General features: G+C 33.4%; 6 protein-coding genes across 10 annotated transcripts; 4 read left to right on the top strand and 2 right to left on the bottom strand.

Annotated features, from left to right (window-relative positions):
* Positions 174-3,127, top strand: LOC109357254 (pentatricopeptide repeat-containing protein At1g15510, chloroplastic). Its single transcript, XM_019601076.1, has one exon. The coding sequence runs from the start codon at positions 276-278 to the stop codon at positions 2,913-2,915; it is 2,640 nt and encodes an 879-aa protein (XP_019456621.1). The 5' UTR covers positions 174-275; the 3' UTR covers positions 2,916-3,127.
* On the bottom strand, positions 3,754-11,894 carry LOC109356536 (arginine--tRNA ligase, chloroplastic/mitochondrial-like). 3 transcript variants are annotated; one of them, XM_019599899.1, is made up of 18 exons: positions 11,836-11,894; positions 11,215-11,298; positions 10,945-11,093; positions 10,740-10,815; positions 10,538-10,639; positions 9,740-9,955; positions 9,140-9,220; positions 8,414-8,497; positions 8,130-8,234; positions 7,629-7,807; positions 7,297-7,381; positions 6,677-6,863; positions 6,428-6,497; positions 5,535-5,604; positions 5,078-5,167; positions 4,686-4,754; positions 4,330-4,431; positions 3,754-4,068 (listed from the first exon to the last, which is right to left on the bottom strand). In XM_019599899.1, exons 1-18 carry the CDS (start codon positions 11,878-11,880, stop codon positions 3,958-3,960), a joined length of 1,905 nt encoding a protein of 634 aa, XP_019455444.1. In that variant the 5' UTR covers positions 11,881-11,894; the 3' UTR covers positions 3,754-3,957. The 3 variants fall into 3 exon arrangements, with proteins under 3 accessions (XP_019455444.1, XP_019455446.1, XP_019455445.1); XM_019599901.1 differs by lacking the exons at positions 11,215-11,298; positions 11,836-11,894 and having other exon boundaries at positions 3,755-4,068; positions 10,740-10,787; positions 10,945-11,052; XM_019599900.1 differs by lacking the exons at positions 11,215-11,298; positions 11,836-11,894 and having other exon boundaries at positions 3,755-4,068; positions 10,740-10,851; positions 10,945-11,026.
* Positions 13,365-17,652, bottom strand: LOC109356539 (protein mago nashi homolog). Its single transcript, XM_019599905.1, has 3 exons — positions 17,349-17,652; positions 16,011-16,187; positions 13,365-13,546 (listed from the first exon to the last, which is right to left on the bottom strand). The coding sequence occupies exons 1-3, from the start codon at positions 17,568-17,570 to the stop codon at positions 13,487-13,489; spliced, it is 459 nt and encodes a 152-aa protein (XP_019455450.1). The 5' UTR covers positions 17,571-17,652; the 3' UTR covers positions 13,365-13,486.
* On the top strand, positions 30,049-36,453 carry LOC109356537 (cyclin-A2-4-like). 2 transcript variants are annotated; one of them, XM_019599902.1, is made up of 11 exons: positions 30,049-30,357; positions 30,467-30,710; positions 31,395-31,531; positions 32,107-32,199; positions 32,770-32,903; positions 33,833-33,908; positions 34,176-34,252; positions 34,843-34,879; positions 34,969-35,118; positions 35,684-35,818; positions 36,112-36,453. In XM_019599902.1, exons 1-11 carry the CDS (start codon positions 30,076-30,078, stop codon positions 36,163-36,165), a joined length of 1,419 nt encoding a protein of 472 aa, XP_019455447.1. In that variant the 5' UTR covers positions 30,049-30,075; the 3' UTR covers positions 36,166-36,453. The 2 variants fall into 2 exon arrangements, with proteins under 2 accessions (XP_019455447.1, XP_019455448.1); XM_019599903.1 differs by having other exon boundaries at positions 30,467-30,682; positions 31,394-31,531.
* On the top strand, positions 41,886-44,897 carry LOC109356538 (protein TIC 20-I, chloroplastic-like). The gene is made up of 3 exons (XM_019599904.1): positions 41,886-42,002; positions 42,872-43,065; positions 44,068-44,897. Exons 2-3 carry the CDS (start codon positions 42,882-42,884, stop codon positions 44,706-44,708), a joined length of 825 nt encoding a protein of 274 aa, XP_019455449.1. The 5' UTR covers positions 41,886-42,002; positions 42,872-42,881; the 3' UTR covers positions 44,709-44,897.
* On the top strand, positions 47,596-60,117 carry LOC109356535 (coatomer subunit beta'-2-like). 2 transcript variants are annotated; one of them, XM_019599897.1, is made up of 24 exons: positions 47,596-47,721; positions 47,892-47,912; positions 48,180-48,241; positions 49,002-49,056; positions 51,477-51,513; positions 51,802-52,127; positions 52,229-52,360; positions 52,456-52,604; positions 53,101-53,169; positions 53,451-53,601; positions 53,691-53,756; positions 54,723-54,911; positions 55,283-55,423; positions 55,513-55,587; positions 55,734-55,910; positions 56,088-56,179; positions 56,260-56,376; positions 56,814-56,928; positions 57,064-57,135; positions 58,618-58,814; positions 58,895-58,988; positions 59,163-59,269; positions 59,379-59,511; positions 59,637-60,117. In XM_019599897.1, exons 1-24 carry the CDS (start codon positions 47,719-47,721, stop codon positions 59,832-59,834), a joined length of 2,778 nt encoding a protein of 925 aa, XP_019455442.1. In that variant the 5' UTR covers positions 47,596-47,718; the 3' UTR covers positions 59,835-60,117. The 2 variants fall into 2 exon arrangements, with proteins under 2 accessions (XP_019455442.1, XP_019455441.1); XM_019599896.1 differs by having other exon boundaries at positions 59,613-60,097.

Raw genomic sequence — 70,423 nt, forward strand, 5'->3', positions numbered from 1 at the left:
TTACTAAAGACATAAATGTGAGTATCATATGTCGTCAATTATGTCTTATTTTCTGTCATAAGTCTAACATATTTTGGCGTATGAATAAAAAAAACAAAAAAATTATATTTTGATTAGCGTAGGACATAAAATGGGACACAATTTGAAACAGGTGATTCCATCATCGGACACAAATGTTGTAGATAAGATAGAAGACTTGTTCTCTCTCTCTACCGTCCTCTAATTCTCTCACTACCTTCATCTTTACCTTTAAACTTCATGCTCCATAAACTTCAATGGCTTCCTTTCCTAAATTCTCTCAAATTCATTCCAAAAATGACACCAATCTTATTCTTCCAACTTCAACCAATTCAAAGGTCAAAACTTTCACTTTTTCCCATAACTTTCAAGCACTTCAATCCCAACCCCATTTCAGAAAATGCACACAAGCTTTGGTTTCAAATTCTGTTACCAATAACCCCATTACTAGCCAAAACCCAAATTCTGATATTTGTCAACTATGCCTTGTTGGGAACCTAGAAAGTGCAATGAGTTACTTAAATTCAATGCAAACCCATCAAATTTTGGTTCATGAAGATGCTTATATTGCTTTATTAAGGTTATGTGAGTGGAAGAGGGCAAGGAAAGAAGGGTCTCAAGTTTACTCTTTTATTTCAAATTCTATGACCCTTTTGACTCTTCAACTTGGGAATGTTCTTTTGAGCATGTTTGTGAGGTTTGGGAATTTGATTGATGCATGGTATGTGTTTGGTAAAATGGAAGAGAGAAACTTGTTTTCTTGGAATGTTTTGATTGGTGGGTATGCTAAAGCTGGATTTTTTGATGAGGCTTTGAATCTTTATCATAGAATGTTGTGGATTAGTGTGAGGCCTGATGTTTATACTTTTCCTTGTGTTTTGAGGACTTGTGGTGGCATGTCTGATTTTTTGAGGGGAAGAGAAGTTCATGTGCATGTTCTAAGATATGGGTATGAATCTGATGTTGATGTGGTTAATGCATTGATAACAATGTATGTGAAATGCGGGTATGTTGATACTGCTAGGTTGGTGTTTGATAAAATGCCTTATAGGGATAGGATTTCTTGGAATGCCATGATTTCTGGGTATTTTGAAAATGGAAAGTGTTTAGAGGGACTGAGATTGTTTTTTATGATGCTTGAATGTCCCGTTGATCCAGATTTGATGACCATGACGAGTGTGATTACGGCATGTGAGACTCTGGGTGATAAGAAACTAGGCAAGGAGATTCATGGTTATGTTCTCAGGACTGAGTTTTGGAGAGAACCTTCTGTATATAATTCATTGATTCAGATGTATTCATCAGTTGGACTTATCGATGAAGCTGAAAAGGTTTTCTCTAGAACTGAAAACAGAGATGTGGTGTCATGGACTGCAATGATATCAGGTTATGAGAATAGTTCACTGCCTCAGAAAGCGTTGGAGACGTATAAAATGATGGAAGTGGAAGGTGTCATGCCCGATGAAATCACCATAGCAAGTGTACTAGGTGCTTGTTCTTGTTTAGGCCGTTTAGATATGGGGACGGACCTTCACGAGATCGCCAAACAGAGAGGGCTTATCTCCGATGTTATGGTCGCAAACACCCTCATTGACATGTATACTAAGTGTAAACGCATTGACAAGGCGTTAGAAGTTTTCCACTCTACTTCCAACAAGAATATCATATCTTGGGCATCTATCATCTTTGGTCTTAGGATCAATAACCGGAGTTTTGAAGCTTTGTTGTCTTTCAGGGAGATGATGCTTCAACTAAAGCCAAACTCGGTTACTCTAGTTTCCGTCTTATCTGCATGTGGTAGAATAGGAGCTATGACATGTGGAAAAGAGATCCATGCCTATGCGTTGAGAACTGGAGTAAGTCTTGATGGCTTTATGCCGAATGCAATTTTGGACATGTATGTAAGGTGTGGAAGAATGGAATATGCATGGAAACAATTTTTCTCAGGTGATCAAAATGTTGCCGCGTGGAACATTTTGCTAACAGGATATGCCGAGCGTGGGAAAGGAGCGCTTGCTATTGAGCTTTTTCAGAAAATGCTAGAGTCAAATATTTATCCCGATCAGATCACATTCATCTCCATATTATGTGCTTGCAGCAGATCCGGTATGGTAGCAGAAGGCTTAGACTTTTTTAACAACATGAAATATAAATACTCCATTACACCTAATCTGAAGCATTATGCATGTGTGGTCGATTTACTGGGTCGTGCTGGGAAATTGGAGGATGCTTATGAATTCATACAGAACATGCCGATGAAACCAGATCCAGCAGTTTGGGGAGCTTTATTAAATGCCTGCAGGATTCACCATCATATTGAGCTTGGGGAACTTGCTGCAGAGAATATCTTTCGAGATGACACAACAAGTGTTGGATATTACATTCTTCTTTCTAATCTATATGCTGATATCCATAAATGGGACAAAGTTGCCGAAGTAAGAAAAATGATGAGGCAGAATGGGCTAATAGTTGATCCGGGATGCAGCTGGGTAGAAGTAAAAGGCACAGTTCATGCTTTTCTCAGTGATGATAACCTTCACCCTCAAATAAAGGAACTGAATGCAGTTTTGGAGCGATTTTATGAGAAGATGAAGGAAGATGGCATTGGAGGGCCGGAGAGTGATGATATGGACATAATGGAAGCTTCTAAGGCCGATATATTTTGTGGACACAGTGAGAGACAGGCCATTGCCTTTGGTCTTCTTAATACTGCCCCCGGGACGCCTATTTGGGTGACAAAGAATCTGTATATGTGCCAAAGTTGTCACAACACTGTCAAGTTCATTTCGAAGGAAGTTCGCAGAGAGATTTCGGTAAGGGATACTGAACATTTTCACCATTTCAAGGGAGGCATCTGTTCTTGCATGGACGAAGGTTATTTGAATCGGTCTGTTTAGCAAGAAAACTGTAAGATATGTAGCATCATATTAAAAAGTTAGAATGTTAGAAATTACAACCCATACCTAGCATGCTATACAGAAAAAGAACAGTATGTGTTTCATCTGTTGCTTGTGGTCATAGGTTATTTGTTGTCTTGCTATTTGGGTTGTATCAGTTTTGAACAAAATGTTATATATATCAGTTTGGATTGGTTTGGTTGATCTCTTGAGAAAATACTGCATTTTGGTTTAAACTTTTGTACCTGTAATTTAGAGGGTCATAAGTTCAAATCTTTAAAACAGTCTCTCCGATTGTGGGGTAAGGTTGCGTACATCTACCCTCCCCAAACCCTACTAAGTGAGAGTGTCATGCATTAGGCCGCTCCTTTTTTGTACCTGTAATTTATGTCTCTAATAAAGCTTGTCTAGTAATGTTGGTCCTTGTTATGTTTTAAAAGTAAATTATTTTCAGGCATGGTTCACATAGTGATGATTAAGAACACCCTCTACTATTTAAGCCTTATGATCACTTTGATTTCCTTAACTATTATTACAGTAAAGAAAGCCAACAAGATCAATTTGATCTAACCACTTTTTGTGGTGTTAATTGATTTGTGTTTGATTATATACCATAATAATGATAATGTTGTGTGTTTATCAAAAAAATTATTGGTATATGTGAGATGTTCCAATTGAATTGAAAGGCTTACATACTTATATTATTTGCTCATCTTGATCAATCTTTCAATGATATTGTTAATATATAAATTATCTGAATGGTATGTTTCGCAAAATATTAGTGTCTTATGGTTAATATATCAAGTTATCTTTGTAAACCAACGAAGGATGAACCAAATATATAGCATCTAAACAAATTTCATTGGACCTTATCAGTAAAGTTGTTATTCAGCATTCACTATTCTTACCTTTTTTTCACACTAAAATGCAAATAACTAAAATTGGCAGAACAAATGATTGTGAGAGTTTCCTACACTAGTGTACTAAAAAGAAAATGTCAGTTGCAAAAAATTACATTTTAGTCCTCTTTATTCAAATGGGGTCATATCTTGTAAACAGGTTCAATTCCAAGGAGATAAAAGCATTTTCTCATCACAGTTGCAGTTGCTTCACACAGCAACAGTCTACTAGTTTCCTCAGATGACCCAATAACCTGCCCAGGGCAACAACCTGGAATTAGATCATAGCTTGAATCAAAACATTTTGCATGCCTCGTCGCTATGAATACAAAGGGCCAATAAAATCGTTGATCCATATCACAGCGATTCGATAAAATTTTACATTGGCTGTAGACTATTTAACACAACATTCACCTTTTAACTGGACCTAGAACTGACTACGTATAGCATCAAGCACACATAAGCGTGTGCACACACGGGCGCATGCATAAGTAGTTAAGGTTTTAATAGTATACCTGACAATTAGAATAAAACTTTTTGGTGAAGATATCTGACAAATTATAGAGGTAATCACACAAAGTGTTGGGCAATAAATTGGTGCAAGCCTCCTCAACAACCTGAAAAGTAAAAAGTTACAAAACATATATGAGCGCAAGTATAACAACAACAAACCAAGCCTTTTTTCTTACTAGGTGGAGTCTGATATATGGATCGAACGTCATAATGTTCCATCATAAATCATGTTATAAGTTATTTGCACCAGCTGGGAATCGAACATGGGTGGAAGTATGTTTTGAATTATTTATTATATGCAGGAAAGGTCTGGAACTCAAAAACAGTATATATGTTCTTCATTATTCATGTGCCCTACCTCAGAAAATTGTACCAAATGAAGCCCCAATGCACGTTCACCTTCATGATCCAACACTATTTTCCCATTCTGTCACAATATGTTGATAAACATAAACATATTATACAAAAATGATTATATGAAATATTAGTTTTTTACGATAAAACAAGTTCAAAATATAAAACATTCAATAAACTGGTAAGTCATGAAGGTGAACGTCGGCGCAACAGTAAGGATGTTGCTTAGTTGTCAACAGGTTACAGGTTCAAATCATGGAAACAATGTCCCTGCTTGCAGGGGTAAGGCCGCGTATAACTATCCTTACTCGATCTTGTTAAGTGGGAGCCTCGTACAATGTGTCGCCCCTTCTAATAAACTAGTAAGCCATTAACCCGGGAAGAAAAATAACTTACTTTCTTTAATTCTTCTATGTCTTTACCAGATTTCCTGATAATGGAACAGATTCTAGCATGTGCATAGAGCAAATAAACAGCAGTATTGCCCTGTGTTTCACAACAAGCTTAGAAAGGTAAGACATAAATAACTTCAAATCAGTAAATTTTGTTACGTATGAAAAAGAGTTTAACAATCGCTAACACAAGTTTCATAAGGGATCATATATTCTTTCCCAAGATGTGTACTACTTCATGTATCCTTTCATTTTCATTGATCAAAAAGTATAAAGTTAATATATATTTAATTCATGTTTTACTTTTCTGACCAATGAGAAACGAGTGGTACAAACTTCGGGATAACAGGTGTTGTTCCAACTTTGTCAGGGGGAAAGTGACATGGTCTATAAGGAATGGCCTTTAAATCTACTAGCTTCTTTCCTACAACTAGTATACACTCCAAATTTGTATATAGCACCTTATCATTCAGCATCTGATCAAAATTGAATGTGTAATTTGATAATCTGTTGTTCTTCAAGTCAGCATACCTATAAACACAGATTAAATACAGAACATAAGGGGATACAAAGCCTAGTCATTTAGCATTCCTATCTTAGGCATAAGATAAATGTTTTGTCAAGTCAAGGCAAAACCATAAGGAGAACCATAAGTTAGAAAAACCAATCTTCCTAAGTGTGGAACAGAAATAAAACATCAGGTTGGGCATTTACGATAACAACCAAGTCTATTCCACTAGGTGGATGCAGCTACATGGATCAAACAGCATCATGATGCTCTATCATAAATCAAGTCCATCGATAAAACAAACAACATGCATATGTATGCTTCATGCTATACATAGCTTAGCTGGTCCTAAGCCTGGATAAAAGGTGAAGATTGTGTTAGGCAGTCGACAGCCAACGTAAAACTTTGTCGAATCTCTATGATAGGTTGGACATTTAGCAGGAAAAATCACAACAAAAAAAAGGCAACAACCTAGCAACCCACATGCTTTACTTTTCTTGTGATTTATTCTATTTATCAGTTAGCATATAACACATATAATAAAAAACTTCAAAGTGAAAATTAGTATATATTAACATAACTTTGCGTGTTTCTACAGATAAAAAAGGATTAGGATATTTCTTTTAAAAAAGAGAATTTCATGCATTAGCTCAAAATTTAAAGTGCATAATATACAACAATGTTAAATATTCAGTCAACAAGAATTTTCTAGCCAGTACAATATTTTGTCTCCACATTAATACAAGAAAATATGGCTACAAATAAGGAAACTAAAACATAGTATCACTTGACAGAATGTTCATTTCCACATAAAAATATGAAGTTTCCTGAGCGAAAGGAGCTTACTTAACAGCACCATAACCAACTGCCTGTGCCGTTTTCTCAACCTCCTCCTCGGGCCAATCTTTAGCAGCGTCTAGAAGAACATAGGATATGGAGGTTAACAGTCTGGAGCCTAAAGTCTCCGTAAATGGGATTAAAATAGGAACGTGCATTCATAGATTTTAATAAAGCACAAACTTAATGTTATGACTTATGAATGCTTGCATGCAGATAAGGAAGACATATTGATCACACTAGGCAACTGGTACTTACCACGTTCGAGAACAGCAGTTTTACTGCGACTCTTGGCTTCATCAAGTAAATCAACTAATCGAACAACATCGGTGTTGCGAGTCCTAAATCGTTTTCCATCTTCCCCAAGAACAAGACCAAAACCTACATGAGTTGCTTTTGGATACAAACTATCATCAGTTGGTAGCCAACCTACACGCCTGGCGACCTGAAATGAAAATCGAAGTGGATGTCGGACATTTTAACTCGTTAGAATATTGGCAGTAGACTAGCAATGTGTCATGATCAACGACTTTTCTTTTTATTGATATTGAAAGTTATATGAAATGATTGATAACTCAATACAACAGAGAAATGAAAAATTGAGAGAAAATAATTATTTAGGGACGTGATCTGCAAAACACGAACAAACAAGGTTCTAAAATATAGTTGCAATCACTGCATTTCGGATAACTGCAGAAAAATGTGGTTCCGGAGACTGCCAAAACTGCAATTGTGGTTGAAGACCGCAACTATTTACCTTCCAGACAAGTCAATAAACAAGGACAACATGCAACTGGAAAAAACATGTAGAAAGGGTACTTTGGATAATAAAATGAAGTAACCATACGATACCATGAAGATTATCACTTGAGATATACCTTAAAAAACATATCAAAGTGTTGCTGCTGCCCAAAATCTGTAACATATATAATCCACTCGGCTTTTTCTTCGTTTAGCCGATACCTACATGGCTCAAGTAGCACAGATAACAAAAACAGTATGTTTTCCTCGGTCAATTTATTTCCTGTTTAGTTCAAAAAGTAAAAAAAGTGGACAAGTAGAACTAGGTATCCGAAATTTCATATCAAAGGCGGGGTAAATAGATATCCGAAATAAGCAAATCTTGACATAACAATAGATTTAATCGCTCACGAGAGCCAGCAACTCTAGCAGGATTTTCAAAAATGAAAAATTATAAAAGGAAAGTTACCAGAGTGCCACTAGATCAGTTGAAGCATAGTTGTAGCCACCATCGCTCTTCATGACAATAAGTGGTATATTTACACCGTCAACAAATATCACACGAGCACCTTCGCTTTCTTCAATCAGTCCTTTACTGTCTACTTCTTCCAAAACCTTAGGGATATATGGATTATAGAAGCTCTCTCCCTGTGACCAAATATAGTATCACTCAGTACAGTGTAAAAAATGTCAGAAATACTGATTTTAAGTATAAAAAACTGTAATCACTGGAACATAATTTCGATATATCATATGCACGTAATGACATGAATGATAGTCATCTCATAAACATTGTGCTTTCATCAGCAACATTAATAATCTTCACTGGAAATGCTAAAGTCAAGCAATCTTAGTGTTCATATATAATGCATGTGGGGGGTATAAGTTCGAAAATCCATCTTGGAGATACGAAAAGTAGACATCATAGTTACCGACCAGAATTGATAACAAAGGAAAATAAAACCTTTACCTTTTCCTCCAATTTAATTCCTAGGCGTTCATAGACCCGGCAGAATTCAGTCCTACTAATTTCACAGATTTGTTTCCATGCCTTGTGATACCTGTCTTCTCCACCCTGAAAACAAAATCAGAATTAGTGCATAAACTTTAAAACAAAATTTTGAAGATCTCAGGAATAGAAAGGGCGGCCCAGTGTACGAGGCTCCCACTTAGTGGAGTCTGGGGAGGGCAGATGTACGCAGCCTTACCTCCTCAGGAATAGACAAACGGGAAAAATCTTTGGGTATAATCTACCTGCAGCCGGACCACAGCCTGTTGTGCCCTCTGCTTAAATTCAGCATCACCATCAAATCTCAATTTTGAGGCCTTATAGAATGCCTAGAAATGCACCAGCTCATCGGTTTCAGAATCAAACATAATAATTTACATTTCCAGTGAAATAAAAGTGCTTCATCATAAAAAATACAGTGACAATTTACGCCACAAAAGAATGTGTGACAAAAACCGTAAAGAGAAACTAAACTGAAAACTGACAACTAAACTGAATATTATCCTTCAATGCCTATTGACAAAGAGAAAAACTAACAATCAAACATAACCAAACAGCTATGCCTGACTTCACTCAACTTTTTAAACTAAAAAAGTTACAATAGAAGGATAGAACTTATTTCAAACAAAAGAAAAACGGGAGAAAAATGAACTACTTGCAGCACTACATGCTGAGTATATTCATGGACCCGGAGGGTCGCATGTCACGGCTGGGGTGTTACATGTGGAAATAGAGGCTTATATTTCCTAGCTAGGTTGAATATCACTTATATCAAATTAACTTTGACATAACTTCTAATGCATAGTTTCTACTTTCAAGCATGAAATTAATTAAATAAGAATGGGCATGCAGTGAATGAACTTTAGACAAACTTTCTCAGATCTGGATGAAGAAATATCAACAGAACAATGTATGATTAAACACATAAATAAGAATAACCGGTCTAAATTCATTTTAATATATTTTCGTACCTGAAGATCTCCGATAGCTGCTTCGTTAACTTCTTCTGGGTTTGGAAATTTTTCAAAGAGAAATTCAATCAGCATCCCGAACTGCAAAACAAATGCATGGACAATAAGCCATATGGCACCGGTACAAAAATGACAATTTTCCTAATGGATATCCCTGTGACAATTCAATGAGCTTTCGTAATTTAGTGACTGGTTGAAATAATTCAAAATCAGAACTATTTTCCGTAGAGAGAAACTAACATTTTCAGACAACAACTGTTTAAGGTTACAAGACTAAAAAAGAATAGCAGAGAACATGCATTATACCTTCATCCAACTGGGAGGAATGTAATATATTTCGGAAAAGCAATTTATTATATCAGTCAAATTCGCTGTCTCGGTTAAATGCTAAATTGCTAATGAACATAAGCTTGTCAACTTAAATGAAAATTCCAAATGAACTACACAGAGTTATGAGGCATATGAATGATCTAGCTTTGACAGCATATACCAAAGTTTTAGTCACAAGGAATGAGATAAACCGTTTAACATTAGACTACACATGCACTATTATCAATTTCATAGCAGAAAAGTAAAAGAACTTCTGAAGTTAAGATCTACCTGTGTTCCCCAGTCGCCAACATGATTTCGGCGGAGAACTTCCACATGCGAAAATTCAAGCATACGGGCTAATGTGTCCCCGATAATGGTAGATCTCAGGTTACCGACATGCATTTCCTTTGCTATATTAGGTGAGGAAAAATCAACCACAGCCGTTTTGAGGGGAAGTAATGGTGCCCATGTATCAATACCATCAATTAGCATCCTCAGTAAGATCTGCATTGAGATGTTTTCTGTTAAGTACTAACAGAGTCGTTGAATAAGGTCAACAATCCAAACAAGGGGAAACCCTAAACTTTTAGTACATCTGTAACACCCCAGCCATGACATACAACCCTTGGGGCCTATACTGAGCGTATCACCCTCAAGCTTAAATACTTCTGCAGTATTTTATTCCCCCTAAAGGGAGCCTCCGTGACTCAAACCTATGACCTCAGGGACTAATAGTCATTGTTTTCAATGAGTCGTTACCACTAAGCTACTTCGTGTATCGAACTCATGACCTCAGTGTGACTAATAGTCATTGTTTTCAATAAGTCGCTAGCACTAAGCTATTGTAGCTTACTAATAACGACTCATTGTAAACAATGACTATTAGTCCCTAAAGTCATGGCTTTGAATCACAAAGGCTCCTTTTAAGAGGAATAAAATATTGCAGAGGTATTTAAGCTTGAGAGTGACACGCTCAGTATATTCATGGGTTTGGAGGTCACATGTCATGGTTGGGGTGCTACAACAGCAATGAACAAGGTCTATATTATCTCTAATTTAAAATTAGAAGGTATAAAATACAATAACCTGTGCTATCCAATCCTTCGATAAGACTACATTCACAAATCCTGGATCAGCTACAGAACATGATTCCATCATTTCTGATGGAGGAAGATTTTTCATGATGGCCTGCACAAACGAAATGATACTCGTTATTATCATTCGACACCGAGAGCATAGAAGCAGGTAAGTAAACTAAAGTAAGAAAACTACCCTTAATTCATTAAACCTGTCCAATAGCTTGGGGACCCTTAAATCCTGTGTGCTTCCCTTTTATCTTAGACCATAGAACCATTGCATTATTACTTCACCACCAAGAGAGAAAAAACTCTATAGTTAACTTCAAAAGGATCATGAAGTAACTAGTTTGTAAATATGCACACTTGCAATCTTTTGCTAATACACAATACAATTACAGCTTTACATTCACATACCATTGGTAATCACCGAATTTCCCACCAGATTTGTCGCTGCAGGAATCGACTATCGGCACTAAATCTGGCTCGCCAGGTACTGTTTTCCTAAGAGATGTCTCAAATAGCTGCACCAATCGCCTTTTGAGGCTGCTAACATTATCTTTACCCTGGAATCCAAATATGCAAGCTAAGATCATTACCATCTTATTATAAAAAAACAAAATCAACTTAAGATGTTAACTATTGATACTAACTCATCTTCTTCAAATTGAAACTCAATTAACTTACCACAGACATGGTGGATATGAATTGTGTCTTAGTTACTGTTAAAGCAGCAAAACTTCTAGATGCAACCTTCTTAAGCAAATCTGTCTATACTACTACAATAACAACAATAACATTCAAAGAAAAGTCTCATGTTAGTGATACAAGAGCAATATTGAATACCAACAAAGTGTTGAGCCAGTTGTGTAAGGTCCTACTGGATTCATAGGATGACTAGAATGTCAAAGGTTCGAAGCTATTATTACATTTGTAGGGAGAGGTAATCACGCACCCCGAAAAAAATTTGTTTCTTACACATAGACTAACGAAATACCATTGGTTAAACCAAAAATAGCAATATTGAATGAGAAAAAACAACAAGAAAGAAAGTGAAACAATAATCATAAGAACAACATTCATAACTTGTAAGTTGTCTACTTTGTAACACATAATACAAGATACCCTTTTAAAAGTAATAACCAAAAAAGGAAACTTTATTGGTAATAAAACAACAAGTTAGTTAAAACCCAACATGGAAATTCATGAATTCATGGACTTTCTTTAAGAATGGAAATGGAAGAAGAGAGGGTAATGGGTTTTATCAAAATTCAACCTTGCTCAGGCGCGTAAGCACCACGACCCAACCTTGGTGAGGTGTTGAAGAAGAGGAAGAAGGGTGGCACTACCCATAAAGCAAGCTTCTATATTGTTATAGTATGCTTATTTTAATATTAAATATATTTACCTTATACTTTTCAATGTTAATATATAAAACATTTATGAACAAGGACTTGATTTGTAGATATCCAATACTACCAAAAAGATAAGAGTTTAATTTTTGTGAAAAATATTTGTTGGCATTGGAAGAGACAGTTATACACCGAAAGAGTTAGTTTTTTACTCATATACAATCACCATGTTTTTTTTTTAGTTTATAAACTACTTTAAGGTCAAATAAACTTGTTTAATGGTAGTCAGTGTGAATTGTGATCGTTTAAAAATTATATTTAAATTAAAATTTTAATTATTTTTTGATTAATCACAATTAGTGACATATAGAGTAATTAGTGACGTATAGAGTAATTAGCAAAAGATATGAGCACATATATTCTCCCAAAAATTATACCAATTTATGTTTACTTCATATGATTGATTGAATATATATATATTAACTGTTTTTATCTAAGCATATCAAGCCACATATTTATTGCAATGGCATAAGCTACATGGTGATGATCAAAAGAGAAATCAAAAGAAGCTCCTCATAGTAAAAGATTTTTTTTCAAAGTTCCTAATTTTTATATTTTTCTCATAAAAAAAGGTACACAATATTTTAGTAGAGTTTGTGAGTTGAGATGTTTGGCCCAGCCTTTCTTTTTTAAGTAGGAGAGAAGCTGAAAATAAGTTGGGTCAAATAATATCTAAGATAGAAGTTAAAAATGTCATTATTTTTAATGATTTTTTTGGGATGAAAGGGATAATATCATTGGGATAGTGCTTTGGCATATAAATGATCAACACTCAGGAATATCAAGAACAAAAATGCCTTCATAAATGACATTTCTAATATATGGAAATATGGAGGAGAACCCATTGAGATGAGGAGATACCTTTCTAAAAACTTTTTGTATATTGCATATTCATTCTTGGTAAAATTACTTTTATTACATGATAGAGTAACAATTGAGTTATTCCTTGTAACTAATGAAATCCTTTAGTAGGGATTTATTAACTTAACTTACATCTTGCCCGGAGGTATAAAATAAGTTCTATCACCATATCATGTTTTTTTTTAAAATAACCACATAAACTGTAACATATAATAGAATAACTTTTTAAGGAAAATTAGTTAGTAAAAACATTTACAATATGATATCTACATATTATCGGTGTAAAGTTATATATAGTCACTACATTAATCATCATTGATTTGAGTTCCTCTTGAGAAAAGTTAATGATAATTAAATATGAATAGTAATGCAGTTACATTATATAAAATTTTGGTACACATTACAAGTTGTGTCATCAAATGTGATTAGTGAGAAAAATAGTTAATTATTAGTTTTTAATTTAAATATAATTTTTTCATCCAATGACAAACTAATGAATAACAATTGTGCTCCCTAAAATTCATACAATATCAGCTCATATATTTCTTTCTCAAACATTTATAGTGCATACAAAAAAATGCATAAGATTGTCACCGAGTCAGATGTCAAATTCCATTAACAAAAAGGGCAGTTTTTAAACAAGTAATCATTCCCCCAAAGGTTGAAAAAATAAGACCATAAACATATTATATAGGCTTGATCTTGAAGTGAAGTGAAATAAGAGAGAAGACAAAGCACTTCAAATCCTGCATGCATATAAATTGATAATAAGAATATAAACAAAGGCATTATCTGCACAAAAAACAAATATGGCAATCTTCAAAACAATTAATGTAAGTAAAACATAAGAATTTTTTAACCAACAAGGGATTGGTCTAGTTGTGTAAAGTTCCACTAGATCCTTGGAATGAACAAAAGGTTAAGCGTTCGATTCCTGGGAGCGATACTTATTGGGAGGAACAACGACGCACCCCTAAAATGATTAGTTTCTTACTCAATAGTGATGGAATACGCTTAGTAGTACAATAAAAAAACATCAGAATTTTGAAAACACAAGTGAAAGAAAATAATAACATACCAAGAAGGATACATGAATCACTATCTCTAAAGCATGATGAAAAAGTCAAAGAAAACAGAATAACAAAGGAATTTTCAAGTGCTAATTAATTTGGCATAAGAATTAAGAAAATACAACTTGTACATGAACTATATTGGTGATACTTAGAGGTTTCTACTTTCTAGATCTCATCAAGGCAGGTATTCCAGTTCAATTTTCAAGCAATATTGGTTCTCATTTGGTCTTTAGCTTGATCTGGTACATTCCCTCTAGGCATAAGATAGCTATACAAACTCTTACTTAGTGGGATCTGGGGATAATAGATGTACGCAGCCGACTCCTACCAGCGGAGAGGCTATTTCAAGGATTTGAACTCATGACCTCATGGTCACTAAGCAAAAAACTTACAATCAAGCTTGCCCTCTAGATATATGGATCAAATTATGTAATAATATTTGATCGTAAGACATGACTATAACATATCATTTGAAACTAAATTCTTCCAAATAGTTTAACCTATAGTTTTAACAACAACATTCCCCCACCCGATGGAGTCCGCAGAATTTCTCCTAAATGACTAAGGTACTTTGACTTTCAAATTGTGGGTTACAGAGTGGGTAGCAATCTCCTCTTTCTTGAGGGATTCATATGGAATGTAACATAAATCTTTTGATTTAACCTAAAACCATTGTTTAAGTAACTTCGCACCAAAGAAACATCCTCTCTTTGACATACAAATAAATCCAAACTTAGTACACATACCCTATGACACAAACCAAACTTCATGTTATGATCAAATACAACATTTCAGACTGATTTACGGTTATCTAATTTCCCAATCAAGAACTACTAGATAACAATTGTTTGCTCCATTGTTCACAAGAATTTCAAAGTTTTATGGATTTAAGAAACACGATAAAGCAATGTGCAACCACTCTCAGAGCATCAAAACACAATTATACAGTATTTACGGTATATGATTCAATTATGCTACAGCCAAATCAAATAAGAAGGGCATTTTATTAAATGATGAATCCATGTCCTAATAAACATTTTCGATGAACCAAGCATGCTAATGGCGTGTTGACTAATTTGAGATTGGACAACAAAGAAACTTTTATTTTGGATTATAGTGAGTGGGCTATTAGTAAGACTTACAAATTTGAGTCTAACTTTTTAATGAGTCAACTATTTCAATTTTGCGAAAATAATAATTCATTGGAGTATGCCATGCAATTTCATCCCACAGTTCATAACAAAGGAATCATGTGAGTGATACCTAGGCTGTTTTACCTTTTTCTAAGTCAAGTATGTCCATTTAATTTTAATGCTTTACATAGCTTCTACAGTTAGAGACAAACTTCAAATTACATAATGCCCATGATTTAACCTAAAACCACTGTTTCAAGTAAACATCAAAGAAACAACCTTGGTTTGGCTTCCTTTGCTTTAAAGATGACTTAGAACCAACTACATGTAAAATCTTACGACAAAAACAAACTTCAAGCCATGACCAAATACAGCATTACCGATCAATTCATGATAATGTAGCTGAATCCAAGAACCACTGAAAAACAGGTGCCATACTTCAATCTAAGAAAGCCGGAGAATAAGGATAAAACAAGGTATGTAGAAAGCTGGCATTGTCAAATGTTTTCAGTTCCAATTAGAGATAAACTAAAAAGTTAATGATGACAAAAAAGCAAAACAATAATGAATTCCGTTTTATATTTATTACCACTGTGAACAGGATACCGATTGTTACTCAAAAACAAATCAGTTTACTTGTTATATGTTAGACTCATAGAATATTCAGATGCATCGAAGTTATCAATCCATCAATTGTATGCTACAAATTTAGAAGGGACCATTGTTTTCAAGGAGAATGAAGATGCATAGAAAATTAAAAGGAGATAATCTCTTTAACATAGAATTATACTTTTTTCCAGCAATATTTGATGTAAATGATAAACTGAAAGCAGCATAGAAGTGTGAAAGCATCCTATCCTATGAAACTTCTATAAAGTAGAAAAGTCAAGCAAAGGAATATGAATAACAATCATATTCTAGGAATTCCTCATGCAACTGTAATATACCTTCTGAAAGATTTATCAAAAACAGAATCCATAGAAAGCATTTATGAATGAGCTTACCTGAACAAGATAGTAAAAGATGCGAAGACCTTCAGGATCAGCACTATTTTGAACATCCATAAGAGATCCAATCTTTGATGTTGTGAAGGAGATGTGTTCGTTCCCCATGACAATCTCAAGTTCCTGTCGTCCAACTCGATCAGGTTCTGGCCAGTTGTTATCGTCTTCCTTCATAATCTGAACAAAGACAGACAGCGATTAATGAGAAAGCAGAATAAAACAGATAACAGCCATTCAGAAATAGGATGAAATATTCAACAAAGGAACTATTCAAGTCTTGTATTTATGAACAAACACGGCACCATTAAATCAAATAACAAGTTTAGCCCTTCATTGTATGCAGCATAAAAATCCTAGAAGCGGCGCTTAGATAGCATTTAGTAGATGTGTCAAAACAGGACAAAACAAAACATGTGGGTTCTATTGTTCTATGTTTTGTGTACTTTACAAGTAGAACAAAAACAGGATATGAGACTAGAAAGTATAACATTTTCATTGCACTGAAAATGGTAAGTCAAAGAGTACATAACAAATATCTCATACTGTTGTGTTCCATTCATGTGCCAAACAAACACAATCTTAGACTGCAAAAAGTTGTTGAATAACAAGGTTCTTGTCAATTTTGCATGCTTCTAGTCCTATACTTGGGCTTATCCTAACATATGCTATATTTAAATGTTTCTCAATAGTTATTACTATAAAACATATGTAAGTTTTTCAATTGTGAAATGCTACTTACATTCCTCATTTTAGTCATTTACGGGCTATTTTGAAGAACTGGAGGAGAGGTTACTCGTGGGCTTATGACAAGAACTTCCGAAAGTAAACATATGAAAATTGCTTACAAAATACCTCAAACTTTCCCGTAAACTCTTTTCAGTTTAATTCAAGCTAGTAAAAATAAACTCTTTTTAGCTTATCTTCAAACAAAAAAAAAACACTAGCTGCATAAGGGTTTAGTTTTTCTAATTATTATTTCAATAAAAATAGCCACACACTGCACAATGCTCCACCTAGTGGACTCATCGGAGAATAGACATACACAACCTTACCACATAAATGAAAACGTCATTTCGCAATTTGAAATCATGACCTTAAGGTTACATTGGCGCAATAGCATGGTTGTTTGGCACATGACCGGGAGGTTATTGGTTTAAATCCTGGAGACAGTCTCTCGTGTGTAACCGGAAGGTCATGGGTTCGAATACGGGAGACAGTCTCTTCAATTGCAAGGATAAGACAAGACTACTTAAATCTCTGGAGGCCGGATCCCACTAAATGAGAGTCTCGTAAATTAAGCCGATAAATGACATATACGAAAATTATTAGTAATAGTACCTCGCTTTGGGAAATAATACGACGGCATTCGCGAAGAACAGCAGGAGTAAGGTAAACTTCTTTGCGAATAATGGTATCGTTTTTGTAATTAGAATTGTTAGCGTAACGAAGCTTCCCATCAGATCTGAATTCGAATTCCAAGAATTCATGTCCGAATTTCCCTTTGTGACCAACATAGTATCTCAGATAAAATTCTCCATTCTCATCTTCCGCACTCGCCATTTTTCTCTTCTCCCTCGACCCTTTCAACAATTAGGGTTAGGGTTAGAACAATTATGGGAAAGAGTATTTTAATAAAAAGGATATGTAATATAAAACTAGATAAAATTAGTTACATATTGTAATGTTATATTTTTGGTTTTTTAGTAATTCGAAAGGTATATCTTACCTATGACTAAAAAATTAATCAATTATTTTAACAAGTATTGTTTCTATAAATCTAATCATTATTCTTTTAGTTTTTCCGAAATTTAGCATATCTCACATAGATCAACGCTTTGTTGGTATTATATTTTTAATTTGCATTTAGATAATTAATTTATCAATTATACCAAATTAATTTATCAATAATTATTATTTATGATAGTAAGCTTATTTAAGTTATTCATAAAAAATATTTATATATATATATATATGCTATAAAATAAAGTTTTCAAATTTAGTTGAGTTTAAATTAATTGAGAAAATTTGAGAAAATTTAAAGAGTAAAATTGAGAAATAAATTATTTAAAACCCTAAAAATTTATGAAAAGATACTTCGAGTAACTTTCTAAAAGTTATTTTTCAAAAGTAACCAAATCTTTTTAATTTTTATCATCAGATGTTTTTACTCGTGTCACAACCCGATCCTCGAGAGATCGTGGATTAAACAATTTAGTATGCACGAATAATTTACTAGTATATTTTTAAACTTCGGGAGCAACAGTCTAGCTCTATGTCCTTTCTTGATTTTTTATTTCTTCTTCTTTCTCATTTTTTTCGTATAGTTTTCACATTTTTTGTATAACTAAGGATATCCCTAAATCCTTTTCGGGTTGCATTAATATTTCTTATAACTTTTATGAATAGAAGCTTTGACCTAATAAGATACATAAGAATTAAGTGTGATCCTTACAACATAATAACTACCTAGTTTCAGTTTTGTAGAGCATTTTTGCCTTTTTGATAGCCTTTCAATTTACCCATTTTTTTGGTACATCAAAAATAGAGAACAAAAAGAAACTACAGCATAAGGAGAAAGATACATCTATAGGATGGACATCGCTCCTCTATATGGATGGCAAAAATATATGTCATGTGGGTACCCGCTAAAATATCTGTAATGGGTATCACAAAAATAACTTATAGGTGAGAACGAATATCATGATACCCACCTCACGGATACCTGCATATTCATAAATTTATTTTTTAATAAAATAATTATATATATTACATTTTTATTATTATTTTATAATTATATATTATTTATTTTTTTATTGCTTTATAAGGAATTTTAGTGATTGAAATATATGATAGATTTAATATGTCTATAAATTTTATTATTAATGTAATAATTATATTATATGTATTAATTATTATAAAAAAATATAAATATATACTGAAATTTAAAATCTGTTAGGTACCGGCAAATACCTGCTACCCCTTGCGGGTACCGTAAATAGTGCATGTATGGATATGGGAAAACACTACTAGTGCCCATTTCGCTCTATTGCCATCCTTATTCCTATAGGTGGAGAATCTCAGATTCTCAAGTCCACATGAAGGCCCAAACTAAGTTTACACATGTAATCCGCCATCATATTTCTCTCTCTATAGATATGTTGAAACCGAACTTTCCAATTCCTCCTAAGCAACCCATGTTATGAACTACTCGAGAAATATGATCTATGTGAATTTGCACCTTATCATAAATGAGATGAATTGCTTCAAGGTAGTCACTCTCCAAAGTAACTTGACGATGACCCAACTTCCAAGCCAGCTCAAAAGCATATCTAATGGCTACAAGCTCAGCTAGAATATAAGATATAATTCCAAAGTTTTCATTGAATCTGGATAACCAAATGTCATCATGATTGTGGATCACACCACCCATTCAATTGTTTGATCATGCAGACTACAATTACCATCCACTTTAAGTTTTACCCTTCCAGCTTCTGAACGACACTAATGGATGTTCGACAGGGATACCTCATTCGACATTATATCAATAACACACCAATCCTTGGAATCGTGGTGGACATTCTGTGAGACTTAAGAAATGTCCAAAGTAGAATTTCCAAAGACTGTATTATTATGTCATCACCAACACCACCATATGCCTGCTAAGAAGAGACGCCCATTGGAGAGTCTAGCATGACTTGTCATCCAAGACATGAAGGATTGGTTAGTCCAAAAAGTTTGCTCGTTGAATCCAAGATGGTGCCAAAGCAGGGATGAGTTATCGCAATTTCTAAAGGCGTGGAGAATATCCTCAATTTGAATTGTTGCATCTTCCACCCTTATGTGTTGTTGACATTTTCCTCCTAAAACAAAGAGAATTAGTAGGCAAAGAATTATGAGTAGAGAGTTAGAGAAGAAACTTAAAATTTTCAACGACATATAATCTCCCTAGCCAATTCCATTGGTTATGAGAAGAAATAATAACATCATTACTTTTAAGCCATTAATAACCTAAATTAGTTGTGTAACACCCTGAGGCATTGTCAACCCAAAGCCAACCGCCGAAATTATTGGAAGACGTTGGCACATGAATAGTAAGAATAAAGTCTTTCACTTGGTTTGGAAGTATGGTGTACACCATGCTAAAGTCCCATAAAAGGTCTTTCCATAAGTCCTTCAACTACAACTGAGTGTTTGAAATGTTAACAAAATTCACCATTTAGCAAAGCTTACCCAATCTGGACTAATTATCATACCAGGGGGGATAATCACCATATCCTAACTGTAATTTGAAGTCATTCCTCAATTTCATGGTTGCTTTAACTATACCCCTCAAGATAGGAGAGGCAGAAGACTTACTCGGGGCATAAAGAATGCACTAATCCCCAATATATTTATCATTCAGGACCTTACACCAAAGCTTGTTTTTCCCCTGAATCAAATTCCAACTCAATGTATCCAAAAGAGAGATATTTACCGAACGAGTGTCACGAATCCCAAGGCCATCATCTTTTTTATTCCTGGTGAGAACTTCCCAATTCACCAAGTTCAAGCTTCGCTTGCTGGCATCACCACCCCAAAAAAAAAATTAGTCATCCAATCAATATCATTACAAATACTCTAAGGCAGCCACATACTCTACATGGTGTAAGTGGGCAGCAAGGTAACAACAAATTTGGCAAGACAAAGCATGCTTGCCTTATTAAGCAAATTGTACTTTCATGTACTCATACGTCATTGGATCTTCTCAAACAACAGATTGAACACATATTTGTGAACCCTACCTTGAACCAAATGGATTCCCAAATAGTTACCCAGATTAGAAACAACGTGCATCCCGCAAATAGACATGAAGTTGTGTTTTCTCCTATTTGAGACATTTTTAGAGCATATGAACTTGGACTTCTCGACATTCACTTTTATTCCTGAGCCCTTACAGAACTCCTTAAGAGTTTCAGTTAGCACGTTCACCTAAGTCTTAGAAGCTTTGTAGCACAAAAGAACATCATCAACAAACAATAAGTGGGAAATTAGGGCCCTACCTCTAGATATTTTCAAAGGTTGTCAAACACCCAAGTCCACCTTATCCTAGATTAGGAGAGATAATTTTTCATACATAGCACAAATAAATAGAGAGACATGGGGTCACCTTGGCGGAGACCTCTAATCGAGCAGAAAGAGTCCAAGTGAGAGTCGTTCCAAATAAGAGATATACTATCTGATCTCACATATCACATGATTAGATTCACCATAATAGTAGCCTAGCGAGAGCCGTTTCAATTTACCCATTTGTACCACTTGTTTCTCTCTCTTTGTTATTTTTTCCATGTTTATAGAAATTCAACTTGTTATGTTTTTTATAAAAACAATTTTTAAAATTGATTATTTAATTAAAACAAAAACCAACTCTTACCAAATGTTTTATAATTGCTAATAAAGAATCGAACAATTAAAGAAGATAAAATATGTTTCAAGAAATCTAAAAAAATAAGCTTTTATGATCAAATTATTTTTATAGAGACATAAAGAATATAAAAACCAAACAAAACTAAGTATTCACATCTGATTTACTACAAACTATCACGTAAACTACAAGGTAGTGTTGCTCAACACAATCATAATGGTAGATTATAATCTCAAAGTCAATTATATAATTTTAATTTTTCTTATCTTTTATATATATATATATATTATTAATTTGAAATTACAACATCTAAATGGTTATTCTAATGTGTGTCCTATGACACATGTTAAGGATCAGATTAAAAGAAAAGTTTCAATGAAAATTAGTATATCTAAACTATTAGATGACTCTAGAATTGATGGATAGGATAATAAGTGGATCCCCATTCTTCTTGAAAAGAAAAATACTTATTTTAATGGAGCCCTTGACATGTAACTAAATCACATTATAAAATTTCATTTATTATTATTATTAACTGGATAAAGCTCAAATTACAAGCTAATAATAGTGCAGGGGAACTAAAAAAGTTGCACGCCTAACATCTTTGCTTAAAAAAATAATAACTATATGTTTGGACACACTTTTTTAACTTCTTTTGCACGTAAAAGTTGGGTTGAAAAGCTTTATTAAAAAGCTTTAGTAAAAAAAAATAAGAGCTTAAATCTAACTTAGAAAAGAGAGCTTTGAAAATAAGTTGAAACAAAACAAATGCATTCACCTCCTCAATTCCAAAATGCAAAATAGAACCATGATTACTCGTTATTTTCTTCATACCTATTACGAATAAGAATTATGTGTCCCAAAATTATTATGTTTTCATGTTTCTAATCAATTAGCTTTTTCCAAATAATATAAAAATGTTATTTTATATTTTTTGAACTTTTTTTAATTATGAGACACTTTTTCATTAGATCGGGATAAGAAATTGGAACAAGAATAAGAATATGTGATCTCTATCCTATATTACTACTCAGTTTCTAATGTCTTTAAGTTATTTTCTATTTTTATTTTTATTATTGGTTTGCTTTTGGGTTTGTTGTTCCTGTGGAATTATATGAATCTTTGAAATGAGACATATGGAATTATTTGCATTGTTTTATAAAATATGTTTGGTTAAGGATATTTGAAATATGTTATTATATGAAGTCATATATTATATATTATTAAAATAAATGAGAATATCAATATTATATATTAGATTTAAGTTTATTATTATTATTAATTGTATTGCATTGAATATAAACATCAATTAGAATCAATTCATGAACACTTGGGTCAATAGGTGTCTTAGATATAATATTCTCTAATAATATCGTGGTAATCTGCCACTCAAGAACGACCACATATGCATAAATTGGATGAATATGTTAACAAATTCTTTTTTATCTTATTCTCTTATATTTATTTTTATTTCATTTATTTGATTACTTATAATCAATACTATACATCGATTATTTCCATTACACAAACTGCTCTATTGTTGGAAATGTGATAGATGTAGTGATAATATTATTTCCTCTAATATTATGAAACATGATAATGTTAAAAACTTGAATTTCCTTATATGTATTAAATTTCCCCATTTATTTTTATGGTTTTATCCCTATTAATACTTAAGGTTTGCTAGATCATAATACAATTTTTTCACTATTATGAATGTTCTTTTTTTAGTAGTATTAATGGTATTCTTTAACTTTTTACATAAGAAACTACTAATCAATACACCATTTGAATAATACTTTCTTGATTCCTATAGGTATGTTATTATAAAACTATATTTTTTTTTAGTTTTCTTTAATATATAGCATTTGACCAAACAAAAACAATGACTTGATAAGTCATAATACAAATAGTAAATTATAAATTATTACACTGATATGTCACGAGTTTTAGTGAAATTATATAAATTATCAATTACTTTTTAAACCCTACACAAACCATCAATGTGTATATACATACATTTCACTTACTACCTGTGTAAGATATATAAGTGTAATTTCTTAAATAAAAATTATGACGAATGTAATTAAGTTAGGTAAAATATGGTATATTGTGAAGATAAATCCAAATAGTATAAGAATCGGTATTTATTCATTATTCTGGTCATTTATAATATTTAAACACCTGATTGAGGTTGTAACAAAAAAAATAATGAATAGAGATTGATTATTATACTATTTGAGTTTGTCTTTATAATATACTATATTTTATTTGATTCAATTACACTTATCACCATTTTTTATTTAAGAAATTACACATATATCTCATATATGAATAGTGAGTAATATATATATATATATATATATATAATTAGATATGATTTATGTAGGAAACAAGAATAATAATTTATATAATTTCTTTAAAACTTATGGAAGGAATGCTAATATAATTTACTCTAATAAAAATTTACCAAGTGTTTGTGAAGTGTGAACTTTGGAATATAATTTCTAACATGTAAAGAAATTTGTACTTTTGTATGTACATAACATATAAAAAAGGATGGTATATCGCGGTCTCCAAAAGTTATGTTTGTCAACAACATAGTACTCACATAAATTTGTCACCAAATTAGTGTCTACAAATGTACCACCAAATTAGTGATTAAAAGAAATTTATCACCATATTAATTACTTAAACATTAAATTTGTTATCAACTTAATCCTCCAATAGTTTAACATATAAAATGATATATATATATATATATTTATTGTTAACTATTTACACATATGGTTAGATAATCTGTCATATACATATTGTGACAATAAATCATTTACACAAGAGTCTTCCAAATAATTAACTAATTCTATTGAAAAACACTATTAAAAGGATGTACAAACAGAAGTCATGGGTGACTATAAGACAAATCTAAATATTGAACAAAATTGGTCGAGTCTAATTTTTTAACACGAAATCGACCTTAGATCAAATGAAGCATGACCAAATATGGACTCAATTGTTGTCAAGTCAAATAAGGTTAACACATGAGTTAAGATTTTCTCTATTAATGGAGAGGTAAATACATCAAATAATATGGGTGTTAGCAGTTACTGTTTAAACAATGAAACTTGGGATCGAACTGAACCAAATCACTAAATGTGGTTCGGTTTCACAGTTGAGTTCATGATTTTATAAATTTAGGAACTGATGGAACTAAAACGAACCACATATTAAAAAGTAGATACTAGAGAATTTTTCAACCAATTTTGTGACATAAATTATCAAATTTGTATGAATTGTAGCATTAGATATGTTACTAAAATGTTATTATGTTAGTATTATATGTGACTATTTACTAAATTGTTATATATATATGATACTTTTTCAATGTCATGATGAGTATCTTCTAACTTTCGTGATATTGGTTTAGAAAATAACATATAGCATAAATTATTAGACATGTATTGTTATATATGTTACTAATTGTGAATTATAATATTATATATGTTACTAATTGGTCTACCTGTTACTAAATTGTTATGTATGTAACTAATGGTGAATTGTATTGTTATATATGTTATTAAATATATATATATATATATATATATATTAGTAAATGTGAATTGTATTATTGTATATGCGGTTATTCGTTTTTTCTTCCTAAGTTACATGAGTGTTATATATTTTACTAACAAACAATTACGAGTTTTAATTTTATACTTATAAATTTATAATAATAATAATAGTAATGTTTTTTTATTGACAAATAATTTCTTATAATACATTTTAAACTTTCAATTGATAAAAAAACTAGAAAAAAAATCAGGAAACTGTGGAACCGAATTAAACAATTCAGGAGTGGTTCAGTTCAGTTCTTGCAATAAAAATTTATGGTTAATTAAAGTGAATTGAATCATGTCTTTATGTTCGATTTGGTCAATGAATTGTACAAAAAACCAAACTTTTACGCCCCTATCAAATAACATGAAAAAATAAAAGGGTGTGATATTTTTAACTTTTAAATATAATTATATGATATTTTTTTCCCTCCATTATAGGACACATGATGTTTCAAAGACTAAGTGGCTATCAAAAGAAAATTTTGAACAAGAAAGGCAAACTACACAATTAACACAATAACTAGTTTAATATATAATATAAATTATTTCCACATTAAATCTGAATATTAGAGAAAACCATGTACACCTTATTGTATCCTTTATTTTTCATTCATTTGTTCTCAATAAAATTATTATCATTTTCCTAGGTTCATCCCTTAAACCAAGAAAAACATTGATTTTTTTGTTTTCAATAAAATTATTATCATTTTCCTAAATAATGAGAGGTGGTAACTTTTTATTTATTTTATTAAAAGTCGTTGGCACAATTATTATTTATGACTTTGAACATTGATTCACACCATAAAAAACATTAACAGATCTTGAAAGACATGTGTCAAATATAGTTAATTAACATGACTCTATAGACTACCAATACATAGAACATGATGAAATTTGAAAGTCTTTATTTTTCTTCTTAAATAATGGGAATTTTTAATGTGTGAGTAATATGATGCATCTTGCTTGACTTAATATTCAATAACCATGTATTAATTGTGGGTGATAATTCACTCAATCAAATCGTTTAAATCTACTTATTAATTTAAATCATTTACTTTTCATATATAAATAGTTAAGATGTGAAATATTTTTTTTTAATTTAATCTAAGAGTATGTGAAATTGTTTGATTCTTCTTTTCCAAAGAAAGTTTCTTTAAATCAAACTTTGAAACAAACCAATAATTCACTAAGGAAAAAGAGAAATTCAAAGTTTACAAATGGGATCATGGGATGACTCTAATTAACTAAACTCAATAGTTTCTTCCTCAAGTGTGGGTAATCCACACTTATCATTCCCCTCCATAAGTGAACTATGTTCCAGTTAAAACATCGACTTTGATACTATCTGTTGACCTCATTTACAACTAGCGAACCTGTAATCAATGAGGAGTTTCAATGTTATCAGAGTATTAAAAGAGTGAAACACCATGTCTTATAAACAAATTAAAGCAATAATTCCATGAATATTTTCCACTTATAAACTATTCTTTCATCCCTCATATCTAATGTGAAACTTCATATTTAAATAAACTCAATACTATTAAAACAAATTGTCCACTATCTTATCAAAAATATGATTTAAAAATACCTAATATAAATTTCTGGTTAATAAATAATAGGAACAAAATGCATTTTTGTCCTTTAACTTATTTTTTCAATTCTGGTTCCTTGTTTTTTTTTCAAGTCTTACGTTAGTTCCTCAATAATTTTTTTGTAACATGATACAATTAGAAAGAGACAAATAAGATGACTTGAAAGAAACAAATTTCAAAAAAATAAATAAGTGGGCTGAACTATAATGATATGAAAAACAAAATTAAGAGACTCAAATTAAATAAGAATAAAAAAAGACAAAGAACCAAATTAAAAAATAAGTTAAAAGACCAAAATTACATTTTTGCTAAAGACCAAGTCTTAAACCAAAATATTCAAAGGGTGGTTAGGACTCAAAACTTATGAAGAAGGGGCATTACCCTTCATGTGGGGCATAGGTAAACAAGTGCCGCTCATGTTTCTTTCACAAAAATGCGAAGTCACGTGCTAATCATTTTAAAATACATATTCCTTATATATTATGTTTCACAACTTTCTAATTTAAAGTTTGTATTTGCTTTGTCTTATTCTCTTTGAAAACACCCATCTACTTCTTTTTGACAATTGTTCTTTTTGACAATTGTGGAAGCATAGTAAATTCGTGTCATCCCTATGATAAAACAACTCGATTTTTCCTATACAAAATTTTATTTTATGGTAGAATTCATTTCTAATCAAACTCTTATTGCTCCTTTTATGTCTAAAGAGTACTTTTTTTTATGTTTTCATCATCTACAAAACAAACATGTAATAATTGGAGAGACAAACGAATAGACGAGTTAAACTGTATAGACAAATCACCGAACAAACTATCAGAATGGTATATATCCAACTTAAATCCAACATGTCTTAAGAGAGTAACAACTAAGTAGATAAACATGTTAATAAGAGAATCTCCATAAACAAGTTTAAACTTCATTTTTATTTATGTCTTATACAATATTTTATTATTTATTAAATTTTCTCATAAATTAAGAATAATATATATATTTTTTACGATGACAAACATCATTCTTACTGGGTCTCACAATCTACATCAAAAAGTGACATTGTTGAATGTATGACTTTTAACAATGCTCATTGAAGTAAGTGTTCTTGAATGAATAAATGTATGATTTTTAACGGCACCCATTGAAGCAAGCGCCGTTAAATGTTTTAACATATTACTTTTAACATTGTCCATTGAAGCAAACACGATTGAATGTATAAACGTATGACTTGTAACCACTTATAATGAAGCAAATACGGTTAAATGTATGACTTTTAACAACCTTCATTGAATTAAGTGTTGTTGAATATGTGAATGTACGATTTTCAACAACGCTCACTAAAAATATATCATTAAATATGTAAATGTATGACTTTTAAGTGCACTCATCGAATGAAAAACTATCCAATGACAACCTTTCCACCAACCAACCACACAATTTCTCTCTCATCCATTCTTATTTTGGAGTCCACATATTCTAGGAAGATGATAACTTATCTCCAATAATGTCTTATTTTATGTCTCAAACCAATTATATGTTGACACATGAATAAAACAAAAGATAATAAAAAATAGCAATCTCATATTAAAGTAACAATTATTTGAATAAGAAGGCATGATCTAAAGTTTGTTGAGATCTTATAAGCAATCTTACCCAAATTTAGATATAAATAAATTATAAAGCAATGAGCTGTCTTTAACTTTTGAGTCAATGGTCAAGCACTGTGGTTATGGTAATGTGCTTCATTACATATATATATATATTATTACTTTAACATTATTTTATTCTCTTCTTTCACCTATTACATTTTAAACACCATTATCCCGCTCTCTTTTTCTCTCTCTCTCTCTTTTTGTGAGCTCCAATCTCTCTCTTCAATGGAGCTTGCAAGATAGAACATATACCCAGGTCATTCATTCTTCTTACCTAGTACAAAACAAACCAAAAAAATGTGTTTTTTTTAATGTTTTGTACTATGTTTTTTAGATTTTACACTTCAAATCTTATATGGGTAATGATGCTTCTTGATTTCTAGTGATTTGGGTTTGTTATTTGTGAACTGGGTTTGTTACAGAATGTCACAAGATTGAAGATATTAATGCAAAGGTTGAGTCTTTTTTTATGTGAATCAATGTATGAAAAGTTTGGTTAATAAAAAGGAAGGAAATATAATATTTGTATGGTTTTTCAAACTTCAAGCTTAAATGAACTTAAAAGCAACACTGACCCATTTCATTACTTACCCACATTTTAAGGTTTGTCTTAAAAGATTTTAAAAAATTTCAATATTGAAATTTATCTACTGGGTTTGTTATAGAATGTCAAAAAAGACAAGATATAAATAGAAATGTTGATTTTTGATTTTTTTTTTCTGTGAAGTAGTAAGATTTTTTTTGGCTATAATTAAGGAAGGTAACAAAAGGAACATAACATTTCTTTGATTTTCAAATGGGTAGGTTAAAAGCAAGATTTAATTACCCACATTTTAAGGTTGGTCTTGAATCTTTTTTTCAAAGTTGATTTGTAAGGGCAAAGACATTTGTTTATCTAACTATTTCTATGTACATAAGAACTTAACTTGTTACTTTTGTTGGGTTTGTTTTCTTCTCTCTCATGTGTTCAAAATTCTCAGATATGCACCTGCTTCAATTTTCATACCTACCTTTCGTCCTTCCTTCTTTCCTTGTATACTCTTCTTTTTTCACATTTGTGCAATCTTTTTATTTAGTTTGAAATTTCTGTTATTGACAAGACATTCTGGTATTAAGGAACATCAATGGAAGTTTTAGAGTTCATGTAGCAAACTAAGTTGCTTGATTATAACATAAGTTATGCCCTGATCTTGAATGTTAGCCACTGTCATGAAGATCTCACATTCGTAAGGAAGAAAAAAATGTGATTTGTGGACTCTCTTTGTGCTTTTTATCTCTTTGGAGTTTTTTTGTGCTTTTGATGTTATTTAAGATACAACCAATTTTTGAATATCATTTGAACTATTCTTTTGCTTATTTAAAGTGTGTTGTGTGCCAATTATGGGATGGTAGATGTATACGGCCTTAACATCGCAAGTGAAAAGGTTGTTCATAGGATTCAAACCATGAATTCCAAGTCACAAGGCAATCAACCATGCCATAGAAAAAAACCACTCACTTTCTGCATTTGAAAAAATGACCTGGAAATAGCTGAATATCAATGTGTGTACTTCAAAGTTCAACTGAAATTGTGTTCCTTTGATGTTAGGTCCTATCTGTGAATCGGTGTCGCGTTAGTGCTTCATAGGTCTCTTCTGCTTCATTACTTGGATTTTCATGCATTTGGTTGCTTGACACTTGTAAAACTAATAAAACTGGTATTATGGATTCCTCATGCTTTCTTTTCTCATGACTCGATCTTTTCATTGCAGGATTCACAGTCCAAGATTTAGTGTCAGCACTGTTTTCTGTTGTACATAATCTTTCGCAGACATGAAGAAAGAAAGCAGTGCTGTGTTGAAAGCAGGAGAATTCCCTACTCGATTGACTCGTTCTCAAGCTGCTGCTTCTTCTCTTGTGTCTAAGCAGCTTCCCCCTTTGAAGGAGCCAGCACAACGAAATCGGAACCAACCATTACGTGCCAATCCAAAAAGAGCAGTTTCTGATACGAATAGTAAATGCCTTCAACGTAAAAAGAGGACCGTTCTTCAGGATGTTACTAATGTCTGCTGCGAAAGTTCATACAAAAGCTGTTTCCATTCGACGATAATTCAGGTTTGTATCCATATCCCAAGCTTCACGTATTTTTTATCGGTGGATTGATTATGACATTCATGAAAAGATACTTTCATCTCACCTAAAAGTGACATTTTCTTTCTGGCAGGCTAAGAAAAGAAAGCTGCTGAAGGCTCCTCCTGTTGCTCTGAAGCTACCTCAACTTCAAGTTGGCTCCAAAGCGAAGAGTTTACCGGAAATAGGAGTTAAATCGGACAATACTATTTGCTCAACTAATTTGGAAAACAATGCACTTCTAAATCTGGATTCCAATAAGTGTGGCAAGGATGATAATCTGATTGAAAATCGGAGTTCTGGAACGTCTGCTCAGCCTTCGATTTTTAGGAACAAAGGTTTTCGTCTGTATTCTAACCTGGAAAGACTGCAACATTAATATGCCACTGTGAAAGTTTGAATGTTTAGACTATTTTCAGTGTATTACATGGTTAAAGCATTGCTCAAACATTTACTCCAATTTTGAGGAAACCGTCAGTTAAATCCTCCCAAGATGACAAAATCAGCAGTTGGAATCCTTGAAAGATTTGTGTCACCGAACAACTCTCAAGTTTTAAAAGGTCGCAACGTTGTTGCAGTTAGTCCCTGTATCGAGGGTGACACAATCTTTCAAGGATCCAACTAGTAGCATCATCTTTCGTCGACTGAATTGAGGTTTACTCCTACAATTTTAATACATTAAATATTGTAGTTTCTATTATTTCTGACCCTAAATCAGTTTGAGAAATGAGCTATTGAAGTCCGGGATTACTTTGTAGTTTGTAGTCAATGGCGGACGAGCTTCCGAAGTCCGAGATTACTGTAATGAATTATGTAGTTATTCTTTTGGTTTGAAGACTATTTATTTCCTTCCTAATATTATAAACTATTGTCAGTGTGTTTTCGATAATGTTTTTCATTAGGATATTGAATTTGTTCAAGACTATATAATAAAAGAAACCATTTCTTATTTGATACATTTATTTTTTTCCTCAGATGTATATTTGTACCTTGTACTAACATCCTTGTATAAATTGTTGCAGCCGAGAAAGGTAGTTTTGATGAACTTTTGATTGCATCGAAGGATCCAGTTGTCACTAACATTGACGATAATCTTGAAGATCCTCAACTATGCAGCCTCTATGTCACTGATATCTATGACAACTTGCGCGTTGCCGAGGTTTGTGTCATAAATGTCATGCCATTGTATGCAATAGTCTCCAAATGTCCAATAAAGCCTTTTTGTCTCTACCAACTTGCTTGCTTCGAAAGTTAGGGAAATATAAGCATACCTTTTCTGCCAGCTTTTTCATGTTTAGGATTAAGAATTGTCTTCTTTCCACATTCTTAATACTCGATAAAAAAACGAAAAGCCATTTCGCACCAATATCTCTATATACCCATTCACTATATTGAATTTGTCGATATAGACAGAAATATTCACTGAAACAGAACTGTTTGGGAGCATATAATTAATTTGACAGATATGATGAATTTCTAAACATGATTGTGCAGCCGATGTGAAAAGATTATTTTTCATATGCAAAAGACAGTTATAAACTTTGTAGTTTATTTACTAGATAGAGCCTTTATGCTAATTTGGACTGAAACATTGGAGGATTCTTGGTTTTTAATAGTTTGTAGTAGTTCTATAAAATAGAATGCCGAATTACCACGGATCCTTAACCTTTCTGTCATGTTTTCTTATATTCTGTCTTATGTCTTAATTTGTTTGTCTAATATTTTACTTCTCAGCTTACAAGAAGGCCACATCCTAACTTCATGGAAACGGTGCAGCAAGATATCACTCAAAGCATGCGCGGCATTCTCGTTGATTGGCTCGTCGAGGTTTGCATCATTTAACTGTCTAATGTTGGACTATAAAAAGTAAGGCATGAGAAATTGAGTGTTAGAGAAATGATAATGGTGAAGTGGTAATATTAAAAATATGTGAATATCATAGCTTATAAGTAGTACCTACTTCATTCATAGTGCACAAGGATTCAAAATTCTAAGATTTTGACAAAATGAGTATATAATTCCCCAAAAACACACAATATTCAATGAAGTATTGTACTAAAGCCATCATGGGATGGGAAATGAGGAATGGCATGAATAGGATTATAGCATTGCGGTTATTGCGATTGCAGTCATTGTGGCCATTGCGATGCAGATTGTGACCATGCAATGTGAATTACTTTGTGATTATATTTATTTGAATTCGATGTGGCCCAAATGCAATCCGAAGCAGTTGTGCTACAGTCCGATTGCGGTGTCACACCATAATTATGGTGTGATGTGACAATCGCAATATTATGGCTGCATTATGTGAGAAAATGATAAACAAAGGAAATTTTTATGTTCTTTTTTGTATTTTTAAGTAATCAAATTGTATTCTTCCTATGCTATTTTTTTCAGGTTTCTGAGGAATACAAATTGGGTTTAGACACTCTTTACCTCAGTGTATATCTCATAGATTGGTTTCTCTCCAAATGTTATGTTGAAAGACAAAGACTTCAACTTCTTGGAGTCACTTGCATGCTAATTGCCTCGTAAGTTCTCAAATCCAATGAAGTTGAGTGCATGCTTTCACATTCATGTTCTTCAATAGGGCATATGCAGCCTTACCTCAGCAAGTGGATAGGTTGTTTTCAAGATTTGAACTCATGACCTTGTGAATCGTGATCACCAAACAACAACCTTATCGTTGCGCCAAACTTACCCTCTTTTTTCATTCGTGATATCGTTATATTAAAACTTAGCTTTTCATTTTAGTTGATGTTGTTGTATGCTTCCACATTAAACCTTGATGAGTTTGTTGAAATGACAATGCAACATGTCCTTGTTTATTTATATCAGTAAATGGTCACCTTGACAATTAGGACTATGCTTTGAAAGATAGCACACAAGAGATGGAACATGCTCTCTTGTGTAATTAATAATTGGTGTCATTTGCTTCTTCTAATTTGCATACATTGTAACAAATATGCTAATGGTATACATCATGATGAACTTGAAGCCAGTTTATGAGTCTTGATATACTTGGTTTTGAATGATTATTGATCCTCAACCACCTTTTAATTTTAGTGTAAAGACTCATTTCATTTCATTCCCTTATGTTTTTTTGACCTTACCTATTTGGTCCCTCGGAAAACCCAAAATGGTCCCTAAAAATTTCAAATGTGGTCAAATTAGTCTTTTTTAGGGTCAAATTAGTCTCGATCAGGTGTTGTAAAATTTGCTAAAAATGACTAATTTGACCCACATTTAAAATTTTTGGGGACAATTTTAGGTATTTCAATTTTTGAGCGACCAAACTGGTAACGTCGAAAAAAATAAGAGACTGAAAGAGACTGAAATGAATATTTACTCTTAATTTTATACTAAAGTATTTGTAAATTTCAGCTAATGTCAAGAATATCATAAAAATCAGTTTAAGGATTCTATTGGAGACTCATTATTCTTCTTTCTGTGACTGAAGGAAGTATGAAGAAATTAATGCCCCTCACATTGAAGATTTCTGCTTCATCACAGACAACACATACTCAAAAGCTGAGGTAACTCCTACCTTTTCAACAATAAATGATTAATGCCCAAAATATTATAGAATTTATTCACTGAAATTTAAAACTGTAGTTTCAACAATCTATGTATGTATGAATAAACTTGAGAACAATAGAAAGCTCAACAATATATGTATGTTAATGTTCACAAATTTACTCTTAAATTTATGAATTTTGCATAGACATTATATTAATTCATGTAAATTTATTCATGTAACTTTTGGACTCTTTGCCATTGTTGATAAATAATGTGATTTGCAGGTACTAACAATGGAGAGTCAAGTGTTAAAGTTGTCTGAATATAAACTCTTTGCTCCAACCACAATAACTTTCCTCAGGTACATGTTAACATTTTCATATTAATAATATTATAAATAGGCACTGTGAACTATTTTTTCTTCCTAGTTAGCCCTTAAACTTTAAGAGAAACTGTCCCGGATAAAAATAATATTACATTAATAGTAATAAAAATTCTAACTCATCCATTTTTTTAACCTCGACGGTTAGATCGTCATTATTTATTATATATATAACAATATTATTGTATTAATTACATTTAACTCTGAAATTTACTTGTCATCTTCTTCTCAATCAATTTTGTATTTTGATGGCGATCTTCTCCCTTTATGAATGATGGCGAGTGCTGCATTGTTACTATTGTGAATCTGATTGTAGTGATTTCCTTTCCTATTAGTAATTTAGCAATATATTTATACATGAACCAATTTTACCAACCTGATAAAGTTTAAAGAGTAATCAAGAAGAAAAAATAGTTCATGATGACTACTTGCAAAATGCATAAAGTTTATCGGGGCCTTATGCACTTTTCCGTTTAATATATCCATACCAAAAAAAAGAGAAAGGAAAATTTCAATGTATTACTGGTAAATCCTTAATGCAATTGTCTTTGTGCATTCTTTGATCTTAGGAGGTTTCTTCATGCATCACAAGCTTCTTCTTACAAGGTGAAAGGGCTATGCTTTTTGATTAAGACTATGTCAAAGTGTTTGGTTTTGAGTGTTACTAATCACTTTACCTATTGAAATATATGCAGAGTCCTAACCTTGAATTGGAGTACTTAGCCAGTTACATAGCTGAACTAGCACTTATGGACTATGGTTTCTTGAACTTCCTTCCTTCTATCATTGCTGCATCAGCTGTATTTCTAGCTAGATGGACATTAGATCAATCAAACCACCCATGGGTTAGTGCCTCATTCATATTTTCGTAATGGTGCAATTGTAAGGTTGTTGCTTAGTGATGATGAGGTCACAGGTTCAAATCGTGGAAATAGCCTATCCACTTGCAGGGATAAGGGTGACCCTCTAGACCCTACTAAGGATTTGCTTGCGAGTTGGATTTTGGAAGGGAAAATGAAGGCTTCGTAGCCACACTTGTGAGATGACTCTAACGCCTTCCTTTTCCCTTCCTTCCCCTCCAAAACTTAACTCGTAAACAAGCCACAAGTGGAAGCCTCGTGCATTGAGCTGCCTTTTTTTATAAAGTTATGCAAAGGAAGCAATACTAACACTTACGTAGATTTTGGCGTGCATACTGAATAGAATAGAACTAAATTGAATAGAGTGGTTTTGTTTTGTTCTCTTTAGTTTCATCCCTTTCAGTGGAACCAAAATGTCTCACAACTTTTAACCCTATGTCTTGTTTTCATCATATGTCAATAGTATGCAACAAACATAGAATAAAACTCATGTTATGTTTTGTCCAGTTCTAACATGATCTAATGAATACTATGTTATTGTTTATTGCAGAATCCTACTCTTGAACACTGTGCAAGTTATAAAGCATCAGATTTGAAAACAACAGTTCTTGCATTACAAGATCTTCAACTGAATACCAATGGCTGCCCTTTAACTGCTGTAAGGTCAAAGTACAGACAAGACAAGGTATGACAATTAGAAAGAAGAAAAATACCCCAAGACTTCACACACAGACATATATATCAGTTACCGTGAAAAGTGAGAACAATAAATCTCGACCAGATATATGATTAGAAGTTAGTTAATAGTAATATAATCACTTAAAAAGTTATACGCATATTTATCTTCTAATCTTAATCATGCAAATAAGATGTATCTGTCGTTCTATTTGTATGTGTCTTTGAATTTTAACTAGTAGTAGTACTATTTACTATAAACTACTTGCATGATGTGTTGATAATGGAAGTTCTATGTGGCAGTTTAAATGTGTAGCAGCATTGTCTTCATCAAAATTGATTGAATCTTTGTTCTGAAGATGATTGGAGGTTCCAATGCAAGTGGCTCTTAACTGATATGTACACAAACATAGAATTAGTCTCTAATCTAATCTTTCCTTCAACTTCTTCCATTCATTTCTAATCTTTGTCTATTCTTCAAGTATACTTTGTATATACATTTCATGGCCTGGTAGGATTAAGGCTTCATTGTTATTGTATTTCATGAACTTTGATTGGAGTTCGTGCTAAGTTGTCTAAGGCATCTCGCCTTGGATATTCTTAACTCACATCAGATCACATGTTGTAATGGTTATTGTTGTTGGTTGTAACAAAATGAAAATGCTTTTTAAATGAATAACGAATTTTTCTTTCTCAGTAAACAACTTAATTAAATGATTATTTAATAAGTTTTTTGGAATAAGCTAAAAAGAGTTTATAAAATATCATTTTATTTTAATAAACATATCTTATGAACTCTTTTCCTAAACTTAAATAAGCTCTTTAGGTTCTTGGAAACATGCTTTTAGGAGAAATTTGATCTTAACTACTTTAGTGAATTTTTATAAGTTTTCTAGCATAATTTGGTCGCTATAGGATGGGTGGAGAAATAAGTAACCTAACTTTATGTCATCCAAAAAACAAGATGAATACAACTTTAATGACTAGTCAGATCAGGTGAATTTTTCATTATTTGATCAAATATAGCTGCTATCATATGATATTGAAATCCAAGATATAAATTTCATACCTCAATATAATTTCAATATTTTGAAAATGATAATTCTAAGTTGGGTAATTTTAAACTACTAACATAAAGTAGTGAGCATTTATGTAACAAATATTCTTACTATTATTTTGTTGTACTTCACTATTCTTGTGTTGGACAATAGTAGAACCACAACTCACTTTATTCTGTACTTGCTGCATCTAATAATTCAAAATGTATTAAAATATGACACACGTAATGAGTGACATGTGTGCCATTTTGTATAGGGTTGTAAGTGTTTCTAGTTTGAATCGCAGAACTAATGAAATTAAACTGAACCAAATCAAAATATGTGATTCAGTTTGGTTTTACGGTTCAATTAATTTTAAGAAATCGTTTGTAATCAATTTGGTTCACGGTTCCATAAAGTCCAGAACCACTCGAACTGAACCAAATTGTGAGGTCAATGAACGATTAACAATAGGTGGTACTTGATACATAGTAGTATGATTCTCCCTCCTTGGTTGACTCATAAAAAAATGCAACTAAATAAGTTTTTATAATCTTTAAATAAAGACAAGTTTATAGAGGGATAATAACTTAATGGCAGACTTATAAACACATGAAAAATTTAACAAGTTCCATTAATAAAATAAATGAATTAGACTAAATTGTTCTTGACCGACTCGATCTATTTCAGTTCCAATAATGAAAATCAATATAAACTAAACTTAACCACTCCTTTGTTCAACTCATTTCCCGTGGTACCCAAAAAATCGCATGGAACTCGAGTTACTCCAAAAAAATATTAACTATTAAAGATAAAAAATAACCATTAGAGTGAAGTACTTCTGCCACCCAATCCATATAATGTGAACTACATTTGAAGGCAAAATAATATGAATCATACACATAGCTTGTGGCCAAGCAATTAGCTATGGTCGCTCAGATTTTTTTCAACCCTTTCTCCCACATTAATTATTTAGTTCATAGAATCCAGATTTACTAGTTTGGTCGGGGAACCTCGAATCGGTTCGTGAGCAACGATTCATGTTGTTTTTGCCAACCAATATGCTCTGATTCTTGTATGGATATTCACTTTCAAGTGAACCACCATTGAATATACAATCTTCGTTATCCTTAGGCTTCAATTCGTCATATCTCCAATGCTCCAACTTCAACCACGTATAACAAGGGAGCTAATATCCCTAGCATAAACGCATAAAAAAGGAAGAAAGATAAATATATCTCTCTAGTAAATGAGACTTATTTATTAAAATATGGTCAAATGTCCATTTAACTATCTATACTACTTATAAAGCAAAAACATAAAATAACTAACTATTTATGGTGTAATTTATAGTTCCTATTTTACCCTCACTATTTTCTACCAAAAAACTATATACACATTGTTCTCTTCATTCACATTATTACTTAGTTTTCAAAAACTATCATATTTATTACTTTTTAACTACATTTTTTTAGAACCGTTTAAAACCTCCCATTTGAATTAATTTAAAAAAAACTGTATCTTAGTTACTTTTTCAAAAACTACCACATTCAAAGAAATTGTTGCCTAAATTATATAATTTGAAAATATAACACATATTTAGTTATTGTTCTTTCCACTATATTATTTTAGGATGGTATTTCTAAAAAAGACAAAGCAATGCACCGCAAAAATATAATGTTACCCACTACTATCGTTTCCCATTTTTATTCTCCATTATCTTCCTCTTCCAATTTTCAGGTATTTCTTTTTTCTTTCAAATAAAAGACTTAACAATAACTACATTTCATGGTAATACAATATATTTTATGAATGAATACAATAAATAAATGTTCGTCATTCTCTTTTATTATGTACTTTATGTTAATGAAGTTATGTTGTTAATTGGTTAATTGTTAAAATGTGTTGTTCATCCAAGAAGTGGAGTTGTTGGATTAATACTCCTTGAATCAAAAGAGAATGATGTTTCAATCAACACGGATGATGCATTGGCATTCCACTTTGATGTTGTAATTGGTGGTATAACAAAAAAAATATTAAATTGGTTTTTTTGTTGTTGGGGGCCACTTCAAAAGCTCAGAAGTCCGATGAGTCAACTGACTTTTTTATAATTGGTTCCAATGGAATCTTTACTGATCCACATTGATGTTAATTAGAACTTTGCAATCTTTACTAACTTAATTGCTAATTAATTTATCTACGTGGTAAATTTTATAATTTCATCTTATCGAATGATATTTGTTATTTTAGTTTTTAATATAACTCTTACATGCTTACTATTTATCTTTGCTTCTTCTATGCAAAGTAAATAACATATGTGTTTTGGAAAGATAATTCGTAATTTAACTTATTTGGAATATGAGTTATCACCAAAAGATCATGTGATAAAAGTATACTAATCACTTACAATTTACTCAATAATGTTTTTATAGATGGTTGTTTCCACATAAAACCATCCCATAATTTTGGGTAGAAGGTGTGGTCTTATTTATTCATATGTTTTACTATATTTGATGGATGTAAAAAATATACATAATCAATTGAAAAATAATCATGAAGTATATATAATTCTATATAGTAAGTTATAAAGTCAAAATATGTATATATTTGTTGGTATGGAAACAACCATTATTTGTAAGAAAAATAATATGAGCTCCTATTAAATCTCATATTTTCATTACTATTTTATGTTCCAATGAAAATTAAATTGTACATAATTGTTAATTATTATATATATGGGTGGAAAACTAAAAGACTATGAGTTACTATTATACGCTATCAATCCTTTCTTTTTATATGTGCCATTGATATGGGGTAAAGAAGAAATTGATTAAATATCTCATTAATGCATGACCAATGAGTGAGGATCAATTAGATCAACTAATTTTGTTTCATATAATAACTTTTCTAAGTGAAATGAGATTGAAACTTTTAATTTATTTTTAATTGATATATTTTAATTTATATATACAATACTTAATTGATTAGGATTGTAAAAACCATATAATTCTATACTAAATTATAAAACAGATTCAATAAGATCATTGTTTAATAGAGATTAATACTTCTATTAAACACATTCAATAAGCCATATATCCGGTATAACCACTCAGGTACAAATATAAATATATAATTCCACTACTGATTCATTTAAGTTAGATTATTGTACTGATTGAATGTAGATGTCTAAGGTACATGTATAATTTCATAAAGGAAAATACCTATAAAAATAATTGTAAGTGATTCAATTATTTCAATGTTCAATTTTTAAATAATAGAATTGAATAATTACCTCAATCAAACATGTTCAACTCCAAATTATAAAATCTAACATAAATTATTATATTTGATATTTATAACATATAAATTATACATTATAAATAATAGGAGAGCGAATTCACAAACAAGCTAGTATCAATAATATAAAAAAGAGCACCATAATTAAAATGTGCCACAAACTTAACCAACTTATATGACTAAATATACAAACTTCCTAATGTATTATGTATTTGATAGGTAACATATTATATCCTGTATATCATGTTACTAAGTTTTAGCCCAATTAGGTTCAGGTACAAAATTTTCTTTTATTTTCCAAAATTAATATCTTTTATTTTTTTGGTATATTTTTTGAAGTTTTATTTTTCAAAGATATTATCCCACATTTTTCTACAACAAGGTTTATCCTATGTGGATTTTATCAGTTTATGCTTCACAAATATGTATAAACTATGTTACAAGGAAAAAAATAAGTGTAGTGTTCTAGAGATGTCATAGAATTTACCCTTGTTTTTATACTTCAATTTTTTTTAAGTGTTGGGTCAATCGTACAATTAATGATATATAAATATAAGGATGTTTATTTTGTTTAACTCAATGATTGAACTATTATATTAGAGTAAATTAGACTGACATTCCCTGAGTTTTAGTGAAATTATACAAATTATCCCTCACTTTTTTACACTTACACAAACCTCCCATAATTTTTATACTTTCATTACACTGACCACCCCTGCATAAGAAATAAATGTAATTTTTAAAACAAAAAATGTGATAAATGCAATTAAGTTAAACAAAACATGATATATTGTGGAGACAAATCCAAATAATATATGAAGTCAATATTTCATTATTATTTTTGGTTCATTACACTATATTATAAGATGGATTTAAACAATATTTCTTTAGAAATGTTGATGCATTATGTAACCAAAATAATAAAGATACATTGATTTGTATATTATTTGGACTTGTCTATACAATATATCTATTTTGTTTAACTTAATTACATTTATCACATTTTTTGTTTTAAAAGATTACACTTATTCCTTATGCATGGGTGGTGAGTGTAACGAAAGTATACAAACTATGGGAGATTTGTGTAGGTGTAGAAAAGTGAGGGGTGATTTGTGTAATTTCACTAAAACTCAGGGGGTGTCAATGTAATTTACTCATTATATTATTGTATTAGGATCTTGACTAATTTAATAACTGATATGATAGCAATAATACTGAGTAAAATTGCAATTACTATCAACATATGTTGGTTTAAGTGATACATGTTTTTTTGTTTCCCATAGGCATCCTCGCACTGGAAGCAATCTTGTTCGAACTGGGAACATCCAGAGGTACATGTTTGATTCTTCTTACGAAATATCTCGAGTTCGAATCTTATGGATGAAAAAATATATGTTGTGAGAGTTAGTTTCACGCATCTGTGGATGTTCTCCAGAGAGGTTACCTCCGGTGTAAGGATAGAAACAAAAAAATTGTAATTCCTAATATAATTATCTTTTTTATAGTAGGAAATAAAAGTTAAAAATGAATTACAAAAAATGAAATGTCTCTTCTTAAAAATGTGATCTTTTTAAATTAGCATATTACTACTATTATTTGTTACAACTATTTAATTATCAATAAATATTTTGTATCCTATTTTTCATATCTATTTAATTAACTATATATATAAAAACAACAATATATGATTGCAACTTGTTATTGTGGGAGAAGAAAAACACACTACAACCTTACAATGTTACTACAAGACAAAAAAACAACATGAGGCAAAAACACTGAAGATAACCTTTCTTATTCTTATCTGTAACAACTTCAAACCCTAATTCTTTCAACTTTGTCGAAATTCCCAATTTTTCTCAGGTATTTCCCCTAATTCTTCTTCTTCTTTTATTCTCATCTATCTTATCTCCGTAATTCCAACTACATTGCATATAATTGCTTCTCTCCCATTTCAATTCATTGGATTTTTTTCCCTCTAAAAATTTCAATTGCATTTGATTTTTGTTGTTTAGTCTCTAAACACTGTTTCTGTTGTTTTATTTAACCATTATTGCATAATGGCATGTACGAATTTCTTAGGGCATCTTTGTTTAGATATTTTTATTATTAAAAAAGTGTTTTTTATTATTAAAAAGGTGTTTTTTATTGTTAAAAAGCAAAGTCACTTTGGACATTTATATGTGTGTTTTGTTGAGTTTTTTCTAAAGATATTTAATTGAAAAAAAATGTTGGAATTCAGCTTTTGGTTGGGCTTTTACCAGGTTGCCATGTTATCAAGAGGAGCATATCTGCTGAAAAAATGGATTTAATTTAAATTTATAATTATTAAGTATTTTCGCGACCAATATGACACATGATAGTAGATCAAATGGAGGTTAGTCTAATTCTTAAAGGAAGAGGGAGACTAAGAAAAATCATAGTCGAACAATTGAGAAAGATTTAGAGATTAATGCTGTGTCAATGAACATGATTTGTGATAGAGCACTATGACATCGTTCAATTCATGTAGCCGAGTTCACCTAGTGGGGTTAAAGTTTGTTGTTGTTGTTGTTGCTTACCCTTTAGTGTATAATTTCATTGTAAAGCAAATCTCACAATGTGATTTGTGTATGTGCTATGGATTCCCTTTTATCTTTCCTTTTTTTGAATTATGTTGTTCAAATAGTTAACCTTTAATTTGACATGATGCTTATTATTGTTATTATGTTGTTGTTGTACTTGTACACTAGCTGATCAACCATGATTCAAAATGGTTGCATTGTATCCCAAGGGTTTGCTCCCGTGAATTCCAGACCATGCAAGCGTTTCATGCCTTGTAGCTCTGTCTTCGGTTCCACTTCTCTAATGTCTGCTAAGGTTGCTCTCTCAAGCACCCGGAGTTCCCGACAACAGAATTTAGAATCTAAATCCCGGCTGTCAACAGGTATGTATGCCATGCTCAAGTTATTTGTCAACTTCTTAACATTTCTCATGAACTAAAACTATAATCATGATGTGAGTTATTGAGGATATTATTTGTGAGAGTATAATTTGATTTTCCCCTGCCTTGCAACTGCCCAAAATATTTCATTGCAAAATAATTCTAGATATTGATTCCCTCTATATGGTTGTTTATGCCTTTATGGGGTAAAAATGGTCTCAAAGGCCTTGGTGTAATATATTTATTGTTATTTTTAAAATAAAACCTGCATGCTTTATGTTATACATAACCGGCCACCAATGATGCATTAGTCTAGTGGTGTAAGGCCCTGCCAGATCCCTAGGAACCAGGATAACTAAAAGATCAATGGTTCGATTCCTGGGAGTGACACTTGTTGGGAGGGGTAGCTACGCACCTCGAAAGGGATTAGTTCCTTACCCTTAGGTTGAGGGGACACCCTTGATATTACAAAAAAATACATAACCGGCCCTAAGCCTGAATATGAAGTGAAAGTTGTGTTAGGTAGTCGACAACAAACGTAAAACTTTGACGAATCTATTAAATATGATGATATGAATCTATGAAATGATATGAATCTATGAAATGATATGAATCTATGAAATGATATGGACTTTTTTAAGTAGTAACTGATTGGGGATATGAATATGATGTTTTCTATTAGAATTCCGAAGAATGGGATTGAATTAGATGAATCGCCGAATGAACATTAGTTTACTTAGCCAATCCTGGCGATGGCATTTATAGACACCGGTGAGAGATAGAAATAATTCAACCAATATCAGTCCTCCAATATTGAATATAACTATCTAAAACAAACAACTACATAGTACATACTAAGTATTCTTAATACAATAGGTATATGTTTTGCGAAGATTCACTTCTATTACTAGTCTTGTTTATGTCTCTACACAATCTTTGCATCAAGTATTATGAACAATTTTATTTTCTGATTATGTATTAAATATTTACGACTTTCTTTGATAGGAATGATGACATTCTCAAACATGTCTGCTCCATCAAGCCTACTTTCTAGAGGGGGTCAAAATCTTCTGTTTCGTACAATCCCCATGTTACCCAAGCGGCAAAAGTCTTGTATGACCCCTCAAGCATCGAAGGATGTCCCGACTAGTTTCCGTTATCCTCCAATGACCAAAAAACCAAGATGGTATTGGAGATCACTAGCATGCCTCCCTTACCTGATGCCACTGCATGAAACATGGATGTATGCTGAGACGGCATACAATCTTCACCCGTTTCTGGAATACTTTGAATTCTGGACATACCCTTTTCTCGAAGCGATTGGGAGGCTCCCTAGCTGGTTTCTCATGGCGTACTTTTTCGTCGCATATCTTGGAATTGTAAGAAGAAAAGAATGGCCTCACTTCTTCAGATTCCATGTTGTGATGGGAATGTTACTGGAGATCGCCCTTCAGGTTATCGGGACCGTGAGCCGATGGATGCCGCTATCGCTCTACTGGGGTAAGCTGGGAATGCATTTCTGGACTGCTGTTTCATTTGCTTATCTGTTCACCGTCTTGGAGTCCATCAGGTGTGCTCTTGTGGGTATGTATGCCGATATCCCTTTCATCTGCGATGCCGCATATATCCAAATACCATACGACTAATGACGATGACGTAACGAAGTTTACCTTTAGATTTCGATTGTAATTTAATCTAGAAAACTGAAGATCAAGTAATCTGTTTGAGACTACTTATGTCAAAAATGGTTGTTTGAGATTTCCCTTATGCACACTTTATTTAATATGGATCTACTTTATCTGTATTATCATGGCTCAATCTTTTTTCTTTTCTCTCTTATATTCAGTTCTTTCAATTCCTGTTACCAAGGGAAAGTACCCTTTTTATGGTAACTTTAAACATAGTAGTGAACTTGTTTAATCCACAAAATTACTAAGATAGATAGGATACTACAATCCATGGTGTGATATAAGTATGTCGACATATCTGCTGTTCCACTCCATGTGCCGAGAGATATGATTGATCAAAAAATATTTAATAATTACAATTTTAACTTCAATAATTTTTTTAACCAATTAGAAGTGATTGTACATGGAGTGGTATAAAAAGTGGAAAAGTAAATATGCAACCGATGTAAGTATTTTGAGTTTTTTTTGTTATGGTGTAAAAATAGTGGTGAAATTCATGGATGATTTCCATTACAATTTTACAAATAAAACTAATGTGAGTATATTTTCGGTAAAAAAGTGGTCTAGTACATGATATTCTCACATAGTATGGTTGATGATATAAGATATATACAACCTTATTTGCAAAATAAATATATTGTTTTCAGGATTTGAACTTGTGACCTCATCATCACGGGTATACATCTGCTGTTCCACACTTTGGGTCATTCCATGTATCATGCGTTTGTAATTAGTCAGAAAAAATATATTTAAGTTAAAATTTAATTATTAAGTATTTTTCTAATCAATCATAAGCCTATGACACATGGAGTGACACAAAGTATGGAACAACATATGTACTCTCATATTGTTCAGGTTTAAGAAAAGGGATCTTATGTAATTTTGCAACTGATTCATATTATATTGTAGGTTGTCCAATTTCTCATGTTCTTTTAAAATGTATATTTTGCTTAAATATATAAGTAATTAGGTTTATTGTTTTAAATTAGCCTTTTGTAATTTACTTTGAAATATGTCGATATTATTTATTGTTGAATAAATTGTAAAATATATTTAATATTTTTAAGGTTTAGCTTTTCATATTGTTCATATTTACACATTATATTAATATATTGGTTTAAACCCGACTCCGTTTGGGTAGTGTTGTGTCAAGGTTGTGTTGGATATAGAATAAACAACATTATCAAGCTATCATGCCAAATTTGGGTTACATTTCGGAATGTGCGGTGGTTCTTCTCAACAAGTATGACTCATAAGAATTGAATCAATGACTTTTTAGTCCTCTTGATGATCTAGTAGAGTATTACACCACTAGACCAATGTCTTATCGGTAATACGGTGTTCTATGATCCTATCCATTCTATTTTCTCAACACATTGCTCTTAGTTGATAAATAATATAATATATGTGATTTACTATGCATTTTTTTAATAACTTTCATCATTTGGTTGTGACTTATAAAATAAGGAAAGAGATATTGAACAATTCGACTTGCTCAGTTTAAGCATTAAACAATTTACTCATTTGATAGACTAGTTGGACTCGATCGATTCAATTAGTTTTAAAAAAGTGTCAAAATGATATTTTTAGAGGAAAATAATCTGATTTTTTCAACTCTGTAATTGTAATTATAATTTTTATTTGTTAGCTTATGTTGGAAGTTGAAACAAAACATTTATCGCTTAATTAAGTTTAAACTTATTTGTGTTTTTATGTTGTGATTAAAGTATAAAATTTATGTAGTATGTTTTTAATTTATTTGTGATATTTTGTTGTAATAAAATCTTTTTTTATTGGTTTTTAAATCAAATACTTGTGTAATGATAAATTTTTATATCCAAAATAAATAATTATTAAATTGTGCTATATTATACTTTTATAGATTTTTAGTATGCATGGAGTTAATGTCGGAAATGAGTTTAATAACACTTGCCTTATATGTTTACATCTATGATTGAATGAAAACAATTTGACAATTCGTTTTACCTCAACTTTTTATTTCATTTGATAAAATTGATTTATGAATGAAAAGTATTAAATTTGGGCTAAAAATTGATTTTGTTAAATAAAAGAATTAAATTTGAGTCAAATATGACTCATCTCGATAGGTTTAGAACAAACTTAATTAAATATACAAACACATACATGTAAAGAATCTTTAAATATTAAAATATAACTATTTAAATTAGTAACCAAATAAATCGAGTTAATGAGTTGAACTAAAGATTCACATACTCCTGATAACTAAATAAGTTCAGGATAACAAGTCGAATTGAAAGGTTCAAAAACTCAATTTAAAAAGTTACCATTACCGAACTCTAATAGAATTTCATGTTAAACAACCCATTAGTGGACCATACCAAACAAAGCATAGATAGACTCTTTGTAGGTTCTAACCCTAGTATAAATTAAATCTATACTATACAAAAGGTAGAAATGAGTAATGTTTCAAACCAATATAAATATAAAAGTGTTTCACAATGGGAGATTGAAATTCAAATTTGGTGAGGTAAGAGGGAGATCAATTTTGTTAGAAAAATATATACACTAACAATAATTTCCATGTTTAATCATTTTGACCATTCTTCAAAAAAGAATAATATAAATTGTATATAAGTTTTTACATAAACAATACATATTTATTATCATCATTATATTTAATCATTTTTTTATATTCCTAATATGGAAATGAGAGGAAAAACAGTAAATTCAGAAAGATTTTTAACTCTCGGCAATTATTTAGTATTGACTCTCAAACAAACAAAACAAAGTTAATAGAAATCAATGGTGATAATATGCAGATAAAAAACTTTACACTAATCAATTCTTAGATATATCCAAACATATTGAATTAGCATCTTCATATTTACACTCTCCTTCTGTTACAACACAACCCATAACCTTTTCTGTGTGATCTCTTTGTACTCTTCAATTTCAAAATCTAACTTCCTTCAATTTCTATACAAAAATGGTAACCTTCTTCTTCTTCGATCTCTTCTATCAACAATCTTAGATCTGATTTCATCTTTTCTAATTCCAATTTCATACTGCGTTCTTTGTTTTGTTCGATATTTTCAATACTCTTATTGGATCTAATTCACTTGTTTTTGTTTATTTGTTTGTTTGTTACTTGTTTTTCAGCCTCTCAGACTCGAAATCAAGGTACGGTTATTTGAGATTTTGAATTTTGATTTGAGGTTAATTTTTTGTTTGGTTTCGGAGAGAAATTTTTCATTTATGTGAATTAGGTTTATTAGAAACTAATCACAGTGAATATGTTTAGTTTTTTTGGGTTTTGGTTCTACGTTTATTTGTTAGTGAATTAGAGTTCTCAGTAACCAAGCATAGTGCTTAAATTGACGTGTGTTTTTTGTAATGTATTGACGTGTTTTTGTAATGTATTGACGTGTTTTTGTAATATATGTTCAGCAAAAGCTTGCGCAAAGATCGGAGAGAGTAAAATCTGTGGATCTACACCCAACAGAACCATGGTAATGCTTTATGTTGTGTGATTTTGTCTCTGGAATTATTTTATGATGATGAAGTTAAAATCAACTTTCTAATGTGAGTCGTGTCAGCTTGGAAAACTTGTTCGTGCTAAGTAGGTTTACTAGTAAGGTTAATAGGTGGATAGAAATTTCCTTTGGTGTCGTTCATTCTGATGTTAGGGGTCATGGCAGTATCACTTGTATCTCATGTTGTATGTACTTTGTTATTTTCATTGCATATTTGAACTTTTATAATGAAATATGATTCGGAGTTATTTGATTTTTTAGATGTTTTTGTTTCAATTTTGTCACCCAGTTTTGGGCATATTTTATTTATATTTTATGTAATGATGATCCAAAATAGTATTTTATGCATCCTTTAATTTTATTCTGACCATCCATGGCATGATTCATCAATGTTGCTGTCCTCATACACCACATCAAAATGGCATAGCTGAAAGGAAACGTTGTTATCTTGTTGAAATTGATCACATTTTCTTATTAAATGTCAATGCTATATATTAATTACTCTTACCTTTTTGAACTGCATGATATCATTTCTAACAACAAATTTATTCGTTATATATTTATCAATTTTGCCGACTATAAGGATAGTTTGTGAGCATTTTGCCACTAATGGTACTGTTTGCTTTATGGGGATACCAGTGACTTTATTTTTGTTATTGTTTAGATTAGAGAGATTGATGTGTAGTTGATACTTCAACATTTTGCTGAATTGTGTGATATACCATCATTAATGCAGGATTCTTGCAAGTTTATACTCTGGAACTGTCTGTATCTATAACTACCAATCTCAGGTATGTCTATTTCTAATAATTGAGATGTGGTATACTGTTAATTTGTTATACATATATGTGACTGAGTTCAGAAATGTAACGTGGTTTCCTATATGTCGCACTTAAGTCAGACGTGGGTGTTTGTTGATTGATCTCCTAACAAGCTACCTTTTGCATCATGCTGATATGTAATGAGTTGCTGGTTCATAAATTAAGGACCCTATTCATTATGGTTTCCTTCTAATTTCAAGCAGTATCATATTCTATTTCTTTTATTAGGAAAACAAGACTGTATAGTCGGACCAATGTTTTAGATTGCAGTTGCGGTTATGCTGCATTTACCACAACTGCAGGAAAACATGGCCAATGCGGCCGCAATTGCTGAGACTCCCAAAACCACAATATTGTGGTCGTGCCTTGTATATAAATACACATGCACACATAAAGTAGTTGATGCAACATGATTGATTGAACATACTGTATAAGTTAGGAAGAGTTTAGCTTCACACTGCACTACTGCAGCAAGTTTTGAACATGATTAACAAACAAACTTGTAGTTACTGTATAGTCAGTCTATATTGCATCATAGCATGCCCACTCTAAAAGGAACAAAAAGTGAATAAAATGGCTTTTTTGGTAATCTTTTATGTTGAAGAATGGTTAGAAATTCTGATAGTATGTCATGCTCCAAAGTATATCGAGACCGGGTAGTTCTTGAAACTTATACCCTGGTAAGTTAATATGGATAAATGCCCAACAGCTTTACACAAGTGGTCCCAACTTCCTTTGGGAATTGTTTGATTCTGTTATCTCCCTCTCCACAGCAGGCCATAAACCTCGATGAGCAATTAGGTTTACTGTTAGGGAATAAGTTAAAGATGCGATATGATTCGATGTAATACAAAAGACAAACCTAAGAGACCCATTTATTTATACTAATATGTAAAAAAAAATCCGAAGAAATCTTCAAAAATATTCTGAGATATTCTAGGATACAATAAAAATACTCTAAGATACTTTTTGGACATTCTAATACATACTCCTTTGTAACTAAAGGACAAGAAAAATATTTGATATGAATAAATTGCATTCAATTAAACCAACTATTTAGTTGCTGCCAAATGGCAATACTCACTCAAAATGCTGAAGAAATGCTAGTAGGCACTCTTATTTGATAGAAATTAATAATCTCAGTGTCCCATGTTCAGCTAGAATAGTTTATATGTAATTCCACTCATAGTTATTATAATCTTACAATTTACGATCGGAATTGCACTATCCGATTCTACAAACCAACAATTAGTTTCATGGGATGAATCACAGATGAATATGAATCGTGCTTGATTCATGGTGCAACTCTGTATATGATACGAATATACAATTGACATGAGCCAACAATTAGTTTCGCGGTTCTCGCTGCCGCTCTCTCTTTTCTGAAACAGAACCCCTAATTTTATCATCTAAAAGTCTAACTTGCCCTTACTAAAATGCATGAGAAGCCTAACTTGCCCTTACTAAAACACATGAGTAGTCTAGTTTGCCCTTACTAAAACACATGTGGTCTATTTTGCCCTTTCTAATAACACGTGACCACACCCTTTTTGTATTTTTTTGGTCATTTTGCCCATCCCTTCTTCTACCTGCGTCCAAGTGTCCAACCATTCTTCTGCCTGCTGAAACAGAAAAGCAGAGCCCAAATTCACACAGAGAAACATAGCCCAAGACTAAAACATGGTCATTTTCAGGAGATTTCCAGAATTTTCCAGCCAAACCCATCTTATTCTGCGTAGCCACTCATCTCAACCTTGCTTCAAGAATGTTTCCTTAGTTTGGTGTATTTTAGTATTTTTGAGCATTTATGTGTCAGGTATAAGTTATTTAATTATTTTTGGGTCGACCGCTATCCGCGATTGACTACCTAGCATTAATTCCACAATTTTGAATATTCTGAGTGTCCTTATACTTTTGTTAGTTGTGCTGTTTGAGGCTTTTTTCATAGTTTGATGTGTGTGCATTGTGGCTTTAAAATCAGCTTTGGCTGTGAGCTTTTGCCCCTTTTATGTACCAAAAAACAAAAATAGTATTGCTCTGGAATAATTTTATCCCTATACTTAGTTTTTTACACTCTTCCTGTTATTTGGGTGTTTAGTGTATTGAGTTAGGGATATTCTTGCTTTTCTGTCAGTCTCATGGTCTCTCTGTGATAATTTATAATTTCATTGATTTTGATACATTCTATGTGAGGATGAGTCTCGACACAACAGTAAGGTTGATGCCTTGTGACCTAGAGGTCACGGGTTCAAAAGAAGGCATACTATTTCTGAGTTTCCTACTCCTATATTTAAATTGTTCACTACCTTTTCTTTTTCCAATGCATCATTATTAGCTTCTATGGAGATTCGCTTGGGTAACTATCTTCTGTTACTTTGATTTTATTTCAGACCATGGCCAAGTCATTTGAGGTTACTGAGTTACCAGGTGCATGAACTTTTTTCAATCTGTTTGTTTCATTGTTTATATATCTGTTTCTTGAAGCCACTTTCTTCCTTGTATGAAATTTTTTGTGGTACCCATATACTATTTTCCAGGGTTTGGTACCAGGGGTTACTTAAGCATTTCATTGGCTATTGATTTTTTTAAAACTTTTATTATGAATTCAGCATTCATTGAATGCTTGACAACTCACAGTGGGTACCAAATCCTGCTGGGTACCCGAAGAATTTCCTCATATATTTTATTGGTCTGACATACAGCATGGCTTTGCAGTCAGGTCATCCAAATTTATTGCACGCAAACAGTGGGTTGTCGCTGGAGCAGATGATATGTTCATTCGTGTATATAATTACAATACAATGGATAAAGTTAAAGTATTTGAGGCACATACAGATTACATTAGGTGTGTGGCAGTTCATCCTACCCTTCCTTACGTGCTGTCATCATCTGATGATATGCTCATAAAGCTTTGGGATTGGGAAAAGGGATGGGCATGTACCCAGATATTTGAAGGGCATTCTCATTATGTCATGCAAGTGACATTCAATCCTAAAGACACAAACACCTTTGCCAGTGCATCTCTTGATCGGACCATAAAGGTATACACGTTTTCTTTTTGGCCAGTTATTTTCAGTTTTTTCTATGTTCATTTCTGTGTACCTATGATATAATGCCTTAATGCTATTGTCTTCCTTTGCAGATTTGGAATCTTGGCTCTCCTGACCCCAATTTTACATTGGATGCCCATCAGAAAGGAGTAAATTGTGTTGATTACTTTACAGGTGGTGACAAACCTTATCTAATTACTGGTTCTGATGATCACACTGCCAAGGTTTGCTTTCTATTTTGTTTTCTTTACTCTTCCCTTTGGTTTGTTTGCCTTTATGCATGCATTGATCAAAATTACACGGATAAAATATCAAGCAGGTATGGGATTATCAGACCAAAAGTTGTGTCCAGACTCTAGAAGGTCATACACACAATGTATCTGCTGTATGCTTTCATCCTGAACTTCCTATTATCATTACTGGCTCTGAGGATGGTACAGTGCGCATATGGCATTCAACAACATATAGGTAATTTGAGACCCATACCCACCTAATGCCGGTTGTGAGCTATATCCTTTTATGATTCTATTTGGCACTTGCATTTTTTGTCTCATTGTTATCGTTCTTATTGAAACTTGAATAATTTACTGTTGGTTAACCTTTTATCTCTAAGAATGAGGCCTTAAGCCAGTATGTTGTTTTGTTTTTAGAAAATTGTGATCTTGTTGCTCGCTTGTTGCTTCACCTTTTTTATGCTATTTTCATTAAAATATTAAAAAAGAGTTGTCTTTTGGGCAGTATATGATGTCTGGATTTGATGTTCACTTTAGATACAGATAATGCTGAAGCTGTGACTAGCAGACTGGATACTGTTGTCTAATTCTTTTTAAGTTTTTATCACTTTGTTCACTGTTACACTCTCTTTAATTTTTTTACTAAAAATAGTTTGAAGTATATTTGAGATCGTGGATATATTCTTGTGATTTGAAGTTTTAAAGTTTATGGTGGTTTAATCTGCTTGCAGGCTTGAGAACACATTAAACTACAGTCTTGAAAGAGTTTGGGCTATTGGTTACTTGAAGAGTTCACGTCGGTAAGTTTTTCTTATTGCTTTTTGATAAAAAATTTAGACGTAATTTATGAGTCTTATATGTGATAAGGCACTTGAATCATGTCAACTGGGACAATAGTGTCAACTCTGCAATTCTTCATATCTGATCAGAAAATTCTTTTTTCTCATGTGTCATGTGATCTTGTTTGCTCTAATCTCTCTTCAGATGCAAATCTCTTTATTTTTTCTTTTCTTGAAGCTTCTGAGCATGTCTTTTCACTCCTCCTTTACAATCTGAATTACCACAACATCATCCTTTCCAGGGTTGTGATTGGCTATGATGAAGGTACTATTATGGTCAAACTTGGTCGAGAAGAACCTGTGGCCACTATGGACAACAGTGGGAAAATTATTTGGGCTAAGCATAATGAAATTCAGACTGTCAACATACGTAGTGTAGGAGCTGATGTCGAGGTATGTGGTCAATAATACCCAATTTTAATATGCGAGCAAGAAGTGAAAACTTGTTTTTATTTAGTAACACTCAAAAGTACTGTTTTTAGATTGCTGATGGAGAAAGGCTACCTTTGGCTGTTAAGGAGTTGGGCACCTGTGATCTCTACCCACAAGTTAGTTAACATCCTTCTTCTTGATACTCCCTCCACTCTTTATATATTGATGTTTAAGCTTATGCGTAGAGTTTAAGAAATAATTAAATGTTGTAAAAAATTGAAATATTTTGACTAAAATCCCCTCATATTATTTCCTACAATTAATCACATTAATCATTTCCCAGCATAAATTATACACCAAATAATCATAACCTTTCCAATTACATGTGCTAAAGTATTAAAACATGTGAAAATGAAATATGGTCCATAGTGAATACTGAATAGTTGACTAAACAATGTGGAGAGAGAGAAATTGATGGTGAAAAAGAGGATGTCATACATAAGGGTATATTTGAAAAAATATATAATTAAATATTCGATCTTTAAAACATGGATATTTGGAACAAAAAGAGGACTAAAATATCAGTGTATAAGGAAAGGAAGGAGTGTTATTTTGCGTTATTTCTCTATTGTTGGTCATTTATGCTCCCATTATGCAACCCTTGAGAGATTTTAGGAAACAAGCATATTTTCATTATTTGCAAAACGTACATTTTGGTCTATTCTAATTTCTATCTGGCTTCTTATTTATGTGGTTTATGCCGTGTCTTTTACATTTTTCTTGAACCCTGCCTAAATTTATTTATGCATTTGTATGCAACAAGCTTGCTATTACTATAGCATAGGACTGAATTTGTCATCATCTACATGGTCATTATCCTCTAGATCTTGTGTATGTAGTCTGCATATAGTGTATTTGTTTAAATAAATATAGTGTAACACAGTAGACATTCAAATAAAAAAATTAATGACAAGAACTACTTAGTATTTGGGAATTAGTTTTCTGTAACCTTGAATCTATATATAAAGAAATGATCTTTAAAATAATACTCATTCCTTTGGGTTCAATTGTTGCTGCTACTTGTATGTTTCTCCTTATATGTTTGATTGGTGAGTTAATGATGATTTTCTTTCTACATTCAGAGTTTAAGGCACAATCCAAATGGGAGGTTTGTTGTTGTCTGTGGTGATGGTGAGTATATTATATACACTGCTTTGGCATGGAGAAATAGGTCCTTTGGTTCGGCACTTGAATTTGTTTGGTCTGTGGATGGAGAATATGCTGTGAGAGAAAGTACATCAAGGGTTAAAATTTTCAGCAAAACTTTCCAGGTTCCATTCCCCTTTCATTTTATTCTTTGTCTGATGATCAAAGTGATGGTGACAACCAACAAATTCTCAAAATTTCTTAAAAGGGAATGCAAACTGGGTCCTGCTATTAATATACTGTTTTTGATGAGGGCTGAGGGTCATATGATAAAACTATGCTGGCTATTAGTCTTCCATCATAAAATCATTGTCTAACAAGCAACTATGGAATATGCTTCCAATGCTGCTGATAACAGGACAAATTTTGTTTTAAAAATATTGCCAGACTTGCTTCTCCAATATAATAATAAAATCCTCATTATTTTGTTGTCTGCTAAATGAAATAAGTTTTCTAGTGTGAAATTTAATTGGGGTCGAAATTATGTGTATTTCAGGAAAAGAAGAGTATCCGGCCAACATTCTCAGCTGAACGAATATTTGGTGGCACTGTACTAGCAATATGCTCAAATGATTTCATCTGCTTTTATGATTGGGCTGAATGCAGGTTGATTCGTCGTATTGATGTTAATGTGAAAGTAAGTGCTTTCATGAGGTGTCATCTAGCTTTCTGCTTTTGTTTTTCTTCCCACCCCCATGTTAATTTTGTTAATTTTCCTTGAGTTAGAATCTCTACTGGGCTGATAGCGGTGATCTAGTGACGATTGCTAGTGATACATCATTCTACATCCTGAAGTACAATGTGAGGATTCTGATTAACTAAATCATTTTCTCACAATTATAGCTTTCTCTGAAGAGCATTATTTTTTCCTATATTATTGTTGAATGAATGTTTGGTGGCACTTTACTGGTGAAGCACAATAAATGTTTTAACTTTCACTGTTGCAGCGTGATGTTGTTGCAGCTTATCTAGATAGTGGAAGACCTGTAGATGAGGAAGGTGTTGAAGATGCCTTTGAGCTCCTTCATGAAACGAGCGAACGAGTCAGGACAGGGATTTGGGTGGGGGATTGTTTTATCTACAACAACTCCTCTTGGAGGCTTAATTATTGTGTTGGTGGTGAGGTATTAATTCCTTTCCCTCTTAGGTTCAAAGGAACTGCACAAGTGCATATTACATTTTTTGAACATTTTGTAATCATTTTCTGTTTGTCTTTATTGATTTCTTATTTTATTGAAAAAATATTTATTGTATTAAGAGGTTCATACTAGGCATCTTGATGCATATCATTATGAATTTAGGTAACCACAATGTTTCATTTGGACCGTCCTATGTACTTGCTGGGATATCTTGCCAGCCAGAGTAGGGTCTATCTGATAGACAAAGAGTTCAAGTAAGTGAACCGTTTGTTTGCATCATTTAAAATCTCTTAATGACGTGATCCTGATTATTTTTCTTGATTGTTTTTCTCAGTGTCACTGGATACACACTGCTTTTAAGCTTGATTGAGTACAAGACTCTTGTGATGCGTGGTGATTTGGAAAGGGCCAATGAAGTTTTACCATCAATTCCTAAAGAGCATCATAACAGGTACTTTCTTTTACTTCGTGATAGAATGATTTAGTTTCTTTAATCATTTGGAAAATTGTTTGATATATTTTAAGAATAAGAAATGTTTTTTCTAACAGAGTTATGCTTTATAAAATATTGTAAAACTATTTACCATGAAAATCTATATCTAGATAATTGTCATGCACTAGTTGTTAATAACACAAGCCCAAGCTGAAATCCCCAACCCAAAAGAATAGTCTTAAGGGCTCATGGCTTAAGTACCATATGGAGCTTGCTTATTTAATCATGTTAGACATTATGATATTATTTATTGATATTGTATATTGCATGGTCTTTTGCCTGTACCCTTGGTTTAGAATTTGGCCATATGGTGTTTACTAGGACTCATGCTCTAAATTTTCGTTCTCAGATGTTATTCAAAGCCTAATTGCAATTATATGCTTGTTTTATGATAGTGTGGCTCGTTTCCTGGAATCACGAGGGATGATAGAGGATGCTCTTGAAGTAGCTATTGACCCTGACTACCGGTTTGATCTAGCCATACAACTTGGAAGATTAGAGGTTGCAAAGGTAGGTTTATAAGTTCATATGTGACTGCGAGGAGATATCACTTGTAAAATTGTTACTCCGGTGTCTAGTTTTCTTCATTTCTTGTTTGATTAGTCAGTTTATGTTGCGAGCAATTTTCATCCTTTATATCTGCAGGGTATTGCCACAGAAGTGCAGAGTGAGTCTAAATGGAAGCAGCTGGGAGAATTAGCCATGTCTACTGGAAAGGTGTTTTTTTCTTTTTCAAATGAACCTTCTTCAGATTTGGTGTGATTTCTGTAACAATTAGCTGAATTACATTCCTGAATATCCATGTTAAAATCTATTAAAGTGAGTTCTCTGATGACGTGCTGCCGAATATGACCATGTGTACCAATGGATATAGATCTTCTTGAAGCTTCTCAGATGCAAGAGGTTTCAAAAGTTTCAATTAGTGCCAGATTAATGTAGTTCGGGTGAATATTTGTTTTATGTAGAAATCTTGTTCGAATGCTGTGCACCATGTTCAGATGGATGTAGTGGACTGGTTAGTGATGCAGTGAAGTAGTAAAGGAACTCTACCCATTGTATGGGAGTTTTTAAAGTAATAGCACGAAATGGTTAAAGAGGGGGGTTATGAACCCAGGCCACCCCTCGTCACTAAAACTCCCCAATTTTAATACCTTCTCTATTACTTCCCCCTTTTTCATTTTTTGATTGTCATTCAGCTCTCCTGCCTTGTTCTTGTGAGCTACTTCTCCCCCAGACTTTATTTAACCAAATGTATTAGTAATAGTATAAGGATGGATATGGAATTAAGGATAAGGATGAATTAAAACTGTTATGGATAGAGAGGGTCTGAGGGAGCACAGCAAGGAGAATAAGGAAGGCTTCAACATATGTCAACTAGGAAATGCAAATTAAAGAAAACAAAAGCTTAGGTGGCATCTGAAATTTGGCATCGTGTGAATGTTAGGCTTGGTGTTGGACCTGCTTATCATGCATCATTGATGGACTTATTTAATTCATTTGTCAATTTGATCAACATTATGAAGTTAAGGATTTGGGGTATGATGATTTGGATCTGCATTGTTTAGTCAAGTGGTGTTAAACATAATGACATTATTCTTATGCAAGAGTCATGATATGGTTGGTACATCAGATATAATAAAAACTTTGATAAGAAGATTATGTGTGATTAATACATTGTCATATTAAGAGGGTGAGCTTGGTATAACGCTAAGGTTGTTGCTTAGTGACCATGAGGTCATGAGTTCAAATCCCGGAAACAACCTCTCCACTTGCGGATGTAAGATTGTATATATTTACCCTTCCCAGGCCCCATTAAATGGGAGGCTCGTGCACTGGGCCCTCTTTAATACTAACATATTAGCTGATACTTAACTGCTCCCCCTTAAATTGTAGTCAAGATCTTCCACCAGCAGTTATGGAAGTTAATGTTATTAAAACTTCAGAACAAAGTAGAATAGTATCTCTTATGCCTTTCCACTCAATTCCATCCCAAACTACTCTGTTATGACTTACTGTGCTCTATCCTCTTCAAACCTCCCAACATGGTGGGTTCTAGATTTTGATCCTGGTGCATGATTGGGATATTGATTATTAATTTTATTCTTCTCACGATCAGTAGTGTGTGTGGCATTTGATATTGATTGTTGTTGGTTATCTCTCTTGTTCCATTGCTGCTCACTCTATCACATGTTCTTGCAGTTAGAAATGGCTGAGGACTGTCTAAAGCATGCAATGGATTTGAGTGGGTTGTTGCTGTTATATTCTTCTTTAGGAGATGCTGAAGGAATATCACAACTTGCAACTCTTGCTAAAGAGCAAGGGAAGCACAACGTTGCATTTCTTTGCTTATTTATGTTGGGTAAACTTGAAGATTGTCTTCAATTGCTGGTTGAAAGGTAATCTTCTACACATTTGTGCTCTTTTCATTTATGACATTACACTCCAGTTAGATGTAATTGAATTATGTATTTGCCAGCAATCGTATTCCCGAGGCTGCTTTAATGGCTCGATCTTATCTCCCAAGCAAGGTCTCAGAGATAGTGGCAATTTGGAGAAAAGATCTCAATAAGGTATTCTAATTCAGATATATATTATTCACCTATAATGGAACTACCCGGCGTTTATGTTGTGCGTACGATATTGTTCTTATCCCATTGCCCTGTCCATGTATTATCATGTTGGCAGATAACAGATGGCATGTGGATTGAAGTATATTCCTTATGTTTATTTGTTAATATGTTCAGGTTAATTCAAAAGCTGCTGAATCGTTGGCTGATCCTGAAGAGTATCCTAATTTGTTCGAGGATTGGCAAGTTGCACTTGCTGTTGAATCTAAAGCTGCAGAAACAAGGTCAGAGTGATGAAATTCATACTTTCTTTCACGTATCTTGCAGCTACGATAACTTCGTGTATTTAACATCTCCGACGAATGTGTTTCACCAACATCAATTTTATTTTAGGGGTGTTTACTCTCCAGCTGAGGAGTATGTAAATCACGCTGATAAGTCACATGTCACCCTTGTTGAAGCATTCAGAATCATGCAGATCGAAGAAGGGGAGCAGGCTCTTGAGAACGGGGACTCGTATCATGAGGTGAACTAAATGTAACTTCCAAAATATTCTCATAAACTAAATGTTTACTCTCCAGCTTTTAGACTGGTGCTTGATGCTGTTCTCATGTCCTTTTGTCCCAGTTGACTGAACAAAACGGAGAAGACGATTATCCACAAGAACACGAGGAACAAATTGGAGAAGACGATTATACAGAAGAAAATGAAGAACAAAATGGAGAGGAAAGAAGCCAAGATGAGGCAGTTGTGATGGATGCCGATTCTACAGATGGCGCCACAGTCCTTGTTAATCGTAACGAGGCAGACGAAGAATCGGGAGTGAATAAAGGATCCCCGTCAGCATAAAGCAATTGGTGGGGCAGTGTGAGAATCTAAATTTTGTATGTGGTGATTAATTGTTTCTGTAGTGCCATTTCTAACTCCCTTTTTGAGAACTAGCTATTTTCACTATACTTCTACCACCTGAGTCCTTCCATTTATAGCTTTATATTTTTAGTGTATCATATACTTTACTACAATTAGGCTTTTGTATATTTGGGAATTAGAGAGGAAATTATTAAATTGCTTTCATTGTTTGTAGTAAATCATTGACCAAATCTCACAAGTCATTACTTATTATTTCATACTTGATGAAAGAGATTATTGTTAAGTTTTACAACAAATGAGCACCACAAAAAAAGTAGATATAGAAATTGAGAGATGGTAAGTGGCCAAATTTATTGAAAATTTGAACATTATATTCTAGATTTTAATGTTGCTTATATAACACATGAAAGACCCATTGGTTATTGAAAGGATCACATCAAAGTGGAACTTCACTTTTCAGTTATAATTGATAAGCATTTGCAAGAATTGAATGACATGTTAAATGGGTAAGTAATGAGGCGTTTAACACTGGCATTAGTTTGGTCTAAAAACTAAGTCCCCCAATGAATAAAATGACATCAAGTTTGTCCAAATTTAACGTCGTACTATTAAAGGTATACTCTCACCAAAGTTTGTCCAAGTGTGAGTGTCTCTTTAACAAATGTTACTCCCATAAATCGTACCCTTGACTTTTATCTCATAGGACTTTATACTATTAAATCAATACTGTTAGTGATTAACATGACATTTGAGATGCATGATTACAAAAGATTTATGTCAAACGAAGCATTGGCGGAGACAACTCATGTTTACATAGTTGCAGAATATTCAGTCCACATCGCACAATACATGAGAATTATATGGCTTTTATATATATATATATATATATACCTATTTGTGAGTGATGGTCGAAGAACTTTGCTTAGAAACATGTAGAAGAATTTAGTAACATGATATATAATTTTGATAGACTTCGGCATCAATTTTCACTTACTCTTTATCATAAGAGTAATGATATATCTTTATACTAATTCTTATACCCACACGAGAAAGTGACATATATTATTACTTATAAATCAATTATTAATAAATAAAATATCACTTCATGATATGTGTCATTTCTTGTGGGTAGAAGAATTTAGTAACAATATATATAATTTTCCTTAGAAATAGATGTGTTTCAAGAGTACTAATATTCTAGAGCCCTCAGTTATATTTGTATAAGGAATATGGTTCATAGGAGATATATTTCTAATCCTTAAGAACTGTGTGAATGGTTGTCTTAGTATTGAAACACATCTTTATTATTGACATCGGTATCAACCAAAAGGACCACTCATTCTTCAATAAAAATAGAAAAAAACAAAAGATAATCAATACAAGAAAATATTACATAGAAGTAGGACTGACAATGAATCGAATCAACTTGGTATTCGTTCGAAACTCGATTCGTTATTTAGCTCGATAAACTTAGTTCATGAACCAAATGAGCTGAAAATTGAGCTCGTTAAATAAACAAATTAAACTTGAGTTAAGGTGAATTGGATCTTTGAGGCTCATAGGAAGATTTAAGTACCCCAACAAGTTTCAGTTTTTTTAAGTATATTATTTCCTCCATTTTATATATGATGATGATTTTATGTTATTTCAATTTTTTTTAATATTTTAAAAACTTAATATATATTTATATTTTACCTTTCAATTATACATTATTTAGTACTCATTTTTTACTTCTGGTTTCTCAATTTCATTTTAATTTAGTTTCTGATGCACATTACTTTAGTAATATTATATTGTATTTTTGCATCATTTATCAACTTTTTAAATTTTGTATATAACTTCAAACATAAAAGTTTTGGAAGTGATGGAGTGATCTATATTACTTCCCCATTATTATATGAATGAATGAACTTAATTTTTCTTAAAAGTAAGCCTTTAATGATTCTTTGACTCCTAAGCCAAGTTTGACAATTCCTATTCACCCTTTACTATATGTGTAATAGTTTGGTTCTTGAGAAAGTTCAAGAAAACTAAGTCAAACAAAAGGCATGATTCAATTTTTGTTGTTTTTCCTTGTTAAAACCGAACCAATCATAAACGATTTGTTTTAGTTTGGTTAATAAGTTCATTACGAAAACTCGTGTGTATATGTGTAGTAGAAAATCCTCTTTATTGAAGATCTACTATGAATATATGTTATCATTTAATCTTTTTCCTCGATTTGCTTTTGTAATTTTGCTAGGAGAAATTATTTCTTAATTTTTATGGATGATAGAATGGTGGAAATATGCTAGACTTTAAGTCCAATCTTGGTATGCACTATTTACCAGTTTAAAAAATAGGCTATAGACATATGAACTTCCATTAAATATTAATCTCTTTTTGATCTTATCAATTTAGTCCTTTAAAACTTGAAAAACTTAAAATAGACCCAGGGTCTTGTCGCGTTACCTTATGTTATAAATTCATTTCAATTAAAGTTTTTAAAAGCGATATGAGGTAACCTACTATAGACCTAGTGTCTTATCGCGTTACCTTATGTTGTAAATTCATTTCAATTAAAGTTTTTAAAAGCGATATGAGGTAACCCACTATAGACCTAGTGACTTGTGGCGTTACCTTATGTTGTAAATTCATTTCAATTAATTTTTAAAAAGTAATATGAGGTGACCTATTATAGACCTAGTGTGTTGTTGCGTTACCTTATGTTGTAAATTCATTTCAATTAATTTTGATACGTATCATAAGATAACCCACTATAGACCTAGTGTCTTGTCACGTTACCTTATGCTATAAATTCATTTCAATTAGTTTTTTTTAAAAGCAATGTGAGGTAACCCACTATAGACCTAGTATCTTGTCGCGTTACCTTATGTTGTAAAAATTCATTTCAATTAAAAAATTTAAAGCGATATGAGGTAACCCACTATAGACTCAATGTCTTGTCGCGTTACCTTATGTTGTGAATACATTTTTAATATCACTACTAAAACTTATTTTGGAAAGAACTACGTAGCCTTGATTTCTCTATTGTAGATAGAGATACGTATGAGCAGTTATTTCTCTGTCAGGCTCAAAAAAATAAAAATAAAAAAATATTTTTTCTCTCTTTATTTCGTTTAGTAATATGAGGGTAAAATTAATGTTTTGAATAAATATCCACATAACTGATCTAGGTACCATTTTTACAACGGACGGTATGAGGTGCCCAATACCTTCCTCATCCGTAACCGACTCCCGAACTCAATTTCTATTTTTGAGTGAATCAACCATATTTTCAAAAATTGGTTTTTCAATTTTTCCCTATGAAAACATCGATAGCGACTCCATTGCATTTAATTGCATGTTTCACGTCGCATCCATAAAAAGGGGCAGCGACAACATGTCGACTCTGCTGGGGAGATGCTGAGAATCAGGCCTTATAAGATTAATTATGTGGATATTTAGATCATTATTTTAATTTTGATCGTTCCATTTTCTTGTTTTTATTTATTAATTTTTTATTATTATTTGTAAATAATTCTTGTACATAGAATTTGTGTTTTGCTGTTGTTGTACAGGTTCTAGGGGTTACTATTTGTTTTGGTGCATTTGTGTTATCAAGGTTTGTACACTCCCTCACACACTTCACTATTATACATGGTTACTTTCGGCCGTCTATTAGACCTATTTACCTATTGTTAGGGGTACATCGGCTTGTCGTCATTGGGCCTTCGTGCACATTTCGATATTGCACTGATGTATCACTCAGATTGCTACTGGGTATTACATATATGGCCCCCATGGTGTCTCGTACATCTTCGTGTCATATTTGTGATATACGGGTCGTCAGCTTTCACTAGTGACGGCAGTCCGGGAACCTAGATGAAGTCTAGTACCACCGAAATTCTGCATGTACAGATATTAAAACTCCACCCTAGAGTTTGACCTTTTAGACCGGACAAACTTTGTAGGATCAAACACCTTTATGTAAGACATGTGAGTATGCAAATTTTTATTTGTTATTTTATTATTCAGCATAAAATCGGGAAAACCTCTATCCCGCACTCATAAAGTGACTCATCATCACATGAGCCTAAGTGAATTAAGGTACCATTGCACTTCGGTATTCTTGTGCCACGATGGAAGACTCACAAAACAAAATCATTTCATAACAAACATCCGCATGCATATCATGCACTATATATATATATATATATATATATATATGTATATGCATTTCACTGTATCATTCATTAGAAACGCATTCATCAAGTCATGCATGCATTGATTACACGTATGTAAAAAAAGACTGACATTGTCATGTATTTCTTTTAGGATTTATTACCAACAATGTCTTGTTCCGTACAACCAGAGGCCATGGATTCTCAGTCGAGTGCTAGTAATGCTAAGGTCAAGAAAGGGGTAAAGGCTGATTTCAAGGTAGCTATACTTGATAGCCTTAGGGTTTTAGCTGAGAAGATTCCCTCTCAAGTTCAAGTTGAGATCTTGGAAGAATACGAGAGATTTTACGACCTATTGTTCGTTAATGTCAATGCTGCGACCCTCAACGCACTGACTCAATTCTGGAACAGCGACCTAGGTGTTTTCGAGCTATCTCGTCTAGACACCGTCCTAGTGATAGAAGAGTATCAACAATTACTTCTGGTTCGGAGGGGTCATGGGATCTATATCCTGGGTGGTGAAACTCTAATTGATGCGGTCAAGAAAATTATTGGATTGACCCCTAAGGATCAAGTATAGAGAAGGGGCCATCAGGGTTGGCTACAAAGTGCTTTGGAGCATCACTTGCAAAAATCAATGGATCAAGGAAATTGGGCAATTGTCAAGCCTGCCTTGACCCTCCTCATTTATGGGTTGATGTTGTTCCCTTCCATTCCTGGGTCAGTGGGATACAAGGCTGTAAAAGTGTTTTACAAGTTATTCAAATGGAAGTCTGACCCGTTCCAGCAATCCTTGGGGATACATTAATTGCCCTATCCAATTGTCATCAGAAGGGGTTCCTTAAAATCCGTTGTTGTGCTCATTTATTGTATGTATGGATGGCCACACATGTGCGTGCCGTCAAGTATCAGGCCCTCGCCAACCGTGTTTTGATGGATTTCATCAGCATCACACTTGAGGAAAAGGTAGTGGGTCAGTGGAGGGTTACTCTCGAACGTCTTGTGCCAAATGAATACAGGTGGATGTGTTACTGGTGTCCGCAAAAGAGCATGATAATTCGATGCGGTTCATACAGCAATGTTCCACTATTAGGCACCGATGGATGCTTTTTCTACACACCAGAATTGGTATTGCGACAACTTGGACGTATGCAGATTAGACCAAGTAACGAACCCAAGAGTATCATACGCCTCTATGAGGAGGAGGATGAGTTAATAAGGAAAGTCAAGGATGCTTGGGACAATCTTGTCGTTAGAGAGGATCAACAACGTGGGGCGGCACGAGTCCGAAGCACACCTGAGTACGATAGTTGGAGAGCCGCCAGGGTCGGAAAGTTGACCATCTCACCACCTTTGCCAAGAGAGGAGAAATTATCCTCAAGGGAGAAACAGTTAGAAGGTATTATAGAAACCCTCCGGGAGTTAGTGAACATTGTTGATAACAAGAGACAAGATGCCATATCGAAATCATAAGAAAAAACCATGAGATTGAGAAGCTGAAAAGGAGCTCAATATAGAAAAGGAGGCATTTGTTCCAGCCACTCTTAAAAGGGCCAAAACTGAAGCATCTGTCGAGATCTGTAAACTGAAATAACAATTGGAAGCCTAGAGGCGAGTTATGGCAATAGACTCTGAAAAAAAGGTTAAGTTGACAGATGAGTTAAGGGGTTTCAAAAAGGTTGTCCATCTCAAAGATGTAAGGATTGCCGAGCTTGAAAGAGATATCAGATCGAGCCAACAACAAACTGTTATGGAACAAGACCAAGTCTCTCATTCGATGGAACAAGTTTCGCACTTGCAAGAAGCACAACAAAGGATGGATGAGTACCAGAATGCTTTATCCAAAGCTAAGGGCAAAACAAAATGGTACAAGCGAAGGACGAATGAGCTGGAATCCAAGTACAATACTCTGAGTCTCGAACTTGGTTGGAAAGAAGAGGACAAGCAGAAAGAGTTGGAAGAAATCAGGAGGGCCACAGAAGAGCGAGAGGTGCAAAGAAATGTGGAAGCATAAGTCAATATCCCTGCTAGGATATTGGGAGACTGTTAGCTATGATTGGCTCCAAGATTTCGACTCCGTGTACAAAGAGAGTGTAAAAGAGGGGGTCAAATTGCCGACAAAGATCAAGGCTTACTTCAATGACTATCATAATACAACCCAAGGAGTCAAATATTGGAGGGAATCAATGAGATGGATGAACCCCGAGCAAAGGGATGAGTCAACATTCATGGAAGAAGAAAAATCGGAAGAAGAAGATATTATTGTAATTGATGATGATTAGGATGAACTTTTTTTTTAGAAAAACAATTGTGTGAAAAAAAAAGGAAAGAGGAAAGGAAGAGAAACATTGTAATTCCTCCCTCTACAAAAAAGTGATAAATAAAGTCCATTTTTATTTCCTTCACCTTTAATATTCTATGGACTTCCTCGTCATTCGATTCTAAAAAAAAAGGGTGCAAAACTCGGACATCTGGTTATGAAGAACTCAAGAATCAAGACAACATTACTAGCTCGAGGCTTAGAAAATGCAACCATATTATGGAGCCATCGTGCTCCTTCTATGGTTGTCATTAACCGCAATACGATCTAATGGGGTTATAACCTTAGAAAACGATTGCGGGATGGTCAACGAGTGTTGTGCGGATGATGCATCGTTGGGTAAAAAGGAATTAACCTAATATAAATCCTAATGAATGATTATCTAATGAACGTTTAAAAAAATGCAGGTCTTTAGTTAGAAACCATTGCGCAATTTCAGAGGAACAACTCCAATCTAAGCCACTCGTACAACACAAGGTCACGCGCAAGGATGGATGTCGGAAGAAACGTCGGAGAGGAAACTGATGAGGTTAAGGGAAAGATGGACGTGTTGGCTCAAGCTCAAAACAGGATGGAAGACGCACTGCAAGACATCAAAAGTTGCCTTGCCCTTCTCGCTGCGAACTAAGGGGTGATGAATGGTGGAGGTCAAGAAGGGGATGATCCCCCGATTGGGGAGGGATACCGCCCCATGGGGAATGCGCAACAGGAAGCAAAAGGCTCCACAGGGCCTCGTTTCGAACAAAATCAGGTGTCTAATTTTGGTCAACAAGCAAGAGTACCCCCGAAAGCGAATGACAATCAAACTAGGGAAAAAGGTGGAGGTTATGAGGAGTGGATGGCAAAAATTTAGGACCATCCGCGGGACTGATACTCGTGGGTCCCTAAGAATTGAGGAGTTATGTCATTCCGTCAATATCGTGATCCCTAAGGATTTTAGGGTACTCGACTTCTCCAAGTACGATGGAAGTGGCAACCCACGATTCCATCTAGTAAGTTATGCTACAAAGATTGTCATGTGGTCAAAGGAAGACAATTTCCTCATTTTCACGAGAGTCTGACTGGCCCAACACTAGAGTGGTACTTTGAGCTGGACTTGAGTCACATCTCTAGATGGACTGAACTTCCTGATTTATTCATGGATCAGTATAATGTGGAATTGGCTCCGACGCGTGAGCAACTTGGGGCAATGCAGAAAAAGAAGGTGGAGTCCTTTAGAGAGTATGCAATGAGGTGGAGGGGTTTGGCGGTATAGGTGCAACCCAAAATGACCATGCCAGAAATGTGCTCGTATTTTATGGGATCCCCTTACATCGGAATAATGGTAGGGGTTGCATACAAAGATTTCCGGGAAGTGATGGATGTCAGTGACAAGATTGAGATGTTGACAAATGCTGGAAAGTTATCAGCAGGTGAGGAGGATGGAAACGGTACTAAAAAGAATGTGTCCTCAAGGAGAAAGGAGAACGAGGTGACTCGGGTACATCAACAACATTGGAGGTCCCAACGCACACCTTATGATCAAACACCAACTTACCATGTAAACAATGTCCCCAACCCTATAATTACACTCACTCACAATACACCAACCAGCCCCGACCGTATTTATCCAACCATACCAACCAAACCGCCACGCGCCCACAAACCCAAACAAATCGCCGCCAAAACACGTTTTTTCGTGACCTATCCCCTTTTCCAAAACTTGCTATATCCAATGCTGAAATTTTCCGCCAACTAGTTGATCGTCCCCTATTAGCACCATACCCTGTCCGACCTTTTGAGGGCAACTTGCCTTCTTGGTACGACGTAAACCGCACATGTAGCTATCATATGGATGTGACGGGATACTCCATTGAAGATTGTGAGCAGTTTAAATTGGCGATAAGAAAACCCATGGCCTGTGGGAAGCTAGGGTTTGAGGATGAGACTCAACCGAATATTAGTAAAAATCCGATCTCAAACCACAATCAAGGGGTAAGTGTTGTCGAGAAAGCGCTAGTAGGAAAAGTGTGTGACTTGAGAATGTCAATGCAACACCTCTTCGATGCTTTGAGGAGGATTGGTTATAACGTAGTAGCACCAGCCCCAAATGTATGTGACGAGAGGGGTCGGGATCCAGAATCTCATTGCGATTATCATCATGGTCAGACAGAACACTCCATAGAGGAGTGTTGGGGATATAAGGCAAGGGTGCAGGTCTTGTTAAATCTATAGGTCCACTAACTTCTCGCCTGAATGACCCCAAGATTTAACAAGACCTGCACCCTCGCCTTATATCCCCAACAGTCCTCTATGGAGTGTCCTGCCAGACCATGATGATAATCGCAATGAGATTCTGGATCTCGATCCCTCTCGTCACATACATTTGGGGCTGGTGCTACTACGTTATAACCAATCCTTCTCAAAGCATCGAAGAGGTGTTGCATTGACATTCTCAAGTCACACACTTTTCCTACTAGCGCTTTCTCCACATCGACAACACTTACCCCTTGATTGTGGTTTGGGATCGGATTTTTACTAATATCTAATCGAGTCTCATCCTCAAACCCTAGCTTCCCACATGCCATAGGTTTTCTTACCGCCAATTTAAAATGCTCAAAATCTTCAATGGAGTGTCCCGTCACATCCATATGATAGCTACATGTGCGGTTTACGTCGTACCAAGAAGGCAAGTTGCCCTCAAAAGGTCGGACAGGGTATGGTGCTAATAGGTGACAATCAACTAGTTGGCGGAAAATTTCAGAATTGGATATAACAAGTTTTGGAAAAGGGGGGTAGGTCAGGAAAAAACGTGTTTTGGCGGCGATTTGTTTGGGCTTGTGTGTTTGTGGGTGTGTGGCGGTTTGGTTGGTATAGAGGTTGGTATGGTTGGATAAATACGGTCGGGGTTGGTTGGTGTATTGTGGGCGAGTGTAATTATAGGGTTGGGGGACATTGTTTACTTGGTAAGTCGGTGTTTGATCATCAGGTGTGTGTTGGGACCTCCATTGTTGTTGATGTACCTGCTTCACCTCGTTCTCCTTTCTCCTCGAGGACACATTCTTTTTAGTACCGTTTCCATCCTCCTCACATACTGATATCTTTCCAGCCTTTGTCAACATCTCAATCCTGTCACCAGCATCCATCAGTTCCCGAAAATCTTTGTATGCAACCCCTGCCATTATTCCGATGTAAGGGCCCCCCAAGGTTCCCATAAAATACGAGCACATTTCTGGCATGGTCATTTTGGGTTTCACCTGTACCGCCAAACCCCTCCACCTCGTTGCGTACTCTCTAAAGGACTCCATTTTCTTTTTCTACATTGCCCCTTGTTGCTCACGCGTCGGAGCCAATTCCACATTAAACTTATACTGATCCATGAATAGATTAGCCAGTTCGGTCCATCTAGAAATGTGACTCAAGTCTAGCTCTAAGTACCACTCTAGTGTCGGGCCAGTCGGACTCACGTGGAAAAAGCAAATGAGGAAACCGTCCTCCTTTGACCACATGGCCATCTTTGTAGCATAACTTACTAGATGGAATCTTGGGTTGCCACTTCCATTGTACTTGGAGAAGCCGGGTACCCTGAAATCCTTAGGGATCACGATATTGATGGAATGACATAACTCCTCAATTCTTAGGGACCCACGAGTATCAGTCCCGCGGATGGTCCTCAACTGCTCCTCAATTTTTGCCATCCACTCCTCATAACCTCCACCTTTTTCCCTAGTTTGATTGTCATTCGTTTTCGGGGATGCTCTAGCTTGTTGACCAAAATTAGGAGCCTGATTTTGTTCGAAACGAGGCCCTGTGGAGCCTTCTGCTTCCTGTTGCACATTCCCCATGGGGCGGTATCCCTCCCCAATCGGGGGATCATCCTTTTCTTGACCTTCACCATTCATCCCCCTTGGTTCGCAGCGAGAAGGGCAAGGCAACTCTTGATGTCTTGCTGTGCGTCTTCCATCCTGTTTTGAGCTTGAGCCAACTCGTCCATCTTTCCCTTAACCTCATCAATTCCCTCTCCGACGTTTCTTCCGACATCCATCCTTGTGCGCGACCTTGTGTTGTACGTGTAACACCGCGAATTTTACGATTTCGAATTATAA

Source organism: Lupinus angustifolius, chromosome LG09 (assembly GCF_001865875.1).
Source record: "Lupinus angustifolius cultivar Tanjil chromosome LG09, LupAngTanjil_v1.0, whole genome shotgun sequence".
Taxonomy (NCBI): domain Eukaryota; kingdom Viridiplantae; phylum Streptophyta; class Magnoliopsida; order Fabales; family Fabaceae; genus Lupinus; species Lupinus angustifolius.

Bases quoted from the DNA above. Each gene is read 5' to 3' on its own strand.
- LOC109357254 (XM_019601076.1), top strand. From the start codon at position 276: ATGGCTTCCTTTCCTAAATTCTCTCAAATTCATTCCAAAAATGACACC.
- LOC109356536 (XM_019599899.1), bottom strand. From the start codon at position 11,880: ATGGGTAGTGCCACCCTTCTTCCTCTTCTTCAACACCTCACCAAG. The intron at 11,094-11,214 runs GTAAGTTAATTG...TTTGGATTCCAG, and splicing joins TCATATCCACCATGTCTGTG to GGTAAAGATAATGTTAGCAG. The intron at 7,382-7,628 runs GTAACTTTCCTT...TGAGCCATGTAG, and splicing joins ACTGATCTAGTGGCACTCTG to GTATCGGCTAAACGAAGAAA.
- LOC109356539 (XM_019599905.1), bottom strand. From the start codon at position 17,570: ATGGCGAGTGCGGAAGATGAGAATGGAGAATTTTATCTGAGATACTAT. The intron at 16,188-17,348 runs GTACTATTACTA...GTCTTTGTTCAG, and splicing joins GTATTATTTCCCAAAGCGAG to ATTATGAAGGAAGACGATAA. The intron at 13,547-16,010 runs GTAAGCTCATTC...ATATGCATGCAG, and splicing joins TCTTTTACTATCTTGTTCAG to GATTTGAAGTGCTTTGTCTT.
- LOC109356537 (XM_019599902.1), top strand. From the start codon at position 30,076: ATGAAGAAAGAAAGCAGTGCTGTGTTGAAAGCAGGAGAATTCCCTACT. The intron at 33,909-34,175 runs GTAACTCCTACC...TGTGATTTGCAG, and splicing joins ACACATACTCAAAAGCTGAG to GTACTAACAATGGAGAGTCA. The intron at 34,253-34,842 runs GTACATGTTAAC...CTTTGATCTTAG, and splicing joins ACCACAATAACTTTCCTCAG to GAGGTTTCTTCATGCATCAC.
- LOC109356538 (XM_019599904.1), top strand. From the start codon at position 42,882: ATGATTCAAAATGGTTGCATTGTATCCCAAGGGTTTGCTCCCGTGAAT. The intron at 43,066-44,067 runs GTATGTATGCCA...TTTCTTTGATAG, and splicing joins TAAATCCCGGCTGTCAACAG to GAATGATGACATTCTCAAAC.
- LOC109356535 (XM_019599896.1), top strand. The intron at 56,377-56,813 runs GTACTTTCTTTT...GTTTTATGATAG, and splicing joins CCTAAAGAGCATCATAACAG to TGTGGCTCGTTTCCTGGAAT. The intron at 59,512-59,612 runs GTGAACTAAATG...CTTTTGTCCCAG, and splicing joins ACGGGGACTCGTATCATGAG to TTGACTGAACAAAACGGAGA.